This window comes from Benincasa hispida, chromosome 2 (genome assembly GCF_009727055.1).
Source record: "Benincasa hispida cultivar B227 chromosome 2, ASM972705v1, whole genome shotgun sequence".
In the NCBI taxonomy this organism is placed as follows: domain Eukaryota; kingdom Viridiplantae; phylum Streptophyta; class Magnoliopsida; order Cucurbitales; family Cucurbitaceae; genus Benincasa; species Benincasa hispida.
This window is the reverse complement of record NC_052350.1, coordinates 5,193,413-5,265,501: the sequence shown is the minus strand read 5'-3', so window position 1 is coordinate 5,265,501 and position 72,089 is coordinate 5,193,413. Positions and strand designations below refer to the sequence as shown.

General features: G+C 36.5%; 2 protein-coding genes across 10 annotated transcripts; both read left to right on the top strand.

The window, feature by feature from the left end:
- The first annotated feature begins 42,801 nt into the window (after positions 1–42,801).
- LOC120071853 lies at positions 42,802–57,206 on the top strand. 7 transcript variants are annotated; one of them, XM_039024251.1, is made up of 8 exons: positions 42,802–43,290; positions 43,587–43,805; positions 43,893–43,946; positions 45,234–45,382; positions 52,272–52,348; positions 53,545–53,618; positions 53,766–53,811; positions 57,095–57,188. In XM_039024251.1, the coding sequence occupies exons 1-6, from the start codon at positions 42,853–42,855 to the stop codon at positions 53,559–53,561; spliced, it is 954 nt and encodes a 317-aa protein (XP_038880179.1). In that variant the 5' UTR covers positions 42,802–42,852; the 3' UTR covers positions 53,562–53,618; positions 53,766–53,811; positions 57,095–57,188. The 7 variants fall into 7 exon arrangements, with proteins under 7 accessions (XP_038880179.1, XP_038880177.1, XP_038880178.1 ...); XM_039024249.1 differs by having other exon boundaries at positions 42,805–43,290; positions 43,587–43,946; XM_039024250.1 differs by lacking the exon at positions 53,766–53,811 and having other exon boundaries at positions 42,805–43,290; positions 43,587–43,946; positions 57,095–57,206.
- Positions 56,916–63,898, top strand: LOC120071852 (DNA annealing helicase and endonuclease ZRANB3-like). 3 transcript variants are annotated; one of them, XR_005480353.1, is made up of 14 exons: positions 56,916–57,205; positions 57,509–57,574; positions 57,659–57,757; positions 58,346–58,573; positions 58,730–58,879; positions 58,953–59,060; positions 60,162–60,467; positions 60,932–61,119; positions 61,192–61,294; positions 61,935–62,080; positions 62,296–62,375; positions 63,116–63,291; positions 63,403–63,556; positions 63,643–63,898. XR_005480353.1 is itself a non-coding variant. In XM_039024248.1 (13 exons), exons 1-13 carry the CDS (start codon positions 57,053–57,055, stop codon positions 63,496–63,498), a joined length of 1,899 nt encoding a protein of 632 aa, XP_038880176.1. In that variant the 5' UTR covers positions 56,916–57,052; the 3' UTR covers positions 63,499–63,898. The 3 variants fall into 3 exon arrangements, 1 of the variants encoding a protein (XP_038880176.1); XM_039024248.1 differs by having other exon boundaries at positions 63,403–63,898; XR_005480354.1 differs by lacking the exons at positions 63,403–63,556; positions 63,643–63,898 and having other exon boundaries at positions 62,208–62,375; positions 63,116–63,182.
- The last annotated feature ends 8,191 nt before the right edge of the window (positions 63,899–72,089 follow it).

Below are 72,089 nucleotides of genomic sequence, written 5' to 3'. Positions count from 1 at the left end.
ACTAGGAATGGTTTTTTCTCTTATGATGTAACCAATCTTCCCTTGTCCACAAATATACATCTGAACACTTTGGGACCAACGAAGAAAATTATCCCCATTGAGTCGAATGGTTGTTATTTGGACAGTGGGACCGGTTGAATGAACCACAATTATCGCAAACTCGAATGATGGGTACCAACAACTAGGAAATTTATAGCTGACAGACAGTGGCAACCGGTCGACAGTGGAAACGGCGATCGGCGGCACAGACATGGTCAAACGGCAGACTGGGAAATCGCGACCAAAAAACGCGACTTAAACAACGTTCGCGACTTTTAGGCGGACGTTCGGCGGCGGAGCTTCAAGTGGCCGACAAAAGGCTGGGTTTTTTCTAGGGTTTCAAAAAGGAAAAAAAATAGGGTTTTTTTTTTTTTTTTGGAGGTTTTTAGGGTTTCAAAAATTTTGGTGCTCTGATACCATGCTAAACACCATTATTTTTTCTCTTATTTAATCTTAGGAGGAAAGGGTTTCTTAAATAGAAGAAATACCGAATTACAAATAAGGAAAGAATAAAATAATTACAAATAAGGAAAGAATAAAATACAACAAATATAATACAATAAGTACAATATAAAATTTCACAATAAAGGAAATAATGAACAATTGTATTTATACTTTTTGTTCTCTCAGTGTAACTCAACATTATATATATTTGTATATATTGATCCACTGGAGTTTTAGTCCAAGTGGGAGTATTGTTGGGTTTTATGTCCTAAAACTCGCAATTTGTAAAATTAAACATATTTTATTATCAATAAAAGATGTTATTCAAAATTTCTTCAATAAAGGTATTGAATCTATTGATTGCATTCATAAAGTCTAAATCCAATAAACTAAGATCCATGGCTATTATATGAATTCTTGAACTTTATGTAGAGACATAGAGATGGATCAAGTTCGAGTAAATAGCCAAAATGGTTTATAGTATATGATTAAGGTTGGGTACCTTATTCTGGTAACACTATTGGATGCGGCCTATTCTGTAACTATTATAAGTTGTTGTAAAGATACTACAAACAAAGTGATCTAGATTCGTTCATGTATTGACATAAGGAGTGGGGGTGCCTATACAATGAGTTTGCATAAGATCGGACCAAGAAATAAGTCATTCTTATTTTATAACGTTGTTTACTGTTTAAAACTGACTATTTCACTTAGATGACCTAAGTAACTTGATCTTAATCCTGAGCTAACTATGAACTCCTGTTTATTCGGGATTATCCTTAGATTTACATAGGTAAGAGTTGGCTCAACAGCACCGGCTCAATAAGTCTCCCATTTCAGGGGTAAGACCGGGTAGATAACTGGGACATAGGGTGCAAGGCGGAATTCACGCCTACCCGATTTAGGGATAGTTGTTCTCTTAAGTACTAAATCCAGGTCTTGAATAAGGGCTCCACCCTCTCACTAGACTGAGAGGGATCTGGTTTAGTGACTGGATCACAAACCAATTGTTCATTAGAGGATCAGTTGAAACTTGCGAAATAAGACATAATATCGAAGGTAAAATAGCAGATTGACCCAGCCGTTATTACGAATAACCTGTGAAGGGCCGACTTACTTGTTATGGTTAAATCATGTGGACACAAATATATCTAGAGTGAGGAGAGTGCAACTATCGAGCTATAGTGGTGTGACTCGATAGTTAACGAATACTGATTAATTCGGTCTAAGGAGTTTTAGCCAATTAATCTTAATCGTTGGAGCTCATGATCTGTAAGTCCATAAGGTCCCTCTACTAGCTCATAAAACATGAACACCTTGAATTATTAAAAGTGAATTTGGAATGATATCAATTTGAATTGTTCAAATTGAATTTCAATTTGAAAATGTTCAAATTGAAAATAGGGTTTTGAGTTTGAATTAGTTCAAATTCAAATTAGGGTTTGCACAATTATATTTAATATAATTAATGTTTAATTTATTAAAATTAAACAAAATTGGAAACTGTATAATATTTAAATGATGATTTAAATATCAATTACATGAATAAAATTCATGTTGAAAATTTAGTGTGTGATTAATTTTATATTTGATATTAAATTAATTAATTAATTAAATATGTTCAATTAATTATAAATTCAAATAAATTCCAATTTTAATTCAATTTGAGAAATTGGATTTTGATTTAACCAAATTATGAATTGATTAAATCAAGTTTTAATTAATTCATAATCAATTAAAATAAATTGAAATTTTGAAATAAAAGAGAAATTTGAAAATTGAATTTCAAAGTGGGTTTATCCCATCTTTGAAGCTAGTAGGAGGTGTTCCTCCCTAGTACACACACAATTCCACTAAATTAAAAGAAGCAACTACTGGCCATGAGTTTTCTGTTAATGCTTGCATGTTGCTAAAGTACAAAATATCTCCAATTTGTCGAGTTGAAGGAAATGGACTGAGAATTGAATACAGAAAAATCAGTTTTCTGCATTTCATCTTCTTTTCTCTTCAAACCCACAAAATATTTACCAAATTCACTCAAATCTAAGTTCCACCATTTAAATTCAAGGTTGAGAATAGTAGAGAAGACCACTTGGTAGTTCACGGACTGATTTGGAGCTAAATTGGAGTAAAGAGCAGCTTGGATTTGAAGATTTCATCATAAAAGGTATGTAACTTGAAACCCACTTGAATAAGAATGCTTTAGAACTCAAATCAAATGTAATTAAAGTGCTTATTGATTTTATTTGCTTTCGTTGCATGCTTGTATACTCCATCAAGGTTAGCCTTGTCTTAGACATCGTATATTAACAAGATGCTTGTCAGATATTCGATGCACAGTTCCAAGAAGGATTTATTACCTGTCAGACATGAAATTGTACTGTTTAAGAAACAGTTTCCTAAAACTCCTCAACAGGTTGAGGCAATGAGACGAATTCCTTATGCATCGGTTGTTGGTAGCCTTATGTATGCAATGTTATGCATCAGACCTGACATTTGCTATATAGTAGGGATTGTTAATCGATATCAATCCAATCCAGGATTAAATCACTGAACAGCCGTCAAAACAATCCTTAAGTATCTTTGGAGAACGAGGGACTTTATGCTTGTGTATGGAGATAAGGATTTTATCTTTACAGGATACACGGACTCTAACTTTCAGACTGATTGAGATTCGAAAATCCATATCAAGGTTAATGTTTGCTCTGAATGGAGGAGCTATAGTTTGGCGAAGCATCAAGCAAAAGTGCATCGCAGACTCCACTATGGAAGTCGAATATGTAGTTGCTTGTGAAGCTACTAAAGAGGTCGTTTGGCTTAAGAAGTTCCTTACTGATTTGGAAGTTGTTCCTTATTGATTTGGAAGTTGTTCCAAATATGTCTTTTTCCATCACACTTTATTGTGATAACAGTAGTGTTGTGGCAAATTCAAAAGAACCTAGGAGTCATCGTAGAAGCAAACACATTGAACGAAAATATCACTTGATTCGAGAGATTGTGCATCAAGGTGACGTGACTATCATGAAGATTACTTTGGAGCACAACATTGTTGATCTGGTTACAAAGGCTCTCACGGCTAAAGTGTTCGAGGGTCATCTAGAAAGTCTGGGTCTACAAGATATGCGACATATTGTCTAGGGCAAGTGGGAGATGTTACTGGGTATAGTGTATGCCCTAGTTTATTGTATTTTGTAATTTATTTGTATTGTACATTAGGCTCCCTAAGCTTTAAGACAAGTGGGAGATTGTTGGGGTTGGTGTCTTAAATCTCTTGTATTATCGTAGTTTGTAAACATTGTATAAATAATTTGTTATTAATAAAATAATTGTTATTTTATTAGCACACTCAATCCAATAAACTAAGATCCTAGGTTATTTTATGTAATTTAGACAAGTATGTAGAGACATGTAGGTGGATCTTGTTTAAATAATAATCTAAATGGTCTAGAATAGATAGATAAGGTTGGGTACCTTATCCTGGTGACACTACGGCTACGGCCTGCTTTGTAGATGTTACAAGTGTTGTAAAGTGCTACAAATGATCTGATCCTAATCATTCATGTGAAGACATGTGAGCGAGAGTATCTTATACAAAGAGTTTGTTTAAAACCAGACCACGGAATGATTAGTCTCATTATATAACATCGTTAATAGTAGAGACTTACATTTCACCAGGATGACCATAGGTGACATGATCTGAATCCTGAGTGAGTTACGAATTCTTGCTCATGAAGGTGGTCCTTTGATTTGTATGGGTGAGAGTGGCCAGATTACCAACTCAACAGGCCTATCATTTTAGGGATTAGTCTAATTAGAAAGTTGGGAACACAGCTATACATGACAGAATTCACTCCTTCCCTGATGTCGAGGTAAGTACATAAATTGCTCTCTCACCCTTTTTTGGCCCGAAAGGGACTTGGTCATAGTTGGACTATAACTTATTGTTCATTAAAGGAATCAATGGTACTTAAGGAATTAGATGTAACTACAGGGGCAAAGCGGTAATTTGGTCCAATTGTACTTACGGGCAATTTGTAAAAGGTCATCGCGCTGTTGATTGGTTATATTCAATGGACACAAAAATATATCTGTAGTGCGAAGAGTGCAGCTGTCGATCTTAAGTGGAGTTGACCGATGGTTAATGGAAGTTGGGTAATTTAATTAAAGAGTTTAATTAATTATCCAAGCACCATTGGAACTTAAATCTACAGGTCCATAAAGTTCCCTTTGTAGCTTAACAGGGATTTAATTGAGAATTAATTTTTAGTTAATTTGAATTGTTCAAATTAATTGAGAAAAAATAATTATATATGGTATAATTAATTAAATTATATGTGATATAATTAATACAATGTATTTGATACATTATAATATAAAGTATTTTGAGAGGAGTTTGAATATGATTCAAATACTAATGATATGAATGAGATTCATATAATTAAATTTAATATAAATATGATTTATATTAAATGTCATGCATCGTTGAGATATAATAAAATCATAGGTTATATTGTATTTGATACAATATAAAACTATAGATTATATATTGTATTTATATAACATATAGTATATATATATATATAATTTTAATTAAATTAGTTTTATATTTATTTTAATTAAAGGGAGGGAGTTACAACTTCCTCCCTCTGATTCTCTCAGAAAAATAGGTAGCGTGTGGGAGAGAAGAAAGGTTCTTCTTCTCCCTCCCAATCTCTCCTCCCTCTTCAAAATTTAGGGCAGAGCCCACAACTCCGACCAGTTCTCAACCTTAGAAAATACAGAAGGTTCGTTTGTAGTGGTGTCCTGATCGGAGAAGAGACCGTGATCTAGATCGAGGGAAGCGTGAAGAATTTGGCTTCAAGGGTAAGCGATTCCTTCCCTATTTCTTATACAATGCATGCTGTAAATTTAGATTTATTAATGTATAATCTTCTTCTTGTTATCCTGTAATTTCTTAATTCTATGAAAATTAAAAATGGGATCGATCACCGCTTCTGCATAAAATCCGTCACTAGTTTTCCTTCAATAACATACTTGGGATGTGTGTTTGTGTGTGGTTAAGAAAAATAAAAGAGGCCCCTCATCTTCACCTTTCTCGTCGTTCAACCATCTGCGACGTGACCACCATCGTTCAAACCATACTACCTTCCACCATCAAGTCGAGTCGTTTATCATCAATCGTCCAGCCAAGTAACACATTGTCCAAGGTGTCAAGTCGAATCCGCTGTGCGTGCACCATCATCCAAGTTGAGTCGTTGTCTGCCATCAAGCTAAGTCGCTCATCATTCACTATTTAATCGAGTCGCTCACTGTTTCGCTCCGAGTTTGTCATTTGTCGCCTGAGTTCTACTCGTGTCTGTCATTCTTCGACTGTCGTTCATCATCTAATGTAGTCATCGATGAACCGCTCGCTGGTTTGGTAGTCGTGGGCTGCTGCGAAGATGGAGAGAACGAGGGAGGGATAGAGAGAGCTAGGGAGAATGAGGGTTTTGAAAAAAAATTGGTTAAAATAAAAAGTACATGTGAATCAAGGAAACTTTTGAGGTTCCTTTCTGGAAAAATGTGTAATTGATTATAGGTTAAGGACAAAAAGGTAATTGGATTCTAATTTTTGTGTAATTAAGAAGCCATTTGGAATTTTTTTTAAAAAAAAATAATAGACAAGTTGGAAAATATGAAATATAGGATCTTTATGAGGGTCTTATGTGTTATTATCACAATTTTTTAAAAAATATATATAATTGGTTGGGCCACTGGGCTTAATTAGACGAGCGTTCGCGTAAGAGAGCAAGCTTGTCGAATGGATTTAGCCTTACATTATTTTCATATTTATTTTATTTTGTATGTTAAAAAAACGTTATAAAATTTCGTGAGAAATTATTTAGAGAGCCGTCAAAATATACCAGGGAGTTTTTCACCGTTGGATATATATATGAGAGAAGTATTTCAAATTGGCATCTATTAATCATTAAGAGCACGCAAATTTTTTTAATCTACACTTTACAGTTATTATAAGACAACCACATTGTGACAACCTCATTGAATAATTTGTCCAACTCTAAAATAATTTTAGTTTTACATGTTTGAAATTTCAATAATTCATTCACTTGGACTAGAAAATCTTCACTTTTTTGTACATCTTATAATAACATACTCAAAATCATAGTTGATATCTAAAAAATAGGAAAGAAAGTATTGTCTACTATCAAGTTTTATATGGAAAGAGTCAATATGAGCATAGATCAATTGATATAAACTTGTATTATCAACTTTGAGATCTAAGTTTTATCCCCTCATTCCATATATTGTCAAAAGAAAAGTTTTGTGTTGAAAGTTATATAAAATTTAAAAATATACAAACTTGAAAATTGTGTGAATCTATTAGACACAAAAGTAAAAGTTTAAGAATTTATGTGACACTTTTAGGGCTTGGTTAAGCCCAAGAGTAAAGCGGAGTGGAGTGGGCTATAATAGCTCACTCCTTTAAGGCTCGAACTATTTTTAGTTTGAGCTCTAATATTATTTTCAAAATTTAACCCTAGGGAATACTGTTTCCAACCCCACGATTTTTGTCGTTTCACTATTTGCTACATCTCCTCTTTTCTCCCTTGTCTCTTCTGGCTCCTTTCTTGTCCGATCGAACGAAATGCTCAAATCAATAATGTTCTTTCTTCTCTCTTTACTTCTCCATCTTCAGATCTAGTTTTGGTGCCGTCTTTAGATCTGATTTCGCATTTCTTTGTATCCGTCAGTTTCATCGCCATCGAAACCAGATCTGGATCCTTAGATCAATAGATCTAGCCCTTCACAGATCTATAAATCTACGTTTATGATGGTACTCTTCTTGCATGTTTTTCTCTAGACCCTTCAGAGATCTATAGATATACAGATCTGGATTCGTGTCTCTTTCTCTTGCCGCTCCAAACAATCTCTCTCTCGCCGCCCCAAACCTTTAATTCCCTTTTATGCTTTATTCGATCTTCTCACTCTACCGAAACAAGCCTTAATTTGTTTGGTTGAGGAACGATTGTGCTTGGTGGGGGTGAAGGTTATCGTTTAGAGAGTGGTAGGGTGTGAAGGACTATTTTATAAATCTTGTTTATATTTGGACGAATAACATTACTTTATATTTGTTGCTATGTTTGGATGATTGACAATAATAGTATTTTAAAAAAAAAAAAAAAAAAAAGTAATATACAAAATCAGATTGTTGTATTATTTACTAAAAAAAGATAACATGAAAAAAAGAAGATAAAAAAGATTAACATGAAAAGAAAAAAAAAGAGAGAGAGAAAAAAACTTTTTTAAGTCTAAAAAAACATTGTTGTTAACATGAGAAAATGAGAAGGAAAAAAAAAAAGGGATAACCAGTGTTGTTTAATTCGCTTCTAAAATACATGAAAAAAAGAAGATAAAAAAACAGTTTTTTAAGAAAAGAGTCTCAATCAATAGTGTGAAAAAAAACATTTTGCTATGGACAAAGATAAGTTTTTTAAGTCTAAAAAAAGAACAATGTTATTAACATGAACAAAAGAAAAAAAAAACAGATAACTAGTCTAGTTTAATTCGCTTTTAGAATAACATGGAAAAAAAAAAGAGAGAGAGATTAAAAAAACAGTTTTTTAAGAAAAGAGTTCCAATCAATAGTGTAAAAAGAACAGTTTTCTATGGGAAAAAACGATGTTAAAATTCAGTTTTTAAAGTCTAAAAAAAGTTTGTTGGACTCAAAATAACATAAAAACAGATACTTGAAAAACAATTTGTTTCACATGGTATTAAAAAAGAGCAAAAAAAATCAGTTTTTAAGAAAAGAGTCTAAATAAATAGTGTATTAAAAAAACAGTTTGTTATGGACCTGAAAAAACAGTTTCTTAAGTCTATAAAAAAAACTCAAAAATCAGCAACTGAACTCAAAAGAACATAAAAAAAACATGCCCTTAAAAAACAATTGTTTAATATGCCATTAAAAAATAACATAAAAAGACAAAGATTGTTAGGAATATAGTGGAGTTTGCAAATGTCCAATTGAAGACGACTGCAAAATGGCCGAAAGAGAAGCATGCAACCGAGGTTGAACTACACGTGGAAGTCATAAACCAACTCCAAGATACTCTTGAATTGCATAATCGACAGAGGATGAAACTTATATAAATCATATTCTGCAGTGTACAAGATACATAGAGCTTCTTATCCGTTCCTATAGCCCTGAAGTTGGACTATTGCAACCTCCTCCTTCAAGAGAATGTTTGATCAACCCATGTTTTAAACTACTTTTTGATAATGAACAATGATTATTTTGTTTCAATTATACATTTAAATTTGTAGTAGACTTGGTATGAAATCTTCCTGATCATATTTTAATCATGCAATCACGAGTTAGTTATTTTATCTTACATGTTTTTTGTACCTCCAAAAAAGAAAACTTTATATATGAAACACATGAATTGCATATGAAAGTAATGTACTTTTTTTTTTTTTTTGCCATGAAAAATGACAAAAAAAATGGTAGTTAGCTTTTAACATAAATTAAAATCCAATTAATTTTGTATAAATTGGTGGAACATATAGTTTTAATTGTATTTTTAAAATGTGATATTTTACATGCATAATTATTAGTATTATAAAAGATGGTAGTAGAAAAAAGTTACACACGATCTAAAATAATTTACATTCAAATTACACACTATTATAATTCAGACTATAATAACCGGCACTCCAAACACATACTATTATAACACATACTACAATACTCTACACCGCAAATGCAAACTATTATAAACCGGACTATAATATTCTACACCCCAAACATATATTATAAAAACACACATTTTATTATAATCCACATACTATAATAACCACAAAGTATAATGACTTACTCTGCACTCCAAACGCCCCCTTAAGGTTGAGGAACTCAATTGACAAAAAATTGAGAGTTCTAAGAATCTATTAGATATTTATTTAAAGTTCAAGGAACTATTGACACGAAATCAAAAGTTGAACTGATTAGACACTTTTGAAAGTACAAGAACTAAATAAACACAAGCTTCAAAGTTCATGTACTAACCCAACTTTAATTATTGTTTGAGATGATAATCGATACCTCTAGCCATGTGTAGGTTGGCCATGATTAATTAATAGAAATCATTAAATTCAAAGGTCAAAATACCATTTATTCTCCCTATAGTTTTAGAGTTTGTTTAGTTTTAGTCCTTGCACTCCCAATTGTTGAATTTTAGTCCATGAACTTTCAATAAATCTTAAATTTAGTTTCTACTGCTAGTCTATTGTAGATTTTTTCAAAAACTTGTTTAAAAAAAATAAAAAAACAAAAACTCGCTTGTTATCTATTAACAATTTCACTATAAATTTTGAAAACATATGCACATATTATATTTTCTTGCATGAAAATTAATAATATTATTTCAAAAAAATTTCACAGATAGAAAAAAATATCATATTATTTACATAAAGAGCAAAAAAAAAATATTGATAGACACTAATAGAAAAAACATCAATAGACTTATACCGATGTCTATTAATGATAGACTTCTATTAGTTTCTATCACTGATAGACACGATAGAATTTTATCAGCCTCTATCAACGAAGATTAAAATTTTGCTATTTTCTGTAAATAGTTTTCCCTATTGTTCCATTTTTAAAAAGTTCCCTATTATTTTAATCAATTTTGATTAAAATTAAACTTGAGCTCATGCTCACGGCCCGTGAGTGAAGGAAATCTCAAATGGGGATCTCCATGAGCAGCAAAAGTGAATCATTCCAAATTCCATTCAAATTGAACACAAACAATTACAGTCTTAAATGGAAACTAACAAGTTATGCATAAACCGAAATTACAGCATGCTTCAATAAGAATTAAGGGATAGAGTATGCGTACCTTTGAATAACCATTCTTCAAGAATCCCTCGATTAGTCTCCAATGCGTCCACGGGCCAACACTCGAAAGCAACAAACAACACACGAACAACACGAACGTCTGATGCTCCTCGAACTCAATCGAGTCCAACTCGATTCACGAACTAAGTAAAAACACCACCAAAAGTGTTACCTTGGTATTCTCGGTTTGAGAATCCAAGATTTGTGGACTCTATATGATCTTGGATTGAGAAAGAGAGGAGGTATGCGATCAAGTAGACGATCGAGTAAGTGGGAGATATGAACACTGTCTATCGCATAGATGATGTATTTGATCGTTTTATTAAACTGAAGCTATCGCATAGACTTTGCTACTTGATCATGTAGCAACGATTTTGGGTAACTATCGTATGGTCAACTCTAAGCGATTGTGTAAACTTTCAACACGGTTATCGCTTAGTAAAAACAATTTTCACTTGATAGCTTTTTTTGTAAGAATTATCCGAATGGATCAACTACTAATTTTTTTTTTTTTGGGGGGGGGGGGGGGGGCGGAAATTCTTTTATCTCACGGTTACCATAAAATTTTCAATAACCACCCACTCAAATGGTTATAAGAGAAAATAAAAATAATTATCAAATAACTAATATATTATAAATAAATATGACAACCAACTTATCATATTATATTTATAAAACCTATAATTTTAATATTTCATCATATGAAACATATAAACCATAGTTCTTTTTCTATTTTATGGTACTTAATATAAATCATATTTATATTAATTCCTCCAAATAATGTATCTAATACATCACATCAATTATATCACATATAATTGAATTCCTTCTTGTTAATTTGAACACTTCAAACTAACCCAAAATCTGATTCTCAACTTGAACCCATTGAGCTACCAAGAGGACCTCATAGACCTGTAGCTTGAAGCTACAACAGTACGTGAATAACTGACTAAACTCTTTAGTCACGAGATCCATCATTTGTTAACTGTTAGACACTTCACTAAAGACTGACAGTTGCACTCTTCTCAATACGGAGATCCACCATTTGTTAACTGTAATTACATCTAACATCTTAAGTACCACTGATTCATCTAATGAACAATAAGTCATAGTCCTACTAAGATTAAGTCCTCTCTTCCAAAGAGAGGGTGTGGCCACTATGTTCAAGACCCGGAATCAACTTTTAAGGGAGCAATTTATCCACTTACCTCTGCTTCAGGGAGGAGTGATTTCCATCTTGTGTAACTGAGTTCTCAGCTCCCCAATCAGACAAATCTCCAGAAAGGTAGGTTTGTTGAGTTGGCAATCTGGCTACTCTCACCCATACTAATCAAATGACCGCCCTCATAGGCAGGAGTTCCCAAAACACCCAAGATTAAGGTTATGTCACCTATGGTCGTTTTAGTAAATTGTAAGTCTCAATTATCAACGACGTTATATAAAGAGACTAATCATCTCGTGGTCCGGTCTTATACAAACTCGTTGTGTAGGACACCATTGCTCGCACGCCTCCACATGAGTGGTCATCATACCATTTGTAGGACTTTACAACACTTGTAAATATCTACAAAGCGAATCGTATCCGTAGTGCCACCAGGATAAGGTATCCCTCCTTTATCCTTATACTAGAAACCATTTAGGTTATTACTTAAGGCATGATCCACTTGTATGTCTCACATACATGCTTAAGTTACATAAAATAACCACGAATCTTAGTTTATTGGATATGAGTAAATGCAAATAAAATAACACTTATTTTATTATTAACAATGTGTACAAACTGTTTACAAACTACGAGAATCTGGGAGAATTAGGACACCAATCCCAACAATGAGATCATGAAGTCCCTGAAGGATGTGTTCGGATAATCGTCCACACAGCTCGAGCACAACGTTCTCAAATACATCTTCAATGCCCATATACAATAAAGGGCATTTGTTAGAGTACAATAAGGGGCATTTGTTAGAGAACATGTTCTCAACACGATGGTCCACTTCAAAGTGGCGGAAATGAATGGCTCCATCATCGATGAAGCCAGTCAGGTTAGCTTCATCCTGAAAACTTTACATGAAAGTTTCATACAGTTCCATAGCAATGCTATTATGAACAGGATTGACTACAACCTGACCATCTTACTCAACGAGCTACAGACCTTCCAATTCTTGATGAAAACTAAGGTACAGAAAGGTGAGGCAAATGTTGCTTCATTCTCTAAGAAGTTCTTCAGAGGTTCAACCTCTTAGACAAAGTCTGTGCCTTCTTCCGACACAAAAAAGTGCAAGAAAAAGAAAGGTTGAAAGGGGAAAGCTAACCCATTAGCTACTATCCAAAAGGGCAAGAAGGTCAATGTTGCAAAGGGAATTTGTTTCCATTGCAACTAAGAGGACAATATAAGAGGAATTGTCCCAAATACTTGAAAGAAGAGAAGAAGGTCAAGCAAGGTAAATATGATTTGCTTGTTTTGGAAACCTGTTTAGTGGAGAATGATGATTCGACCTGGATAATTGATTTGGGCGCCACTAACATGTTTATTCTTCATTTCAGGAAATTAGTTCCTAGCGACAATTGGAAGCTGGGGAAATGACGTTGCAGGTTGGAATGTGCACGTCGTCTTAGCTACAATAGTGGGAGGACTTCGACTTTGTTTACATAAATCATATGTTATACTAGATAATGCATTTTTGGTTCCAAGTTTGAAAAGGAACCTTATTTCTGTAAAATCTCCATTATAACAAAATTATACTATTTCTTTTAATGTAAATAAAGTGTTTATTTACAAAAATGGTGTATATACTTGTTCTGCAAATCTCGAAGATAATCTTTATGTACTAAGACCGTTAGCAACTAAATCCTTTCTTAACACTGAAATGTTTAAAATTGCAGTAACTCAAAATAAAAGACTTAAAATTTCTCCTAAAGAAAATGTCCAACTTTGACACCAATGATTATGACACATCCATCTCAATAGGATTGAGAGATTGGTAAAGAATGAATTTCTAAGCGAGTTAGAAAAAAATTCTTTACCTGTGTGTGAGTCATGCCTTGAAGACAAAATGACTAAAAGATCTTTTACTGGAAATGGTCATAGGGCTAATGAACCCTTAAAGCTATTCATATCTCTATGGTCCGATGAAGGTAAAAGCAAGAGGAGAGTTTGAATATTTCATCACCTTTATTGATAATTATTCAATGTATGGGTATGTTTATTTAATGCAGCAAGTATGAATCATTTGAAAAGTTCAAAGAGTTCAAGGCCGAAGTTGAATATACATTAAATAGAACAATTAAGATATTTCGATCTAATCGAGGTGGAAAGTTTTTGGATCTTACATTCCAAAACTATTTGATAGAGCATGGAATTATATCCCAACTCTCAACACTTGGTACACCTCAGCAGAATGGTGTATCAAAAAGGAGAAACTGAACTCTGTTGGACATGGTTCGGTCTATGACGAGTTATGCTTCCTTACCTGATTCGTTTTGGGGTTTTGCAGTATAAATTGTAGCATATATTTTGAACTGTGTTCCATCCAAGAGTGTTATGAGAACACCTTTGGAGTTATGAAATGGTCGTAAAGCTACTTTATGTCATTTCAGAATATGGGATTGTCCAGCATATGTGTTTGAGGCAAATCCTAAGAAACTGGAGTCTCGTTCAAAATTATGCCTATTTGTAAGCTACCCCAAAAGAACGAGAGGTGAATACTTCTTCGACTATAAGGAAAATAAAGTGTTTATGTTGAAAAACGCTACTTTTCTAGAAGAAGACCATATAAGGGAGCACAAGTTCCACAGTAAAAGAGTGTTGAATGAACTTTCCGAGGAAATCACTGAACCTTCAACAAGAGTTATTAAAGAACCTAACACCTCAACAAGAGTTGTTGAAGTTGGATCATTGAGTAGGTCAAATCCATCTCAAGTTTTGAGGGAGCCTCGATGTAGTGGAAGGGTTACGAACCCGCATGTCCATTATATGGGTTTAACAGAAATCCGAGCTATGATAGCTGACCGAGATGTTCAGGATTAATAACAGGCATAAATGCACGTTATTACATTGCTAAGTTATTAAACAATGAAGGTTTGCATTGATAAAATATGTTTGATTGCGTCCAAAAGCATTAAGTTTATAATATTATGATCGCATGCGTTCATCGCATAGAAACAGTTGATTTTTGTATTTTTATGCAGAATATGCGTTGATGTAACGCGAAAAGAGCAATCACAAGAAATCAACAGAACGAGTGCAGCATTACCGCAAGGCTTTGCGGTGATTTGTGTTCGCAAACATCTGCTCAAGAAGGTTTGCCGCATAGAGCCGGCGCAACTTGGTGAGCGCATTTAGGTGAAAGGCATAATTAATCACGATGGGATAGAAATTTGATGACTGTCGAATCCGAATTAAGTTGACAGCCGCTAACGATAACGAGTACATTCAGCTTTTCGGTGCCAAATATTCGGTGCATCAGTCAGGGAATTAAAGCCATCTCATCTGTGCAATCATAAGAGAGAAGCCGCCCTTCACCCCGAAGCTCTATAAATACCAAAGGTATCCTTCAGAAAAGGGGTTCACAAGTTCACCGGTGCGAATACTTAGATAAATTTCTCCATAGTTTAGCCTTGTCCATAGTTTTCCTTTTTATTTTAAGGTGGAGCAAAAGAAGAGCCGAGGCACCGGAAGATCGCTCAAGGAAACTCGAGAGAGAACCCAGAGGCGTAGAAGCAAAGAGCGGACCGACTCTCACGAGAGCGAGATTATCTTTTGAACACGAGTAGAAAAGACAGTGTAAAAGCCTGAGAAGCAAGAGATTGCTACCAGGCTCTTTATTCTCTTCTTGCATTGTTATTGTGTACTTCATCTTCATATTTATACAATGGAAGTTCTTATTCTACATCTGTTCACTCTCTTAGCACGATGAGTAGCTAAACTTGTCGAATGGGTTGAGAAGAACTAAGCTAACATGACCTAGGATGTTCATTGCTTGCGATTATCTTGTTTTATGCTATGCCAAACATCCCTTTAAAGCTATGATACTTGTATTTATGAAGTGGAAATGTGGATGATATGCGTTGATGGATTTGTGTTGTGCACTCAAGTTTCCCCAGCGGAATCCAAGTGTAAATTCCTCTGAGTTGTGAAAACAGGGACTTGTGAAAACAGATTACGTTGGTAATTTTTATAAAGATTTTGCAGTAATCGGATAAATAAATAAAGTGTTGGGTTTCTTATTTGCGTTAATGAAAAGTAAATATCAAATGCGATGGAGTTTGAAAAGAGTTGGTAAACGGGAGATGCGATGAATATGCGGTGAACGGGTTGAAAAGGGTTTCGGCTAACACTCCTTAGAATGCGTTCATGCTATGCGATCATGCAACATGCATACAACAATAAACCACCTCTCGGTGTGAATACCATAGCTTCTAAGGCTAGAACGCATGCGATATATGCGACAAGTCTACAGGGTCTACACATAAACCTTTATTTGTATTTATGCGATGACAACATGACATCCACACAAATATGCGACCACATAATATCATTCCCATCTCTAGGATGTATGCGATATAGGTTGACAAACAGAGCTTATCTCTAAGTCCCTATCTCTTGTTTATGCAATTCTAACCTAGCTCTCTCGAGTCCAGATTCTAACCTAGCTCTCTCGAGACATTAGGTTCTTTCTTTAAACTCTCTCTCTCGAGTAACTCTCAAGGGTATTTTGCACAACATAAAACAAGACAATCACAAGCAAAGAGAGTGAATAGATGTAGAAATAGAACTTCCATTGTATAAGTATGAAGATGAAGTACAGAATAACAATGCAAGTATAGAATAAAGAGCCTGGTAGCAATCTCTTGCTGCCAAGCGGTTACACTGTTTCTACTCGTGCTCAAAATATAATCTCACTCTCGCGAGAGTCGGCCTGCTCTCTGCTCTTATGCCCCAAGGTTCTCTCTCGAGTTGCCTTGAGCGATCTTCGGCACCACCACTCTTCTCTTGCCCCACCTTAAAATGGAAAGGAAACTATGAACAGAAGCGTGAACTAAACGGTGAACTAATCAACTGGTTAACATCTTTTCAGAAGAATGCCCTTGGTATTTATAGAGCATCCATGGTGAAAGACGGCTTCTCTCTTCTGGTTGTACAGATGGGACAGCTTTAATTCCTGACTGATGCGCCGGATAACTGTTACCGATAAAGTTTAATGTACTTTGTGACTGTTATCAGCTGTCAACTTAATTTGGATTTGACTGTCATCAGCTTTTTGTCCCATCGCACTTAATTATCCTTTCACTCGGATGCGTCCACCATGTTGTGCTGACCAAGTTGCGGCGATCCTTCTCGAGCGAATGTTTGCGAGCACGATCAACCCAAAGCCTTGCGGTGAAGTTGCGCTCGACCACTGATTTCCTATGATCGCAATCTTTGCATTGCGTTAACACATATTCTGCACAAGAATACAAAGATCAATTATTCTAATGCGTTGGACTCATGCGACCGCAATATTAAGAAACCGATGCTTAATGGACACAAATTAACATATTTCATCAACGCAATCCAACATTGTTTAACAATTTAGCACTATGATAACGTGCATTTCTGCCCGTTATCAAACTACTCGAGAGAGAGTCTAAAGAAAGAACCTAAGACTTGAGAGAGCTAGGTTAGAATCTAGACTCGAAAGAGCAAGATTAGAACTGCATAAATAAGAGATAGGGACTTAGAGATAAGCTCTTTGTTAGCCTTCATCGCATGCATCCTAGAGATAGGTATGATATTATGTGGTCGCCTTATTTGTGTGTGTGTCATTTTGTCATCGAATAAATAAGAATAGAGGCTTATGTGTAGGTCCTATAGACTTATCGCATATATCGCATGCGTTTTAGCTTTAGAAATCGTAGCATTCGCATCGAGAGATGGTTAAATATTGTATGTGTGTTGCATGATCGCATAGCATGAACACCACCTAGGAAGTGTTAGCCAAAACCTTTCTCAACCCGTTCACCGCATACTAATTGCATCTTCTGTTTTATCAACTCTTTTCAAAATCCGCCACATTTATTTATTTCATTACCGCAACAAACAAAACCAACAACTATTTGAGTTACCAGTTACCATAAAGTTTTCCTAAAAATTACCACTGCAACCTGTTTTCTCAAATCCCTGAGTTCGACCCTGGACTTACCAGGAAACTCAGTGGGGTTTACACTTGGATTCAATTGAGAAAACTTGAGTGTTCAACGCATTTTCATCATTGCATTTCATCCATAATTCCACATCATAAAATAACGCATCAAGATTTTGGTGTCGTTGCCGGGGACTTCGACAAAATAGTGTGCTAACAAAAAAATTTCTGATTTCTTTGTAGACTCTCAACTTTGGCAAATTACGACCCAAAGATTTAGAGGACGTTCAGACGAAGATTAAGAGACCGCCAACAACAACAATTAGATAAAGAAGATATGGCGGAGCAGCCTAGAAACGGAGCACTAAATGATAACAATGTCATGGCGAATCCAATTCTGCTAGCAAACGATCGCAATAGGCCCGTTAGGGACTCTGCATCGCCAAACCTCTATGATTTCTCTCCAGGAATCATGAGGCCTACCCTTGACGGAAGCCGATTCGAAATGAAGCCGGTGATGCTGCAGATGATCCAGACTATAGGCCAATTAGGAGGACGGCGTGGCGAGGATCCGCACGCCCACCTCCGTAGCTTTATAGAAATCTGCAATACTTTTGTGTTCCCGAACATCTCTGTCGAAGAAGTTTGACTAATCTGATTCCATTTTCTCTTTGTGATCAGGCAAGAAAATGGGTGTATTCCCTCGAGCCAGGAGAGATCACTTCATGGGAACAGGTCGTAAAGAAATTTATGAAGAAATATTTTCCACCTACTGAAAATGCTAGATGAAGGAAACTCATAACCAATTTTGAACAAGACATGGACAAATTGCTCAGCGATGCCTGGGCGAGGTTTAAGAGATTGGTTCAGGACTGTTCACACAACGGATTGCCAGACTGCCTTTAGATGAAAATCTTTTATCATGGTTTAAATCTCGCTTCACAGACCGCTGTCAATGCGACAGCCGCTGGTGGTCAGCTTGACAAAGCATATGACGAGACTAAGAATATCTTGGATCACATCTCTAAAAACCATAAGGATTGAAGAGAGGGTGAGCAGAGACTGAAAATAAGGGATAACGACGTAAGTAATAGTGTTATTGCTTCACTACAGAATCAGATGACTGCAATGATGAACTTAATTCAGGGAATTGCGATCAGCAACCCAACACCACAAATGGGCAAGTAAACGCAATTAGTCAAAACACCGCAAGGTGTGCGATTTGCGGTGATGGGCACGCAATAGAAGAATGCCCATAGAATCCACTATCTATTTACTTTGTGAAAAATAATCCATTTTCTAATACCTACAACCCCGGATGGATAAACCACCCCAATTTTGCATGGAAGAATCAGCAGCATAATTTCCAATCTGTAGTGCAAAAAGAAAGGCCACCTGGATTCTTCCTGCAAAATAACGGTCAGACAAGCAATCAAGCTAGTAGCTCATAACCGCCTCAATCATCCTCCTTGGAAAGCCTGTTGAGGCAGTATATAGAGAAAAACGAAACTGTGCTTTAAAGTCAGGCTACGTCCATCCGCAATCTAGAATTACAAATGAGCCAGATTGCAAGGGAGCTAAAGAACAGACCGCAAGGAGCTCTGCCGAGTTCAACAAAACTTCCACGCAACCCGAGGGTATCAGGTAAAGAGCAATGTCAGGTTGTGACATTGCAGAGTGGAAAAACTGTGGAGGGAGAAAGAAAGGAGCCGAGTCGGACTACTCCCATTGCGTTGGAACTGTAAATTGCGGTGACACAAGAAGAAGAAGGAGAAAAAGAAGCAATAGAGCCAAAAGTTGCGTCCACCTCAAAGCCAATAAAGAAGGGGACCATGAGAATGCAGTTACCACCTTTCCCGCAGAGACTCAGAAAGAAAAAGAATGACGAGGTACAATACCAATTCTTCCTGTTTATGTTAAAAAAATTACATATTAATATTCCATTCAGTGAAGCGGTTGAGGAGATGCCTGCATACGCGAAGTTTCTGAAGGAAATGGTAACCAAGAAGAGGAGAACTGGTAAGTTTGCCAGGGTGGCTTTAACATAGAGTTCAAAATCAATAATTCCACCGAAGATGAGCGATCCTGGGAGCTTTACTATACCTTGCTCCATTGAAGGACTGTACATCGGGTAAGCCTTGTGTGACCTTGGAGTCAGCATCAACTTGATGCCTCTGTCAATCTTTAAGCAGCTGAATGTGGGGCAAATTGCGCCCATAACCGTGACTCTCCAACTTGCAGATAGATCTCTGGTGCATCCAAAGGGGAAGGTGAAGGACGTGCTGATCACCATCGACAAATTTATTCTATCAGTCAACTTCATCATCTTGGATTACGAAGCCGACAAAGATGTGCCCATCATCCTGAGGCGACCATTTTTATCAACAGGTCGTGCCCAAATTGATGTGTATAAAGAGGAGATCACTTTGAGCATAAATGGACAAAAGCTCAGGTTCAACATAATCCGTGCCATGAAGTTTCCTGACGAAGAAGACCTGCATGACTCTGACGACCACCAAGATTTGACTGAAGAAGAAAAGCTTGATGAAGAGAATGAAGAAGAGGATGCACTGCATCCAATGTTGCATGTAATGCGATCATAAAAAAAAACAAACAAGGAAGTTGAGATGATCGCAATCCAAGTAGAAGAGCCAATAATAAAAAAAGAAAGAAAAATAACGCAACCGTCCCTAGTAGAACCACCAACAATGGAATTAAAGACCCTGCCGAACCACTTAAAGTACGCATTTTTTGGGCAAAATGAGAAGCTGCCAGTAATAATTTCCTCGGAACTTAATGAAGACTCGGAAAATTCATTGATGAGCATTATGAGGAAACATGTGCGAGTAATCGACTGGACGATCGTCAACATTCGAGGAATTAGCCCAACCTACTATATGCATCGAATTCGTCTCAAAGAAGACCACAAGGCAATGATTGAACATCAGCGCAAACTCAACCCTGCGGTGAAAGAGATCGTTAAAATAGAGATCATTAAATGGTTAGATGCGGGCATTATTTATTCAATAGAAGATAGCACAGTGGGTCAGCCCCGTGCCAGCTGTGTGCCACAAAAAACGGGTGGCTATGAACGGTAGTCCCGACGAAAAATAATGAGTTATACGCAAAAAATTTTCGTCACCAAGGTTGGCGTATTTGCATGGACTACCGTAAGCTGAATGCAGCACAAAGAAAGATCATTTCCCTTCTTACCAATTCATTGACCAGATGTTTAGATCGTCTAGCCGAAAATGACTTTTTACTGCTTTCTGGAATGGCTTATGCCGATGTATAACCAGATTATGATTTATTGATTGCTCTAGAAGACTAGGGACAAGACACATTTCACCTGCCCATATGGGACCTTTGCTTTATCGGCCGCAGTCGCTTCGGCCTCTGCCAATGGCGACTAAGCACGTTCCAAAGGTACATGATGGCCATCCTTTTTAGGAAATTATCATGAGGACTCTGTCGAAATTATTTATATATGGACTAACTTCTGCTGTCTATGGAACATACCTTGAAGTCATGTCTGGCAACCTGGAGAAAGATACTTGCAAAAGATGCCGAGGAGTATTAATTCTCGTTCTTAATTGGGAAAATTTTCATTTTATGGTAAAGGAGTGGCCATCGTGTTGAGCACAAGTTTTCTCGGGACGGTTGGAGGTGGATAAAGCAATAATCAGAAGCAATTGAAAAACTTCCACCTCCAACAAGCATGAAGGTTGTACGAAGTTTCTTGGGGCATGCCAGATTTTACTGACGCTTTGTAAAAAAAAATTTGAAAATAGCACGACCACTGAGTGCGTTGATGGAAGCTGATAGAACATTTGATTTTGACAACAATTGCCTCAATGCATTCAAAATTTTGAAGAATGCACTAACTTCCGCACCCGTGTTAATTGCACTTGATCGGACGCTTCCTTTTGAATTAATGTGCGATGCAAGTGGGTATGCGATGGGAGTAGCACTAGCACAAAAGAGAAAAACAATCTTAAATCTCATCGCATATACCAGTAAAACGTTAAATCCTGCTCAGACCAACTACACCACCACAGAGAAAAAGCTACTTGCGGTAATTTTGCATTAGAAAAATTTAGAGCATATCTGCTGGGAACAAAGATACTCATCCATACTGATCATTCGGCGATAAAGTATTTAATGACAGAAAAAGATGCGAAGCCGAGGTTGATCAGATGGGTTCTCCTCCTCCAAGAATTTGACATAGAAATGATTGATCACAAGGAGATGGAGAACCAAGTTACGGATCACTTGTCCAGACTGGAAAATCCTGAGGTTGACCGCAAGGAGTCAAAGTGAGTGTGGTGTTCCCAGATGAGCAGTTGTTCCATATTGAAGAATTATCATGGTACGCTGGTATAGTCAACTATCTAGTTTGCGAGCAATTTCCAGAGGATTATACTGACCACCAGAAGAGGAAGCTCAAGCACGAATGTAGATTATATTTTTGGGACGAGCCAAATCTGTATAAAAAGGGGGCAAACCAGATTCTGCAACTATGCGTACCAAATATTGCTCAACAACGCATATTATCGCAGTGTCATGACTCATCATATAGTGGGCACTTTGGAGGACAGCGCACCGCAGCTAAGGTTTTACAGAGTGGATTCTTTTGGCCAACCTTGTTTAAGGATGCAGCCGACTATGTGATGAAGTGTGATCGGTGCCAACGCACAGGTAACATTTCATGGAAACATGCAATGCCGATGAACATCATCTTGGAGTTTGAGTTGTTCGACGTATGGGATATCGACTTCATGGCACCATTCCCTCCATTGAATGGAAAAACTTATATTTTGTTAGCCGTCGACTATGTATCCAAATGGGTAGAGGCAGTGACTTGCGCCGCAAGCGATGCGGCGGTAGTCTCTCAATTCCTAAAGAAAAACATTTTCACTTGTTTTGGCACTCCACGTGCCATAATAAGTGATGAAGGGTCTCACTTAATCGATCATACTATCAAGGAGCTGCTGCGCAAATATAACACTCTCCACAAAGTGGCCACCGCATACCATCTGCAAAAGAATGGTCAGGCTGAGGTGTCCAATCGGGAGATTAAGTTGATAGTTGAGAAGGTGGTAAGGCCTTCGCGAAAAGATTGGGCAGCAAAGCTCAACGATGTGTTGTGGGCATATCGTACTGTATTTAAAACACTCATAGGTATGTCCTCATATGAGTTGATATTTGGTAAGGCGTGCCATTTACCTCTAGAGTTGGAATACAAGGCACTCTGGGCAGTGAAGAAACTAAACTTTGATTTAAAGAAAGCAGGAGAAGCGAGAAAACTTCAATTGGTCGAGCTGGAGGAATGGAGGATCAATGCATATGAGAACGCAAAGATTTACAAGGCGCGCACAAAGCGCTGGCACGACAAACATATATGTGGCAAGAACCTCCAAGTCAGGTCTTACTATTCAACTCATGACTATGGCTCTTCCCTGGAAAATTAAAGTCACGTTGGTCCGAACCATTCATAGTTAGAAAAGTATTTCTGCATGGCGCGGTTGAATTATCAAATGATGACGGAACCAACATATTCAAAGTTAATGGGCAGCGAGTAAAAGCGTATCACGGAGAAGGCTAGCATCGCCAAGTCGAGTCCGTGGAACTGAGAAACTTTGAGTAAAGGAAAAAGTAGGTGGTCCCTGCGCTATCAGATGATCGAAATTTATCAGGGACGCAAGTTTTGGAATCATGGAATCTTCAACTTTTCTCTACTACTCAGAATTTTCATTGCACTATATCTTTTCAGTTCTTTATCTACATAAAAAAAATGGAGATTGTAGTAAAAGAATTTTGTTTTGTTTAAAATTATTTGACCCTCTCACTATTTTTCTTGCAACGATCGAGGCGCGGGATTGCAAGGTGTTACACGAAGAAGCAACTTATCTTATTCTGTCACCGCAATCCAAAGAAGATTGATCGCCACAAAGAAGGATGCATCAACACACAATGCGGGCGACATCGCAAATTTGGGAGTTGTATTCTTCCTTAACTTTATTTCAAATTTTGCACTATCGCATCACATTTTGGTTTTAAAGGTTTTATCACCGCATCCTCTTTGATTACTGCAATCATTTAACATCGATAAATTTAGTAAGTCACCACATGTTGTCTCTTTGCCAATTATGATTTCAATGATGAAACACATGCTTCTATTTTTTTCATATATACTAGAACCAACTTAATCTTACAAAAGTCACCTCATGAAATATTTCTAGAAGTTAGAGGTCTGCTAGCTTTCTTTCAAACTCTCTTTACGTAGCTTTCTAAGAACATCGCATGACTTCTTTCATTCTTTTAGTAATGGGGACATTGCCGCATTTTAAATTTGGGGATGAGGTATTTCGACCTTTCTATTTTTAGCTTTATAAAAAAATTGAGAATAATAACTCCACCGTCAACGCAATGGGAAAAATCCATGTTGATAAGAGTTAAGTTGTGAAGGGCACTTATCCGTAGTTGGATATCCGCATGACACACGTGGGGGTAAGCCAAAACGAAAGTAAGTTGCCAGGATCAACGCATAAATACAATGACCGAAACTCCACTGCCAAGAAGGTATAAGTTTAGTCTGAGAAAAAGTGCATTGCTCGTAGTTGGATGTCCGCATGACACACGTGGGGGTAAGCCAAAACGAAAGTAAGTTGCCAGGATCAACGCATAAATACAATGACCGAAACTCCACTGCCAAGAAGGTATAAGTTTAGTCTGAGAAAAAGTGCATTGCTCGTAGTTGGATGTCCGCATGACACACGTGGGGGCAAGCCAAAACGAAGGCAAGGCACTTGGATTAGCGTAAGGTCAAAAAAAAAATAATAATGTCAAGAAATATGCAAGGATAAAAATCATTTGACACCCCGGTGGAAAAGGTTTTCTTTTTGAAATAAATCATGCAATGTCCCAAAATTTAGTAAAGTCTTTTTTAAGATTAAACTTGCGGTCCTTAGGTCTTAAAAATATTTTCAGAGGAGACTTGAATAAGACTTAAGGAAATTTTGGTGTATAGGATTTGAATGAAGTATCCTTGAGAAATCTAGGAAAAGAGAATTGCAGTCGACTTGTTAAAGGAAATCTCCATTGTCTTACAAGAAAGCAATGGAGGATGTTGAAAAAGATGAATGGATCAAAGCTATGGATCTCGAAATGGAGTCGGTGTACTTCAATTCAGTTGGGATTTTGTAGACCAACCTGATTGGGTTAAACCTATAGGTTGCAAATGGATCTATAGGAGAAAACGGGGTGTTGGTGGGAAGGTACAAACTTTCAAGGCTAAACTAGTGGCAAAGAGTTATATCCAAGTTAAGCGAGTCGGCTATGAGGAGACTTTCTCACCTATTGCCATGTTAAAGTCTATCTGAATTCTCTTGTCTATTACCTCATATTATAACTATGAGATTTGGCAAATGGATGTCAAGATTGACTTTCTGAATGGCAATCTTGAAGAGACCATTTATATGCAGCAACCAGAGGGATTCATAATCCAAGATCAAGAGCAAAAGATTTGCAGGCTTAATCGGTTCATCTATGGATTGAAGCAAGCTTCTTGATCTTGGAACATAAGATTTGATATTGCGATCAAATCTTATGACTTTGTTTAGAATGTTGATGAGCCTTGTGTATACAAAAAAATCATCATCAGTTCAGTAGCTTTTCTAGTATTGTATGTAGACGATATCCTACTCACTGGGAATGATGTAGGTCTACTGACTGAAGTTAAGAACTGGCTAGCGACCCAATTTCAAATGAAAGATTTTGGAGAGACTCGGTTTGTTATGGGAATCCAAATCTTTCGAGATTGAAAGAGCAAAACGTTAGCTTTATCTCAAGCATCGTACATTGACAAAATGCTTGTCAAGTATTCGATGCAGAACTCTAAGAGAGGCTTACTACTTTTCAGGCATGGAGTGATATTGTCTAAGGAACAATGTCCTAAGACACCTCAAGAGATTGAGGAAATGAGGCGAATCCCCTATGCATCAGCTATTGGCAGCCTGATATATGCGATGATATGTACTAGACCTGACATCTGCTATGCGGTGGGGATAGTAAATATCAGTCTAATCCAAGATATGATCATTGGACCGCAGTTAAGAATATCCTCGAGTATCTACGAAGAACGAAGGACTACATGCTCGTGTATAGTCCTAAAGATTTGATCCTTACAAGATACATAGATTCTGATTTCTAGACTGATAAGAATTATAGGAAATCCACATAAGGATCGGTGTTCCCTCTTAATGGAGGGGCAGTAGTCTGGAGGAGCCCCAAGCAAGAGTGCATTACCGACTCTACTATGGAGGCGGAGTATGTAACGACTTGTGAAGTTGCTAAGAAAGTGGTATGACTTAGAAAATTCCTGACTGATCTGGAAGTGGTTCTAGACATGTCAAAGCTCGTCACCCTTTATTGTGATAATAGTGGTGTTGCAGCTAATTCCCGAGAGCCTATGAGCCACAAGCGCGGGAAACATATAGAGTAGAAGTATCATCTCATCCGAAAGATTGTGTATCGAGGGGATGTGATCGTCATGCAGATAGTTTCGAAGCACAACGTTACTGATCCGTTTACAAAGACCCTCACACCTAAGGTGTTTGAGGGTCACTTGCAGAGTATGGGTCTATGGGACAAACCAAGTTTAGACTAGGGCAAGTGGAAGATTTGTACTCGGCGTGTTATGCTCTATTTTATTGTTTTGTGTACTTTGTATATTAGTTTGACTGTTATATTGTACACACCACTAGCTTTAGATCAAGAGGGAGATTGTTGGGGTTGGTACCCTAAATCTCGTAGGGTTCTATAGTTTATAATTGTATTGTACAAACATCTTATTTATCTAATAAAATATGTGATGTGTTATTTGACATTTAGTTGCATTAATCCACAAACCAATAAACTAACATCCAAGGTTATTTTGTAGCTTAAACATGTATGTGGAGACATACGAGTGGATCATGTTTAAGTGATAACTTAGATGGTCTGTAGTAGATGGATAAGGCTAGATACCTTATCCTGGTGACCCTACAAGTATGACCCGTTTTGTAGATGTTACAATTATTATAAAATGCTAAAAATGATCTGATCCTGATCATTCATGTGGAGATATGTGAGCGGAAATATTCTATACAGAGGAGTTTGTATAAGACCGGATCACGAAATGACTAGTCTCATTATATAACGTCATTCATGATAGAGACTTACATTTCACCAGGATGACCATAGGTAACATGACCCGAATCCTGAGTGAGTTGTGAGCTCCTGCCTATGAAGGCGGTCATTTGATTTGTATGGGTGAGAGTGGCCAGATCGTCGACTCAACAAGCCTACCATTTTGGGGATTTGTCTGATGGGGAGCTGGGAACACAATTACACAAGAAGGAATTCACTCATTTTCCAACGTCAAGGTAAGTAGATAAATTGGTCACTTAAGGGCTAATTAGGGGGCTTGAACAATTTGGTGTCACATCTTGTCCTGGTCCAAGAGGGGGTTGATCATAGTTGGACTATGATTTATTATTCATTAGAGGGATCGACTTAAGGAGTTAGATGTAATTACAGGGGAGAAGCGATAATTTTGGCCCAGCTGTACTTACGAGCAATTTGTGAAGGGTCATCGAACTGTTGATTGGTTATATCCAATGGACACATAAATATATATGTAGTACGAAGAGTGCAGCTGTCGGTATTTGGTTGAGTGCCCAAAAGTTAACGGATGATGAATAATTTAATTAAAGAGTTTAATTAATTATTCACGTACGGTTAGAGCTTCAAGCTACAGGTCTATGAGGTCCCCTCTGTAGCTCAATGAGAATTGATGAGAATCATTTTTTGGATTAATTTGAATTGCTCAAATTAATTGAGAGAATTGATTATATGTAATATATTTTAATTATATATGATATAATGTCTATAATGATTTGATACATTATAATATAAATTTTATTTGAGAGAAATTAAATATTTGAATATAATTCAAATATTAATTATGTGTTTTGGATTCATATAATTAAATTTAATATAAATGTAATTTTTATTAAATATCATTGTTGAGAAAATTAAACTATAGGCTATATTGTATTTGATACAATACTAAACTATAGGTTATATGTTATATTTGATATAATATATAATTTAATATATATTATATGATAAAGTAGTTATCATATAAATATATGTTAAAATATTTATTAAAATTATTTTTATAATTTTAAAAATAATTTTGAAGAGGAAGTTGTAACTCCCTTTTTTTTCTCTATTACATTAGTGGAAGGGGTTGGAATATATTGATTCATCTTCTTCCACATTGAGTTTTTACAGAAACGAAATCTTCTAATCTTCTCCTCCTCTCTCATTTTTTCCTCTCTTCTAAAACAGTCAGAGCCCACACCTCCTGGACTCTCACTCATATAATATAAAAGGTTTCCATTGTGGTGGTGACCTTTTTGGTTTAAGGATTTTTACTTGAAGAACGATTTTTCAAAGGTAAGAGTTTCTAAACCCAATGTACTATTTTGTATTTTTCTTATTAAATGCATAATTTCTATTTGTTTGCTGTAAAGTTTAAACATTCTATAAATTTTGATTTTTTGTGTTCGATCTTGCTCTCCGCTCAAGGACCTTCAATGGTTCCTTCAATTTAACATTATACTTATAGACTATTTTGGCTATATACTCAAACTTGATCTATTTTTATTTCTCTACATAAAGTTCAAGTATTCATGTTATAGCTAAGGGTTCATTTAGTTTATTGGATTTAGGTCATATACAAGTGCAATTTACATGTTCAATAACAACTTCATTGAATAAACCTCAACAACAACTTTATTGTAAAATACAATAAGTTTTGGGACATACAACCTAACAACCTATGAAGCACAGATACAGATATGACTACACGATACGGATACGATCGGATACGTCGATTCGTCAATTTCTAAAAAACTAAAATACGAATTTGTCTAAGGATACGTCACTTTTTTATATATTTTTTTAATATATATATTTCTAAAAAACGAGGATATTGATACGTTGAAGATACATTTCTTTCTTTAAAAAAATCTATGATATAGATAAATTTAGCATACAAGTTAATAACAATAGCACAAAATAGAATACAAACACCGAAATACAATACAAAAAAATCAACATCTAAGATGTTGAAGTACAATAGTTAATAAAATACAATAGAAAAGTGACTTATATTGCAAAGAAGAAGAATAAGAAAAGATTAGAAAGAGAAGTATGAAGATAAACGAAGAACTTATTGTTGAAGACATCCAAATGGTTTATATTTTGGTGGACTTTATGGGGATTCAAATGTGAAGATGGAGATTAAATGATTATAGTCTATGGTTTAGTCCGTTATTTATTTATTTTTCTTTTAGTTTTAGACTCGAGAAGTGAGCTTTTTAAATAGGTTGCCTAATTTTAGATTGGAAAAGATTATATGAGTTACTTGTCTTTTTCTTTTAAAAAACAAAGTACGCATAGAAATAGATACGTCAAATTGCGTGTTAGATACGTATCTAGAAAGTATCTGAAAATATAGATACGTCAAATCGCGTGTTAGATACGTATCTATGAAGTATCTGGAAGTATCGGTATCCGATACGTATCTGATACTGATTTTTTGCCTCACATGAAGTATCTGTGCTTCATAGCTAACAATATTACCATCAAACATGATAATAACAACCAAAATAGAATCCTTGTTTGGTTTTGTGAATATTATATATAAATATTTTGTTGTTTACATTTAGAGTGTAGTTATTATCATTTTTGATGTTGCTATTATTGTTATTTTGAGTTTAGCACGTAGTTTAAATGCTTACCTAGAAAAATTGATATAAAATTAAAGTACAAATCTCAATAGGAATGCAAATAGATTAATTCGGATGTATTTCGATATAGGTTATATTTTTTTAAAATAAAAATGAAAAAAGATCATCCAAATTCCAAAAACTATTTTGATCCATTTTACGAGCATTTGACCAAAACTTTCAACTTGCTTTTTTAGAATCAATTATGTTTAAGAAAAAAAAACTTATAAAATTTATTTTTAAATATAGTAAAATAAGTTAACTTATTTATAAATATAGCAAAATCTCACCTGAAGAATATTTGAAAATATTTTCAGCAATTTTGTCATTTAAAATAATTACCCATAATAGGTAGAATTCTCCTTTCAAACCTTTTTTTAAAAAAAAAAAAAAAAAAAAAAAAAAAAAAAACTATTTAAAAAAAAAGTTTTCAATATTTAAATGAAAGAGAGAACTTTAAAGTTTCCAAAGTTCTCTTTAATTTAAATTTTCATTCTCTAAATTCAGAGATCAATTTATTTGCAATTAATCAATCAAATCTCCATGGCCGCCCAATTAACTGCTAGTTCATCCACTTTTTATTGCTATTATAGCCTATTCAACCCATTTCAAATTTGGTCTCATGCATGTTTTTCAAATTAATCTTATCAATACTGTTTGCATAATCTATGAATTTTGTTGTTACCTTCTTTAATTAACAACAATAACAATGTTTCCAAATTAAGTCTAGTTTTGAAAACTAAAAAGAAATTAAATTTTTTATTTATATCGTTAGAATTTGATCTAGAATTCAAATGTTTCTTTTAAAATATGTTAAATATAGTTTGAAAATTGAATATAAAGTTTAGAAGAAAAAAAAACCGTTATAAAAAAAAAACAGGACTTAAATATGAATTTCACGACAGAATGAATGAGTAAATTGTTATCTTGTATAACTTGCGCCAGTGGTTAATAAGCTAGGCTCGTGGAACAGAACTGTAAATCATTAATTATTCATATACAAAAACATTAATTTTAATATATAACAAACAAGTGCCTTTCAACGTCTGATCTAATGGATCAAAGTAAATTAAATGAATTTCTTCCTTTCATGCTATGTAGTAGAGCTGGCAAACTTATTTCTTTGTATTGATGATGAATATAACCTTTTGAATTGGCTGGCATAGTTAACTGTCTTCAAAGTTCTTGTAACCTATTAGCTGTTCCTTTATTCGATCACGTCATGGCTTGAAAACAAGGCTGAAACAATTACGAGATATGAAATTAGACATGAATGGACAATAATGTTGGCGTTTTGGTCCTTAATCTTTAATTAATATTTTGATTATAATAAATCTGTTTTTATTTATTAACAATTTGAGTGTTTTGAATAGGCTATTGCATAGAGCTCGGAACAACGATTCCAACAAAATTTGAACCACTCAAATCGGAGTTCAAACAAAGAATATGTGACCAAAACAAGCTTAACGGAAAAATCTCGAGCTGATAATATGAAAGAAATTTTCTAATTAAAGTGAACTAATTGAAATGTGCCACTTGGAGCAATGGAAGAGTGACACATGGTGGATCTTCGATTTTTGGATTGGTTTTAAAAAGAAATTGAATTTAATATTATTTTATATTTGAGTCTAACAACTAGTTTTGGACACGTAATATGTATTTGTCTTTGTTGGTTTTTAAAAGCAACGATTTTCAAAGATATATATTACTATATTTTTTTATGTGTCTAACAGCCAGTTGAGTATAAATCTCCACAATTGATTTTGATGGAACACGAGACATATACAGCGGAAAAAAGATCTAATTACACTCTAATTGTTTTTAATTTAAAGGAAAATAGCATGCAATTAAAAAAAAATACTATTTTGAGGAAAATTCATAACCCAAAACCCAACCCAAAAATCCATTTCTTTTTCCATCTCTTTCTCTCTCTCGGTTTCTTCATCCATCGGGTCCCACAATCCGGTTCTGAGTCTAGAGGATAGTAGGTTAACTTTAGTGATGGTCCGGAAGAGTTTGGGTCGAGATTCAACGAGGAAAAGCGGTTTTCGGGAGCTTCAAAGGTAATTTTTAATTTACTGTTTTTTTCTTCAATTGCATGCTATTTTCCTTTAAATTAAAAGCAATTAGAGTGTAATTAGATCACTTTTCTGCGGCGTATGTCTCGTGTTCCATCATGTGGTATCAGAGCATGCTTTAATTATGCTCAATTGCTTTTGGTGGGTGTTTTTTCCCCTTTTTATTCAAAGATTGAATGAAATATGGACTAAAGTGGATTTATTATGATTTTGGCATTGTTTTTCTTTAAATTTCTTGTGGAAATTGGTAATTGCTCACATGTTTATGAGCACTAATGTGTGAAAAAATGTCTGTAAATTTGTTGGAGTCATTAGAGTTGAAATTAAGCTGTAATTTCTTGATTCTGGGAGAGAGAACAGAAGCAAAATTTACAGACCCGAATTTGGCCACCAGACCCGAGACAAGCTCTCAGACCTGACCCAAATTTCTCACACGCCTGCCCCGCCCGAGATCCGACCCGATTCAGATAGCCCGCGCGCGCCAGTTGTCGACAAAGTTTCTGTCCAACCCGTTTTGCGCTCCAACCCGGTTTCTTCTCCAGCTCCGACCCGACCTGCTTCGAAGTAGCTTCGCGCGACCCACCCGCTCCGTTTCCGTCAACCCACTCGCGCTTCTGTTGACTGCGCCAACGCGTATTGACCGGTCTGGACCGATCCGTTTGACCAGTTCAACTTGGTTTTTGGTGTTTTTGGGCCGGTTCGAGTGAATTTTGAGCGGTTCCAGATGGTTCAAAGTGTTTGAAGCCAGTTCCGGGAAGCTGGTTGCTGATTTTTGTAATAAATTAGTTATTTGTTTGTTTTTAATGCCAAAATCGGTCCACTTTAGTGTTGTTTATCTATTATGCATGTGATGTATAATGTTGTTTGATTATGTGTGCATATAGTATGCCATATAGTTTTAAAACCCCACCATAGGAAAAGCATGTGACATCATTTGTTATATGTTATAAGTGTTATAAAATATATACTATGCATGCTTAGTTTTAATATAAGTGTTATGTTTGATTGAAGGAAGCATGTTATAGATGAATGCTCTAGGGTTATAATTGTTATAATTTATTTTATAATTGTTATAAAATAATCTAGACTTCTAAAATCTATAATAAAGATAAGATACATGCTCATTTAGGGTTAACCATCGAGCAATCCTAATTTTCATAGAAAATAGGTCGATATCTTGTAAAACTAAAGTTACAAAAAAACTCACCCGGCAATATCTTGACAAAAAGTCAGATAAGATGACTAAGGTTGAAGGTTTTTAAGTTGACGGTTCACAGAACACCTATTACCTGGAGATTGAGCTGGCGTTTGACTTAGGTTAAATCAGTTTTATGAGCATGCTGAGCGGTGTGAGGTAATAAAATTTGTTTATCACCTAGACATCATAGGTTAAAAATCCAGTATAAAAGTTATACTCGAATGAATCACCTAGACTTAGGATATGTTTAGTTAGCCGAAATGTATCGCTAAGTATTTTATACCCTAACCGTCTAGAACACTTCAGCTGGAGAGAAGTAATGTACTTTTAGCTCTAGCGTCCTTAAGAGTTCACACCGTGAGATTCATGCTTGCCTTTGGGCCGCCCTGGGAGCGGACTCCATTCCGAAAGTGTATGCATGAGTCAATACCAAGGTGAATAGGGGAAGTTGTTCATAGTAAGTGAGAGAAAGAAGTGTGTCAACACATCTTACGGTCTCTTCCATTAGGTCGCACTATGAGATTCCTATAATGCGCCTGCATGTCTACCCTAAAGCGACCTTACCAATCGGAGGGCTGTATTATAGGATTCGGAACTCCGCGAACTCTAGAAATTGATAGAGTCTCTCAGGTCCGTTTTCATTATTGTCTTTCTGATAACTTGTAGAAATACAAGTTATTTTTGCTCTTAAGTTGGAACAACTAAGGTTTTTAATGATAAATTCTCCTCATTTTTAGAAAAAACGCATGGATTTATTCAAACATTAGCAAACTCATACAAAAGAAGTTTTATTATTAAATATCGCGGCACTGAAGCATTGTATTACAGGATTTCAACGCGAGAATTAACGCTAACGCATTAGACAAGTGCCGCAGGAAAAGCTATAATGCATGAGCCATGCGTCGGAGGGAGTTCAACGCAGAGAAGATACATTGATCCAGGCTAATTATGTCACATCACCACTTGCAAGTATGGGCACCTGCAGTAGGCGGCGTCTGAAAAGCTTCCGAGAGTCAGGCGGCTAACCAGGGCATGGACTTTAATGCTGCCCATTCACTAAGTGGACGTGACCAACGCCTATAAATAGATGAAATCCCTCCAAAGTTAAGAAGTTCGGAAAATTATCAAGATCCTTACTCTCTGTATATTGTAATTTTAGTTCTTTAGAAGCTGTGCTGTGGTGCCAGACGATCAGAAGGGTTGAGAACCACCACCACAGCCGGTCAGGGAGCGGAAGAAGTCACTCTTGAGAAAGACACTTCATCCATTTCCTATACAAGTAATTGTACACAACGAGATTGAGCCAAAGAAATACAAGAGATTGTATTCTTTGGCTTGACTCAGTTTTCTTCTTATCATTTATCACTTTTATTCCATTTGATTAAATATTGCTTTTGTAAATACTCACTATTTCTTTATAAAATTCATATATTTGATCCATCATATTTTTCCATTGTCTGTCTCTTGTTTATGTTGAATGCATTAATACTTTATGCAAAACTTCATTTCAATGCTTAAGCCAACATGACAACTTGGTGAAAACATCCTTAGCTTAGATTATTCGTGAGAGTAAACAAGCCAGCTTCAAGTAGAACGCCTCGTACATCTAGAGATAGACTTACTGGTGTTTATTGCATTCTGTATTAGATGCATGCACCCTAGAGATATATTTTGCATGTTATTCGCATTGAAAAGTGTTGAATACAGTAAAGTGTTGAATAAAGTCTAACGCATAAACGAAAGATAAGCAAATCATCCCATTTCATCCACATCACATCCTAGTTGTGTACACTCATCTTAGACCGATGCATTCACTTATATTAAACTCCATTTTCGCATGATCCATTACTCACCACTCAATTATTTTGTATCTTCTTACAATTTAGTGTAAATAACACATTTCTCACATTTATTTAGGAAAACCCCTATAGTAGATACAACGCAAGGTCTGCGTTTGGTTAATTGAATCCCTGAGTTCGACCCTGGACTTACCAGGAACCTAAATTAGATTTATACTTGGGTCTGGTTTAGGAAGACTTGAACGTCATTAGAAGAAGTTGTGTGCATTCTGTTGCATATAACTGACGCCCCAACGCGTTACATTTACTTAAACGCATCAAAGCATAAACTCATCACTTACACTTAGAACTTATTCTTCCAATTTAGTTTATACAATACACTCCTAGAGCAAATCACGATAGCAACGAACACTTTCCAACTTCGGGAGCATAATGATTCCGATCTTTGAGATCTGAAAATGGAGGGTCACACTTACAAGAATTACTAAGTGTTAGTAAATTCTTGACCAAAGTAGCGATAACTAAGTTACTATAGAAATAATAGTTATTCTGGTGATAGTATCTGGTCAAGATAATCTTGGTTCAACGGAGGAATAGTCGATCACCCCTCGGTGAAGGTTATTCTAAACTGTTAAAATATCGTTGTAAAATATATAATGAAGGGTACATTATTTGTTTTTTTTTTTTTTTTTTTTTTTTTGCTAAACTTGATTGGATTTAAAATGTTAATGTTTTTTACTAAAAAGGATATGTTTTTCTTTTCAACATGACTAGCTCTTTAGATCAACTATTAGCTTCTGAAACTTAACAGCGACAACTACTCAACATGGAAAGCAAATCTGAATTCAACACTGGTAATAGATGACCTAAGATTTGTCTTAACTGAGGAATGTCCTCAGGCCCCTGCCTCGAAAGAAACACAAGGTAAATATGATTTACTAGTTATTGAAACATGTTTAGTGGAGTATGATACCTCAACCTGGATATTAGATTCAGGAGCCACTAATCATATTTGCTTCTCTTTTCAGGAAACTAGTTCATGGAAAAAGCTTGAAGAAGGCAAGATCACCCTCAAGGTTGGAACAGGAGAGGTTATCTCGGTCGAAGCAGTGGGAGACTTGAAGTTGTTTTTCAACGATAGATATATCATACTTAAAGATGTTTATGCTCCTAAAATGAGACGGAATTTAATATCTATCACACATATATTGGAACAAATGTATAAAATATCTTTTGAAGTTAATGAAGCGTTCATTTTCAGAAAAGGTATTCAAATTTGTTTTGCTATACTTGAAAACAATTTATATTAGTTAAGACCAACTAAAGCAAAATTTGTCTTAAATATTGAGATGTTTAGAACAGCCGAAACTCAGAATAAAAGACAAAAAGTTTCTTCTAATGCCTATCTATGGCACCTAAGACTTGGCCACATAAATCTCAAAAGGGTTGAGAGATTCGTTAAGAATGGACTCTTAAGTCAGTTAGAAGACAATTCTTTACCTCCATGTGAGTCTTGTCTTGAAGGAAAAATGACTAAGAGATCTTTTACTGGAAAATGTCTTAGAGCCACACTACCCTTAGAGCTCGTACATTCGAACCTCTGTGGACCGATGAATGTCAAAGCTCGAGGTGGGTATGAATATTTCATCAGTTTTATTGATGATTATTCAAGGTATGGTTATATTTACCTAATGCATCACAAGTATGATTCTTTTGAAAAGTTCAAAGAATATAAAGATGAGGTTGAGAACCAATTGGGTAAAACAATTAAGACACTACGATCAGATCGAGGTGGGGAGTACATGGACTTAAGATTCCAAGACTATATGATAGAACACAGAATCAAGTCACAACTCTTTACACCTAATATGCTACAGTAGAACGGTGTATCTGAAAGAATAAACAGAACCTTGTTGGACATGGTTCGCTCAATGATGAGCTTTACTAAGTTACCCGATTCTTTTTAGAGACATGCATTAGAGACTGCTGTCTATATTTTGAATAACGTTCCCTCTAAAAGTGTTTCAGAAACACCTTATGAGTTATGGAAAGGACGTAAAGGAAGTTTACGTCACTTTAGGATTTGGGGATGCCCGACACACGTGTTGGTGCAAAATCCTAAAAAATTGGAACGTCGTTCAAAACTATGCCTATTTGTAGGTTACCCAAAAGAAACAAAATGTGGTATATTTTACGATCCTCAAGAGAATAAGGTATTTGTATCAACAAATGCCACATTCTTAGAGGAAGACCATACAAGAAGTCATCAACCTCGCAGTAGACTAGCATTGAATGAAATTTCCAAAAACGCTACAGTTAGAACTAGTTCATCTACTAAAGTAGTAGATAAAACTAGTTATATCTGTCAGTCACATCCTTCTCAAGAGTTGAGAATGCCTCGACGTAGTGGAGGGTTGTTCATCAGCCTAACCGTTACTTGGTTTAACATAAACACAAGTTATCATACCTGATGATGACATAGAGGATCCATCGACCTATAAAAAACGATGAAAGATGTGGACCGTGATCAGTGGGTCAAAGCCATGGACCTCGAAATGGAGTCTATGTACTTCAATTCTATCTGAAACTTGTAGATCAAGCAAATGATGTAAAACAATTGGTTGTAAGTGGATCTACAGAGAGAAAACGAGACCAAGCCGGTAAAGTACAGACTTTTAAGGCTCGACTTATGGCAAAGGGTTATACCCAGAGAGAGAGAGTGGACTATAAAGAAACTTTCTCTCTCGTTTGCCATGTTAAGTCAATTAGAATACTTCTTATCCATTGCCACCTTTTATGCACTATGTGAATTTATGATAGATGGATGTCAAGACAGCCTTTCTAAACGGCGATCTTGATGAGAGTATCTATATGGCTAAACCAGAGGAGTTTATTGCACAAGGTCAAGAACAAAAGGTTTGTAAGCTTCAAAAATCCATTTATGGGTTGGAACAAGCTTCTAGATCTTGGAATATAAGATTTGATACTGCAATCAAATATTATTGCTTTGAACAGAATGTTGACGAGCCTTGTGTTTATAAGAAGATCGTCAATTCTACTATAGCGTTCTTGTTTTATATGTTGACGATATTCTACTCATTGGGAATGAAGTAGGTTGCCTAACTGACATCAAAAAATGGCTAGCAACGCAGTTCCAAATGAAAGATTTGGGAAATGTGCAGTATGTTTGTGGGATTCAGATGATTCGTAACCGCAAGAACAGAACAATAGCCATGTCTCAAGCAACTTATATAGACAAAATGTTGTCTAGGTATAAGATATAGAATTCCAAAAGAGGTCTGTTACCTTAGAGATATGTAATTCATTTATCAAAGGATCAATGTCCTAAGACACCTCAAGAGGTTGAGGATATGAGACGCATTCCCTATGCTTCCGCAATAGGGAGCCTGATGTATGCAATGTTATGTACTAGACCTGACATATGCTACGCATTAGGGATAGTCAGTAGGTATCAGTCTAATCCTAGATATGATCATTGGACTGCCGTTAAAAATATCATCAAGTATCTTAGGAGAATGAGGAACTACATGCTCGTGTATGGTATTAAGGATTTGATCCTTACTGGATATACTGACTCTGATTTTCAAATCGATAAAGATGCAAGAAAATCTAAATCGGGATCAGTGTTCATTCTGAATGGAGGAGCATTAGTGTGGAGAAGTGTGAAGTAAAACTGTATTGCGGACTCCACAATGGATCTGAATACGTAGTTGCATGTGAAGCAGTAAAGAAAGCAGTATGATTGAGGAAATTCTTGACAGATTTGGAAGTCGTTCCAAATATGCATCTGCCTATCACCCTATATTGTGATAATAGTGATGTAGTTGCAAATTCAAGAGAACCAAGAAGCCACAAGCGCGGCAAGCATATTGAGCGTAAATACCATCTGATCTGGGAGATTGTACATCGTGGAGACGTTGTAGTAACCCAGATATCTTCTAAGCAAAACATTATTGATCCTTTTACAAAGGTCATCACGGCTAAAGTGTTTGAAGATCACCTACAGAGTCTAGGTTTACGAAGTTTGTAAACTAGGACAAGTGGGAGAATTTTTGGGTATATGCCCTAGTTTATTGTATTTATATGTTTATTGTACTCATATGTTTTTCACTTAAATTCAACATTGTGATACTCCACTAGGAGTTTTAGTCCAAGTGAAAGTTTGTTGAATTTTATGTCCTAAAACTCGTAGTTTGTAAATTAATAAACATATTCTGTTTTGTTTTTCGATAAAATTGTTACTGAAATTGTAATCTTGAATCCAATAAACTAAGCTCCTGAGGCTATTTTATGTAGTTTGAACTTTATGTAGTGACATAAATGTGGATCAAGTTCAAATATATAGCCAAAATGGTCTATAGTATATGAATAAGGTTGGGTTATTCTAGGGACACTATGGATGCGGCCCATTTTTGTAGTTTAGGTACACGAACGATGTGATCCTAAATCGTTCATGTGGAGACATGAAAGTGGAGGCATCCTATGTAAAGAGTTTACATAAGACTGAACCATGAAATAGTCACTTTTTACGTTCTAAATGCCGTTTTATGTATAAAACTGACTATTTCGTTAATTGATGACCTAGGTAATTTAATCTTAACTCTGAGCTAACTATTAACTCTTGTTCACTTGGAATTATCCTTAGATCTGCATTGGTGAGGGTAGCTCATTATCGCTGGCCCAATAAGTCTCCCATTTCAGGGGTAAGGTCAGGTGGATAGTTGGGAACATAGGGTGCAAGACGGAATTCACTCCTATCCATTATAGAGATAGTAGATAAGTTGTTCCCTTTAGTACTGAATCCAGGTCTTGAACAAGGGACCCCACCCCCTCCTTAGCTCGAGAGGGGTTTGGTTTATAGGTTGGACCTTAAACCAATTGTTCATTATAGGATCAGTAGAACTTAAGGAACAAGATGTAGTATTGGGGGTAAAACGGTTTTTATGACCCAGTCGATATTACGAACAACCTGTGAAGGATTAACTTACTAATCATGGTTATATCAAATGGACACAAATATTTCTATAGTAAGGGGAGTGCAACTACGAGACTATAGTGGAATGACCCGTTAATTAACGAATGTTGATTAGCTCCGTTTAAAGAGTTTAACTAGCTAATCTCGGATCGTTGGAGCCCATGATTTATAGGTCCATTAGGATCCCCTACTAGCTCGTATGGAATAAACTTAGAACAGTATGATAGAATAATTCAAATTGTTCGAATTAGGTGAAGAGAGAGAAACCGACAAGTATATGTTAGATATAGTGGTCGAGTTTTCAGTTTAGAGATATAGCTTTAATATTTAAATGTGATTTAAATATCAAGAATATGAATACGTTCATATTCGGAAGCTCGGAAATAATGAAAATGATCAAAGATGTAAAAAGTCAAAGAGTTGACTTTTGACTTTGAAAAGTCAACCTTTGACCGACCTTATATTCAAATGTGATTCAAATTTCGAGAAAATGAATGCGGATTCATACTCGGGAGGTCAAAATTAGTCAATACGGAAAAAAATCATAAAAAGTCAAAATGTTGACTTTTTGGTCAAAGTTTGACTTTGACAAAATGACTATTTTGCCCTTTGACTAAAGTTAGTGGGAAAATCTAAACTTTTGTTGGATAATTCCACTAACAAGATAGTGGACTAGGTGTTGGCTTATAGTGGAGACAAACCTACTTAGNCAAAATGACTATTTTGCCCTTTGACTAAAGTTAGTGGGAAAATCCAAACTTTTGTTGGATAATTCCACTAACAAAATAGTAGGTTAGGTGTTGGCTTATAGTGGAGACATTAAGCCCACTTAGATAGTGGATTCTAGGTGTTGGGTTTTTATGAATTGATTTCATGCAATTTTTGCATGGCATTTTTCTATAAATATGGACTTTGAATTTGATTTAAATTTTTTTGCCCATTTTGCCAAAATTATTTTCAAATTTGGGCTGAAAAAAAAAACACTTATTAATATGCTTATTGTACTCATATGTTTCTCACTTAAATTCAACAGATTTTTCATTTCCAAGATCCAATGATCTAAATTAAATGTGGTTTTCTACAATTTTTTCTCTCTATTTAAACTCATCTTTTTCTCTAAATAATGACAACAATCTTTATTATTTTCAATCATTCACAACTCATTAAGCCGCCATTGTTGCTCTCTCTCCAAGCTTCCATTTTCTTCTTTTCATCTTCTTCTTGAGAGAGATATTTTATGTTGTGAGGATTGATTCTTCCAGTGCTAAATTTGTAAATCCAATCTTTTAGAGAGCTTGTCGAGTGTGCTATTATTTTTCCAAACTATTGTAAGGGTTGCTCTTGATCCCGGAAAAAAAGTCCTTGTAACGGTTTAATCCTTAACCGTGGAAAGGATCAAGTTTGTTCTCGCACCTGAAAAAAAGAACATTGTACGATTTTGATTCTAAGCTGTGGAAAGAATCAAGTTCATAGTGACATACCCAAGAGAAGTTTGAGAAGTGGATTTAGGCCGGTTGTGTCGAACCACTATAAAATTCTCGATGTCAATTTTCTCTATTCCTATACTACTTTAATTTTGCAATTAATGTATTATTATAGTTTATTACGTGAAATTAATTGTAATATTTGTTCTTGAAGTTAATTGTTCATATTTGTATATTTTGATGGGTAGTTTTAGATTTATACATTTATTATCAATTTGTTATAAGAATCAATTTGAAGGTTTTAAAGTAGTATTATTGACTTCTTAGTTATTTTGGGTTGAATTTATTTGCATTAACTTATTGTTTAAATTACTTGTTAACAAAAAGTTTGTTAATTTGTTTAATTGGGTCCACATTATGAAAAAGTTTTAACTAGTTCAATTAAACTCTATTCACCTCCAATAAGGTTGTCGTACTGATTCAATAAATAAGAATATTAATCTTTGATTTTTTTAAAGTAATTCTAAACTTTGGTCTTCTTAAACACATATATTTTTTTAAGACAAAACTGTTATAAAATGTAGCTGAAATTATGCAAAAAATTCTGGTTAAGATTAATTAATCACAAACAAGGTAAATCCCACATCAAGCCTTCTTCTCAATTTATCCATCTACAATAATGGAAATGTCAGCTGAAAAGAACTACTATGCTCTATCAAGAAAACTACTAGGAAATCTATAATGCAACTTCTATTTTTGGTTGCTTCAAAGCTATTTCATTAGATGCTTTAGCTGATCTGTTATCTTTTTGACTTCTTGTTACTCCTATTGCTATTTCCTGAGGAAGTTCCTTCAGGTCTTCACAAGGAAGTTCTTGTGATTCTGTTGACATTGTGGGTGGCTCTAATGGTACTGTCAGTTTGAGATTTTATATAATCGAAACTATTTGGGTTATATTCATTGGATTCCTCGTTCTTTTGTGTTGAAGTCGATTGTAAAGCTGGTATTAACAGGTTATTTTTGCAAGATCTCCTCGTTTTGTCTCTGTGTGTATCAGGGATGTTCATCATGTAACTCGGTATTTTGCTGGTTATAATTTTTTTGAGTTTTTTATTATTCCGCTTCGAAAGATGTTGGGTGTAGATGGTTCTTCAATTTCTCGGGTTGGATTTTGGATGTAATCTTTGGTGACTCATTGTTGCCCTTGTCCCTTTAGTGGGCCTTTACGAATTTTCCTTTAAAACTCAAGGCGTGTAATGATAGGCGGCAAACAACGTGCGTGTGGATTCTTTTGGATTCGTTTGTGGTCCGTGTTTGCTTTTGTGGGTTTTTTGTTTGGATGGCCATTTTTTGGGATCAAATGAAAAATGGGTACCTTTTTAAATAGAATGAAAAGTGACATTCTACTTGCATCAACACCCAGTGAATTTACCTATTCGACCTTAAAAACCATCTGCACGCTGTGATTCATAAGTTCTCTGTAATTCATAAGTTCTCTTGATACTTGATGCTCTACACTCTACGCTCTTGCTAAATACTAGTTACATGCTACTCAATCCTTTATGCTTGATGTTTTACGCTTTATGTTATAGGTTCTATGCTATATACTAGCTACATGTTACTCAATTCTCGATCTTCGATATTCTATGCTCGATACTCGATACTCGATATTCTGATGTTCTATACTCTATGTTTGATGTTCCATGCAAAAAAAAAATGCAAAAAGACCAAGAACGAGAACGAGAAGGAGAAGGAACTAGGAAGAAAAATGAAAAAAAAAAAGAAGAGAAAAATAAATACAGAAAAAAAAACAAAAGTAAAAAAACGGAAGAAGAAATGGATACAAAAAACACAGAAAAAAAGAAAAAAGAAAGAAGTCAGAAAAAATGAAGAAGGAAAAAAAAAATTGCGAAAGGAAGAGAATAGAAGAGAAATACATTTAAGGTTAAGAGTGTTAATTTCACCGAATGATAACATAAGTAGAAGACAAAATTCATTTGTTTTAAAAAAAGTAATCTATGCCATTTTCCCGCTTTCGTCCCTCAAATTCCATTTCCTCCATTCTTCACCAGCGGCTTCGTTCGAACCCTAAATCAATTCACTCTCAGTATTGCTCTATGGATATCACCGAAGAGCAACGAAGGCGTGCGGAAGCAAACCGTTTAGCTGCCATAGCCAAACGCAAAGCACTGATTAAATCTTCTAATGGCCAACAACACCAGGACCCATGGGAACTTTTCAAATGTCGTAAGCTTTCCACTGAACATAATGCTGCCAGTACCATCCAATCATCGAAAAGCTTAACCGGTAACGACACCCATTTGCCTGAAAGGTTCCGAGTAAGGTTGGAAATTTGCTCCCCTGACTCGTTCTCGATCACGCCGGAAGTCGTGGAAGGATGCTTTTACCCGGGAGAGGAAAATTGCTTCAGGATATTGAGCGACTGTTTATCTAGTGTATGAAATTTTGGAATTTTCTTATCACCGTCTTTGTTTTGCGCGTCTCGAAGATAAAAAAATCAGTCTGAAAACATGATACCGTTTGGATTTTGTAGGCGCTTTTTATTGAAATGTCTTCTGAACGGGTGAACTCGTGATTTGTAGTACCTTTACTGTTTATTCCCTCTGCATTTGTCTAGCTCGCTGGGATGTTCTTTTGGTTACTTGATCGCGTGGCTTATCGGGTTTTACCCAGTTTCACTACACATCTTGATCACATTTCAAAACTTGAAATTTGCCTGTTATTCTTTCAGGTCACACATTCTCACTACACACAAATTATAGGCGGAGGAAAGGCCTTGGTTTATAAGCTGAGGGATTATTGTTCTATTTTGAAATGTTTAAAAAACTCCAAGGACATTGATGTTGAAGAGATACCATGGACAACATTCAACGTGGTTGAGAGACTCTCGCATTCATTTAGTTCAGGGCGATGGATGCCATGCAGGCCTGAGCATCTTTCAGATGAGAAGGTCGACAAATTAATGAAGAAGTTACCGGATCGGTTACTGAATAGACTTTTACCTTTCCAACTTGATGGTGTAAGATTTGGCTTGCAGAGGGGTGGCCGATGTTTGATAGCTGATGAAATGGGTCTTGGGAAAACACTGCAGGTACTAAATTATATATAAATGGTCTTCTGTGCTTCTCATTGACAGATCTGTCTAGTTTTTCTATTAGTTCTAGTTGGGTGCTACTGCCACGTCCTTTGTTCTATTACATAATTCTACTTGTTGAAAGTTCTTCTTGGCATTGGAATTGAGTCCCTGGTTTCCAATTGAGTCATTCACATTCACTTTTCATTTAAAGAAATTTTATCAAGTAGTCTCACTTAAGTATTTAGTGTGGCTGCTGTTGAGCAAGTTTATGTTGTTTGGCTTGCTTGTTCCAAATGCTTGAAGGTCTGGTTCATCATTTGAGGGTGATGGTTTGTTGGAGAAAGAGTCAGAAGAAAGTTGCAGAAATCATATGGGCTTTGAAGAGTCAAATTCCTTTGAATTAATTTTTGCAGGGTATGGTAGGTCGTGGAAAGTTGGTGGTTCTGGTTTCTCTGGAAGTTATGGGCACTGGATTTTGGTTTATTCTGTGCTAACTCTCAAAGTTTGTGGGGTTAGTGGGTGCTTTCAAAGTTTTGGTTAGTGTTTGCTAGCTCTCAAAGTTTTTGGTTCTGTGTGTGCACAAGCGCGTGCATGTGTTGTGTGTTGTATGTTACGTGTGTGTGTGTGAACCACTGAAGATAATTCTGCTATTTGATGAACCATTAACCTAATATTGCCTTTTGGATGATGTTGCGAGTTGTGACAAAGTGCTTCTTGGTTAATTGGTAGAAGGTTTTGGCCCAGCAACTGCTAAAACTGTTATGCTGTCAAGTAAACTAATACCTTTTCCCATTTACTGAACTATTTACATTTCTTTTAATAGTGGATCGTATAAATTTTCTCAATTAGAGGAAATGAGTTCAAGCCACAGTGGTCACATGCTTATCTAATATCCCATGAGTTACCTTAACGACCAAATGTAATAGGATTAGGCGATTGTCCTGTGAGAATAGTTAAGGAGCATGTAAGTTAGCTCGAAAACTCATGGATAAAAAAATATAGATAAATCTTTTCTAACAAATCAACTTTGAAAGGTATTTCGAGGGAAGGCCAAACACATCTTCCTTGTTTATTTCTCCGTGCTTACATGCATCCTTTTACATTCTTGCTGTAATTATTTGCATTAACACTCGCAATTGTGTGTAGCATATAGCCTAATCATGATATTGATTTTGTTTACTTATGAAGGCCATTCATATATCTTAGAAATTTTGATATCAAGCAAAGAAGCATCTTATACATCTACCATCTCCACTATCAGAAAGGTAGATATATGACCTCTGTACGCTTGGTTGTCTTCAGGCTATTGCAATTGCTAGCTGCCTCATGGATGAAGACGGTTCAATACTTGTTGTTTGCCCTGCTGTTTTACGTTTTTCTTGGGCAGAAGAACTAGAGCGTTGGCTTCCATTTTGTTTGCCTTCTGATATTCATCTTGGTATTGTATTCTTGTATGTCTTTTTTTTCTTTCCTTTTTTAAATAAATTTGATGTCCTTCGTTCTGTTAGAACGTGTACTAATCTTGTCAAGCTAGAGTTCATTTGTTGATACTCCCTCTTCTCGTTTAATTTAATAGGTTCATTTGAACGGTATTGATGTAACGATCTTAGTTTCCTACAACATTCTAGGACGCTACTTCATGCATGCATAGGCTCAATCGTACCATTTCTTTTAAATCATCAAATTAAAGAGCCAAGATTTTATTTAATAATGCTCAAACGAGCAAAGATGGGAAAACATAATTAAATAATAATAAGTAAATTAAAGTAAAATAAAATAAAATAATTTACTATTCAGGGTACCCCTAAACCCTACTAAAAACAAATAAATGAAACTAAATAGTCAAATAATAAAATTGATATATTTTGCATAAAAGTGAAACCGCCTAACTCCTAAATTAGATTTCAAACACAATACTATATGCGGAAGCAGTGAATCGTCCTAATGGCCAGGTCACGGATCTCTCTTGTCATGCACCAGTCTGTCATTACTCTTACCTGAAAAATAGGGAAAGAAAAGGGTGATACCTGAAAAATAGGGAAAGAAAAGGGTGATACCTGAAAAATAGGGAAAGAAAAGGGTGAGTATAAAAAATATACTCAGTAAGCGGCTCACTATTGGGCCATTCAGTGATCTATTAGTCTATCCGTTGGACCCAAAATGCATAAGGGCAACATAAACATAGGCATAGACATAGGCATAAGGGGCAAACTCGAAGGCACACTTTCATAAGTAGTGACACAAAGGTCACGACATAAATACAAGCGGTGATCCCAAAAAGGACACCATACATAAGCATAGGGTGTGGGCCTAAGGCTCACACATGTGATGTGCATGGCCCAATGGTACACTAACAGTCACTAAAATCTCATATGGACATAAGCTTACAAACATCCAGTACATAATTAAACATAAGCATGCAATCAAGGCCATGACATAGCATCAAACTTTAACACCGTTACCCATACTTCAATCAACTGTTTCACAGTCTACTCATAACTCATACATCAGGCCTTAACACATTATATTCATGCTTCAACCAGTATCCCCTTAATCCTTACATCCAACTTCATCACAGTAAGAATACTTCAAATTCAACACATCAAATTCAGCACAAAACCCATAGTAGATCTCATCACAGTTTCACATATGACATAAAAATTTCTCAGCAGGCCTAACAACATCCTAGGGCAACCAGCAGTAAACCACTTACCTTAGGATACCACACTGTCTCAAAAACAAGACCTTACTCCGCTTGAGAACTTCCTTCACCGCCGCACGTTCCTGAAACCAATCACAAATTAGGCCCAAGAACCCCAAAAGACAGAGAGCTGCCAAAAGGGAACCGGAACTTACCCCGAACAGTAGGATCAGGCGAAACCAACCACGAATCGACAACAATCGACACTGTTTTTGGTGTGCAAACGAACGAGGTGAGCTTTGACGCGCGTTGGGCTTCGACTATTGACGTAACACTGATGTGCGGCGGAACGAACAGAGGCGGAAGGAGAGCTCGACGCGGCTGGAGTACTTTGCCATAAATCGAGCCTTAAAAGTCTGTACTTACCGGCTTGGTCTCGTTTTCTCTTGTAGATCCACTTACAACCAATTGGTTTACATTCATTTGCTTGATCTACAAGTTTTCAGATAGAAATTGAAGTACATAGACTCCATTTCGAGGTCCATGGCTTTGACCCACTGATCACGGGTCCACATCTTTCATCGTTTGTTTATAGGTCGATGGATCCTCTATGTCGTCATCAGGTTATGATAACTTGTGTTTATGTTAAACCCAAGTTAACGGTCAGGCTGATGAACAACCCTCCCACTACGTCGAGGCATTTCTCAACTCTTGAGAAGGATGTGACTGACCAGATATACTAGTTTATCTACTACTTAGTAGTGAATGAACTAGTTCTAACTGTAGCGTTTTTGGAAATTTCATTCAATGCTAGTCTACTGCGAGGTTGATGACTTCTTGTGTGGTCTTCCTCTAAGAATGTGGCATTTGTTGATACAAAATACCTTATTCTCTTGAGGATCGTAAAATAGACCACCTTTTGTTTCTTTTGGGTAACCTACAAATAGGCATAGTTTTGAACGACGTTCCAATTTTTTAGGATTTTGCACCAACACGTGTGTCGGGCATCCCCAAATCCTAAAGTGACGTAAACTTCCTTTACGTCCTTTCCATAGCTCATAAGGTGTTTCTGAAACACTTTTAGAGGGAACGTTATTCAAAATATAGACAGCAGTCTCTAATGCATGTCTCTAAAAAGAATCGGGTAACTTAGTAAAACTCATCATTGAGCGAACCATGTCCAACAAGGTTCTGTTTATTCTTTCAGATACACCGTTCTACTGTAGCATATTAGGTGTAAAGAGTTGTGACTTGATTCTGTGTTCTATCATATAGTCTTGGAATCTTAAGTCCATGTACTCCCCACCTAGGGTTTCTTACTAAGTCTATTTATATGAGCAGTCTCTCTTGTACTTAGATTATCAAAGAATAATAAAAAGTGTTATGTCTTGTGGTTTTTTCTCCCTATTCTAGGGTTTTCCACGTAAACAAGTGTGTGCTATTCTTCTTCTTTTCTTCTTTTACTTTCATCATCTCCAATATTTGAACACTGCAAAAAACCGTGGCACACTAAGGATCAGTGCTAGAAGCTACATGGTCGGCCCTCAAATGGCAAACGGCACCCTCCGAATGATAAGTCAAAATCGGGCAAAGCACTCGTGAGTGAATCTACTAATGGAGCATCACAGCCACAGGTGCCTCACTAGAATGTCCCAGGCATTGTTGGGGTCAGTACTCAGTCAAGTACACCTCACTCTCTTAGTCTTCTTATTGAGGGAAAGGACCCTTGGATACTGGATTCAGGAGCAACAGATCACTTGATGGGCTCATCTGATCGATTCCTCTCATATTTTCCTAGTGCTGGTAATGAAAGGATTCAGATTGCAGATGGGTCCTTTGCTTCTGTTGTCAGGAAAAGTCATCTTTCTCCTTTCCAGGGTTTGATCTTATAGAATGTGTTAGATGTTCCAAAGATATCCTACAACCTGCTATCTATCAGTAAAATTACCAGGGATTTAAACTGCCAGGTTGTTTTCTCACCAAATGCTGCTTTGTTTTAGGACTTGAGCTTGGGGACGACGATTGGCACTGCTCGACATGACATGGGCCTCTATTTTCTTTCTGATGATGCTGCCTCTAGGCGTTTGTCTAGGACTAGTTTGTTGTCTTCTTTTTCAACTTTTGAAAAGGATTATTTGTTATGACAATTTCGTTTAGGTTACCCATAATTTCAATATATGAAATATTTATTTCCCTATTTATTTCATAGTGTGGATGTTTCCTCTTTAACTTGAGATGTGTATACGTGCAAAACAGTCCTGTGTTTCTTTTTCTTTCAGCCCTACAAACCTTCCCAACCATTCCATTTGGTTCATAGTAATGTCTGGGGTCCTTCCAACATCACTACATTGTCCGACAAACGGTGATTTGTAACGTTTATTGATGATCACACCCGTCTTACATGGGTGTTCCTTATCACTGATAAGTCAGAAGTGGCATTTGTTTTCCACCAATTATATACTATGGTAGAAATGCAGTTTATTCCAAGATTGCCATTTTTCGAAGTGATAACGGTCGAGAATTTGTTAATAACACCCTCCGTGAGTTCCTGACCTCGAAAGGGATTGTCCAACAAAACTCGTGTGCCTATACTCCTCAACAGAATGGAATGGTTGAACGGATAAATCGTCACCTCATTGAGGTTGTCCGGTCCCTCATGCTCCCTGCGTCTCTCCCCTTGTATTTATGGGGAGACACTGTTTTAACTGTAGCCTATCTTATTAATCGAATGCCCTCTCGAGTCCTCAAATTCCAGACACCTCTTGAATGTTTCAAAGAGTCCTACCTATTCACACGTCTCATTCCTGATGTTCCTCTACGGGTGTTTGGTTGTACTGCTTTTGTCCATAATCATGGTCCTCGCCAAACTAAGTTTGCTCCCGGGGCTAAAAAATGTGTCTTTGTCGGGTATCCTCTTCACGAGCAGGGTATAAATGTTTTCATCCCACCTCACGGAAGTATTTTGTCTCTATGGATGTCACGTTCCTTGAGGATAAACCTTTCTTTCCCGTTAGTCCTCTTCAGGGGGAGAGTACTAATGAAAAGACTAACGTGTCCAGATAATGGCTCAAGATCGTGATACCTCTGTGCTTGATAATACTGGTGAGTGTGTTGAGGTGATGTAATTGGAAATAGTGAAACTGTTGAGACTGCTCCAGATAATGGCAAGATTGCTGATGGCAATGGGTTATCAGGAGAGATTCAGGAGGTTGAGGATTTGTTAAGTGTAAATGAGTGTGACCACCGACCTAGTAGTAGTGAGGAGACAGGTAAAGCAGAGGAATGTGGTGCCTTTCTTGATATGCCTATTGCATTGCGGAAAGGGACCAAGTCTTGTACTAAGTATTCCACGCATAGTTTCTTGTCTTACGGTAACTTGTCATCTGGGTTTAGAGCCTTCACCTGGATACTGTGACGTTACCAACCAATGTGCATGTGACCATGGAAATTCTTGAATGGAAGGCAGTGGTTATGGACGAGATGAGAGCTCTTGAGACAAATAAGACATGGGATCTTGTAACTCTCCCTAAAGGACACAAGATTGTTGGGTGCAAATGGGTGTTCACTATTAAGTATAAGTCTGATGGTACACTTGATAGATACAAAGCGAGGTTGGTTGCTAAAGAGTTTGCTCAGACGTACGGTATTGATTACTCAGAAACTTTCTCTCCAATGGCGAAACTGAACACAATTCGAGTTCTTCTCTCGGTGGCTGTTAACGAGGATTGACCTCTCTATCAACTTGATGTGAAGAATGCATTCTTGAATGGTGAATTAGAGGAAGAGGTCTATATGAATCCTCCTCCGGGGTTTGAAGCTCAATTTGGCTCTAGAGTTTGCAAACTCAGGAAATCTCTATATGGGTTGAAACAGTCGCCACGAGCTTGGTTTGACAGATTCACCACCTTTGTTAAGTCTCAAGGTTTTACTCAGGGACACTCAGATCATACCTTGTTCACAAAGAGGTCTGCATCAGGGAAGGTGGCTGTCCTGATCGTGTATGTTGATGATATTGTGTTGTCAGGGGACGATACCGCTGTGATTTCTAGACTAAAACAAAGAATGGCAGGTGAGTTTGAGATTAAAGATCTTGAGAGTTTAAGATACTTCCTTGGTATGGAGGTGGCAAGATTGAGAGAAGGAATATCTGTGTCTCAATGAAAATATACCCTTGATTTGTTGAAAGAAAAAGGCATGACTGGTTGTATACTTATTGACACCTATGTTGAAGCCAACGCTAGGCTAGGAGACTCAACTGACGAAATTCTTGTTAATAAAGAAAGGTACCAATGTCTGATAGGAAAGTTAATTTACTTGTCTCATACTAGACCAAATATATCCTATTCTATCAGTGTGGTTAGTCAATTTATGCAGGCACCTTACAAAAGACATATGGAGGCTGTTATTCGAATCCTAAGATATTTGAAGTCTACTCCAGGAAAGGGCTTAATATTCGGCAAACATGACAAACGATGCATTGAGGCTTACACTGATTTCGATTGGGCAGGTTCTGTTATTGATAGAAAATCAACGTTAGGATATTGTACTTTTGTATGGGGAAATCTCGTGACCTGGCGAAGTAAGAAACAGAGAGTGGTTACTAGAAGTAGTGCTGAAGCAGAATATAGGGCTATGAGCCTAGGAATTTGTGAAGAGATATGGTTAAAAAAGATCTTGTCTGATCTTTATCAAGACAATGACATTCCTATGAAGCTCTATTGTGATAACTAGGCAGTTATAAGTATAGCCAACAACCCTGTGCAGCATGATAGAACTAAATACATGGAGATCGATAGACACTTCATTAAAGAAAGGCTAGATAACAGCAGTATTGGCATTCCCTACATCCCTTCTAGTCAACAAATTGCCGACATTCTCACCAAAGGGTTACCAAAGCAAAACTTCGATACGTATGTTAGCAAGTTGGTCTTATTGACATATACGCCTCAACTTGAGGGGGAGTGTTGAAAATGTTGTATTTGCCTTAAGGGTGGTTTAGTCTTTTTACTTTTCTTTACTATTTTAGGATTTGCCTTGATCTATTTATACGATGTATCTGTGATGATTCAGGGTGTGAAATAATAATATCTCTACTATCGTGGTTTTTTCTCTCTGATCTAGGGTTTTCATTTTTCTTCTTCTTCCTTTCTTTATTTCAATGACGTACAATTTTGTGTTTGCATGCCGAAGGGATATTATTATTTTGATTGAGGAGTTCCTCCTCCATCTGTTTTTTGGTGAGAAGGACAGCTTCTTGTGGCTTGCTAGGGTGTGTGCTTTCATTATGGAATCTTTGGGGAGAAAGGAATAATAGAGTTTTTGGAGAGTTGAAAAGGGATCCTTGCAATGCATGATCCATTTTATTTCACGTTTCTTTTTGGGCTTTGACTCTAAAGTGTGTGTGTAAGTTTTTTTTTTTTTTTTTTTCTTGATTGGAGGAGCCCTTCTTTTTGTTGGACTCTCTTTTTGTCGGCTCGATCTTTTGAACGCCCCTGCATTTTTTTTGTCTTCTTCCTCAATAAAAGTGGTTGCTTTAGTTTTATTTAATAAAAAGAAACAGAAGAAGTAGAAGAAAAATCATATTAATTTTACTCTAGTGTTTTGATATGTTTCTGGAAATGTACTTATTTAAAAAAATATCATATATTTACTTTTTAGTATTCCAATTATGTCAAGTTAGTCCTCTTCCTTTGGCTCAGGATAGGAGGATCACTATATAGAACCATTTGTCTTCAACGTTGTGATGCTATATTACTGAGCACATTCTTACTTGAAGGTGATCTTCATGACTTTGTATTGAGCCCCTTCCATTCTTGATCAATACTGTCAATTTGAACCATGTTTCTAATGGTTTTTGAAAAAAGTTGAGTATTTGTATATTATTGTTGCAGACATACTTCTTGAAGGCGATTTTCTTTTTCTTTTAGCATTTTTGGGTCTTCACTTATTTTTTGTTTTAGATTGGGGATTCTTCTCTTCTTCCAGACATGTAATTTTGTCTTTTAAAAATGTCCGATTATTCTTTATTTTAAAAAGTAAAATGGGCACAGATCATTCTGCCGTACAGTGTACATCATTATGATTATGTAGTTCGTGTAGTCACTGTGTGTAGTACAGTACATTTGCTTTAGATTTGGAAGTGACATTCTATTGTCACCCGAAAATACGCGCAATACAGATTACTATGCTTCATTAGAAAGAAACAAGACAACCTTCAAGGGTGTAGACGGATCTTGGAGGATATTTGAATTGTGGTTCCTTCAATTCTTGATCAATACTGTTTGAACCACATTTCTAACGCTTTTTGAAAAAATTTGAGTATTTGTATATTATTGTTGCACACATACTTCTTGACGGCGATTTTCTTTTTCTTTTAGCATTTTTGGGTCTTCACTTATTTTCTTTTAGATTGGGAATTTCTTCCCTTCTTCCAGACTTGTAATTTTGTCTTTTAAAAAAATGTCCAATTATTCTTTATTTTAAAAAGTAGAATGGACACAGATCATTCTGCCATACAATGTACATCATTATGATTATGTAGTTAGTGTAATCACTGTGTGTTGTATAGTATCTTTGCTTTAGATTTGGAAGTGACATTCTACTGTCACCCGAAAATACATGCAATACGGATTACTATGCTTCATTAGAAAGAAACAAGACAACCTTCAAGGGTAGGGTCTTGGAGGATATTTGAATTGTGGCTCACTTCCTTCCGTTGGGTGTTGCACATAGAAATTACCTATATTTTCTCGTTGTTTTGATTTATACTAATTGGAGTCAATTTCTTGTAATTGCCTAGTTTTGTTACAGGCTTGAAGCAGGTTCCTTTGCCTTGAAATTTTTTATGTGTGTGTGTGTGTGTTCCTCTTTTTTGTGTTTTCATTTATCATATATCCTGGTTTTTAGTTTAAGAAAAAGGATTAATAAGCTTGCATAGGGAAATGTGTTGTAACCTCTTGTGTTTTTGCACAGATAAAGGCTGTTCTTGATTTAGCAACAAAGATGCAGCATATTATTCTTCTATCTGGAACTCCTTCTTTATCAAGGTTGCACTGTGGCTTTCTCAATTGAATTCTTTTATGGTCTTTTGAGAATAATGTCTTTTCTCACTGAAGACATGTCTATCATGTTATATGTTGTGTTTTCCATTTTAATTTCCATTCATTATAACATCTCACTTCCAATTTTCCTAGGTGATCTTAGGCCATATGATATTTTTCATCAGATAGACATGCTATGGCAAGTTCTCTTCAACCTTTACATCTTAGATCTGAATTGGATGACTTTTTCTATTTATAATAATCGATTATGTCAGAAGTTCATTTGCCAATTGTGTATCTATTGTAGGCCTGGTCTGCTTGGAAAGACCAAGTATGAGTCTGCTTGTAAAACTGTTGGAAAAACAGAGGACACTTCAGATTTATCAGTAAGAAGGAAAATTTAGGTGAGACGGGTGTGATCATCTATAAATGTGACAAACCACCGTTTACCAGTAGAAGTAGTAACCGGTGAGGGATCCCATACATCACTATGAACAAGAGAAAATGGACTCGAGGGTTTGTAAGGTTGAAAACGAAAAGAAACCCGATGTTGCTTGGCACGAATACACACATCACAATTAAAAGAAGAAGTACTAGCATTACGAAATAAATGAGGAAATAAATACTTCATATATTGAAAATTCGGATGTCCTAAGCAAAAATGCCATAACATAACATCATGTTCAGAAACAGAGAAATTTAAAGACATAAACCCAGATTGGTGATCATTCTTAGAGGAAGCTTCGTCAGAAAGGAAGTATAGTCCCCTATCGTGCCGGGCAGTGCCAATCGTCATCCCCGATTTCAGATCTTGAAACAAAACGGAATCTGGTGAAAAAATCGCCTTACACTTCAAATCTCTTGTTATTTTACTGACAGATAACAAATTATACGATATTTTAGGCACATGTAAGGTATCACGTAGAATTAAACTATTAAACGGAGAGATATTGCCCTTTCCTGCAACAGGGGCAAAAGACCCGTCTGCAATTCGAATACACTCATTACCAGCACTTGGGTTATATGACATAAATAACTCTTAGGAACGTGTAAGGTGATCAGTAGCCCCTGAATCCACAATTCATGGTTTTTTACCATTTATATTAATCAGGCCAAAAGAAGGGAAATTACCTGACTGTGCAATTGCACTCACCCTAACCGTACTCGAGCTATGTTTACTGTCACCAGAAGATTGCTTTTGAGTTGGTTCATCTACTGAGTCACTTACCAGGGCACGACTAGTATTAGATTTGTCATGAGACTGTCGTCGCCTGCTATTTGGGGGCTTCCCGTGTAATTTCCAACATTGGTCCTTTGTATGCCACAGCTTCATACCTGTCTCTTATACACATCTAGATGTGTATAAGAGACAGCGTCCTTTGTATGCCACAGCTTCTTACAATGTTCACAAACAGGTGGAGGTTTTTTATCACCATCAGTACCGGACGGCTTGGCGACGAAGGCGGCTGCATCAGTAATAGGAATGGTATTATTCATGGCACACGACCGATCCTCTTCCAGCCGTATTTCATAACAGACTTCTCTAAGTGAAGGAGTCAGGCGCTGACCCAATATCCGACTATGGACACCATCAAACTTTGGGTTTAATCCAGCCAAAAACACATAAACACGATCTGCTTCCTCAATCTTCAAATATTGGGCCCCATCCTGTGGACAATTCTAGACAATCTCTCTACACAAGTCCATTTCCTGCCACAGCATTAACAGTTTGTTAATATAAGAAGTAACATCCATGGACCCTTGTTTACATTTATGGACCTGTTTGTGGAGTGTATATAGCCGAGAGGCATTCTGTCTTTTAGAATATAGATCTTGCGCTGCCTCCCAAATATCCTTGGCTGTTGCAGCAGCATATAGTAGTGGTCTTCCTATCTGGGGTTCTATACTATTCACCAAAACAGACCATAACAACGAATCTTCCTCTTTCCAAATTCGTTCTTGTGGATCACTTGGTGCCGGTTTTGGAATTTCCCCTATCAAATATCCAAATTTGTGACGCCCGTCCAAGGCCATCCGGATTGATTGGGACCAGGAAAAATAGTTCTGGCCATTTAATTCTTCCCCTACGATAAATCCTGCAGAATTACCCATCGAACCAGATAAGTAGGAAAACATTAGGCACAATAGGTAATGAGTTTACAGGATTTTTTGAATAAACTGGTTGAGGATTTGCACCGAACATCGTATCCAAATCAGAAATCTGCTGTTGTAGGTAAGCCAACCATTGTCTCACATTGTCTGGATAACGAGTTGAACTACAAGTGGTTGGAACAGGTGCTGGTCGCTCGAGCTGGTCAAGACCTTGGCTATTGACCATGGAAGGACCATCGGGTCGGGCCGTGAAGGAAGAACTTGGGTCGGGCTGTGAAGGAAGCAGGATTGTGAGACAACGGTGCAAAAACTCGGGCTGCGGAAGAACTATCGGGTCGAGCAAAGACCCTCGGGTTGGAGCGGAAATAAAAAACGTGGGTTGCTCCATCGCCGGTCTGCCCTGATTCAACCCAGAACAGCCCGGTTTGCTCCAGACCGGTACCAACCTTGTTCAGATCGGACCGATAAACCTGCTCCTCGCGTTCGATGCTCTCGATTCGGCCCTGATCGTGATGGCTTTGATCGAAGGTCATTTGTTCTTCGCGGCCAGCCTGCTCTTCGTGTCCGAGGCTGCCGAATCTGCCCTAATCGTGATGGCTCCGATCGTAGGTCGTCTGTTCTTCGCGGCCTCGGCTCGTTTCTGCGTGGAGAGACTCGATCGATGTAATCTGATGTGATGGTTCCCACTGATGTCGACTTTCTGATGATTGCAATTGGACAACAAAAATTAACTCCGGTAGGGCATCCTGAAAACATTCTTTTACAGCTGCTCGGATCGCCGTTTTCATGTCAAAACTCGAAGATCTATTAGCAGAAGAAGATTGGGGTTGATTCTCTTCCATAACGGCTAGGGTTTCGTCACCACGCTCTGATACCATGTTAAAAAATAAAAAATAGAGAAGAGAAGAACAAGAAGGTTACGTGGAAACCTAGTACAGGGAGAAAAACCACGATATAAAGACTTTCTTATTCAGTTTTAAATTTGATACACTAAATACACAGGGACACACTGAATAAATAGATAGTAAGAAACCCTAGGGGTCTTACACAATTACATAAATGCCCCTAGGTTAATAACCCTATTTTCAATATAACTAGATATGAAAAATTAAACAAATGAAAAGATAGGTTCTTAGAAAATATATTACTTATTTCTTTTTGAAAAAATAAAACGTCAAAACAAATTAAGTAGCCCCCACAATTTGTACTTTCACTGATCTTTATCTTGATTAAAGGTTGGTTTTACTATCCAAAAGAAGCCAGTTGCATCTTCAATAGACTGTGGTGTTATCATAGCATGGATAAATTGTACATCCACATGGTTAGCTATGCCGCTCATATTGGCCACAATAATTTTCTCCATGCATCAGGTTAAAATTGCTATAATAGGTATTACTGCTGGTGGAGTTGGACTTGATTTCTCTTCGGCACAAAATGTTGTGTTTTTGGAATTACCTCAGTCACCTTCGTTGATGCTTCAGGTCTGCATACTTATCCTTCTACTTAAAAATTTGTTAAAAAAAAAAAATTACCTTCATCAAACTCATTTTTATATTCCTGTCTTTGGGAAATGTTATTTTGATAACGTAAGTAACCATATAAATTAAGCATTAGAAAGTACTAGGAGAAGGGAGATAAGGTATGAACCCTCTAGAAGGAGAAGACAAACACGTCAGAGTACTTTTGAGTCTCTGTTCAACTACTTGAAATTTATGTATAGGAGAATGGAGATAAGGTATGAACCCTCTACTATTCATGACATGCATGTTTTGCTTGACCTGAAGGCTGAGGATAGAGCTCACCGGCGAGGGCAGACCAAGGCAGTCAACATATACATTTTCTGTGCCAAGGTTTTCATTATGCTTACAAATGTGTTAAGATTCTCCCTGAGAATTTTTTGGGCTGTTTTTTGCTGATTATTTTATGTTACACAGGATACGTTAGATGAGTCTCATTGGCAGAACTTGAACAAGAGTTTGCGCCGCATTACCTCGACCACTGATGGAAAATATGATGCAATTCAAGAAATTGCGGTAAACATTGTTATTTCCTTACTTCATATGATGAATCATGTTTTATATATATGTTTTGAATTTCCTTTTCTCAACCTTCTTGAGAAATTAATTTCTCGCTGAGATTTGCATCCTATCACATAAAGGCAACCATGTAGAAAGTGTGGTCACTGGTCAGCTGCGGAAGGGTTGTTTATATGACAAGGGCTCTTAGAGAACCTATTATTCAAGTCTTTTGTTAAGAGCTTTTAGTAGTATGTAGCTTCGCCAGTGTCTTGATATTTTTATATTGAAGTATTTCATGGATGCCATCCTAGGCAATTCTATTTTATTTTCTGCTTTATTTTTACATCTTCCTTTATTGTAATTACTTTAACATGTTTATACAAGCCACTTGGACAGTGTTTACTCAACTCCCTTGGCTCCCTCCTGTTATTTTGTTACCTTCAATTCAATGAAATAATTTCACAACTTAAAAAAAATGAAGAAAAAGAGTGTAGAATGTACCCATTTTCTTGGTTTTGTTCATTTATTATATTTTGTGCAATCAGAATATTTGATCACTAAATCATAATGTGCTATGGAATTTCATTTTATGATTATGGACAGGTAGAACGTGTTTCTTATCTAGAAGCATGTGGCAGAAGTGGTAGAAATTCTGAGAGTGATATGAACTCAGCAACAAGCATTGAACTCTCCTCAAAAGGAACGAGATCTCAAGGCCATGTCTCTTTGGTGGCTGAAGTAAAAGATGATTTAAATGCTAAGACTGATTATCCATCTGGTCAAAATGATGGCATCGACAATACAACTCAAGTAGATCAAATAGCTTTTAAGGTAATTTATCATAGCGTAAAAGGAAAAAGCTTCCTAGTTGCATGTTTCAATTTCAAAATTTCAACACATATTTTGAATATTCAGTTCAGCTTCTATTGCAGTGTTTTGTGTTTCCGAGATATAAATTTAATTATTTAAATATACTTCTTAGTACAGGGTGAAATGTTATCTGTGCAACTAAACAAAGATTTGCTCTCAATGGGAAAATTGGAAGAGAATGTCATTGAAGTTGACACCAGAAGTCCTGAAAGAGCTTCCTGTCCTCAATTGGATCAGCAAAGTGGAGAGAATGATCAAGCGCAGCAGGTAGAATATTGATAAGAATATTCAAGACACTTGTATATGTCATCTTCACTCTCCAGGTGTTAATGAAATGCAGGAAGAAAAGTTAGGCTCTGGTGTATCGAAGGTTGATAATGGTGAACCCCATCTGATCATTGAGCCTGAAAAAAATTCCTTGAACCATGTTCATGTTCTGCGGTTTGAGGTACTTTGGTTCTGTTTATTGATTGATTCTTCTTTTGATAACCTAGAATGGGATGTTCTTTTCAGTAAGTGAAACTGCTCAAATTTTGTTCTTCATGTTGATTACTCCGCACAAAACTTTGTCGATATATAACCATAAAAATTCCTTTCCAAAGAAAGGGGATCTGTACTCTCTTTCATTAGGACTTAGAAGTTCCATTAAGAAAAGTTTCCTATTCGAAGATACCACGGTCGCTCTCTTATCTTTGATTATGGAAACGATGGTAAGATTAGATTTTTCTTTCCTCTCTCTCTCTTATAGTTAACAAATATCTCATCAATAGTGTGAATAATGATATTTTACAAAAGTGGTGGACGAAAGTCAAACCGTAGCAAGGAAGATTATAAAGGGGATAAGACGACTTAAGATTAAAATTGTTGAAGGAAGAATGAAATCATGAACTCTAGGATGGCAATCATGGTTTAAAATATTTTAAGCTTCTCCCGAAGTGCCTTGGAAGAGATTGTTTAGTTGCATTAAACCATAGGTTGGTTGATGAAGCCAAGTTGGGAGAGAATTAAACTTTGAAAAATTACTTCAATCTTGAATCTATTCATTAACGAGTAAGGTTCGGTTTATATACTTAGCCAAATTACAACTTAATGCTAAAACAGAGTTACCATACTAACTTTACAAATGTTATAAAACTTAAAAGAACCCGTGTATGCTTAAGAGAATTCTAAAGAAAATAAAAGAGCCAAAAGCTACACACAAGCTACATCATTGTTTGTATTCTTCTCAAACGGACCAAACTTAGCTGACAAGGACATACTATTATGCTTGATTTCCTGAATTCTTATCTCTTAGTTCCTTTATAAAGTTCATTCTAGTTGTTGATTTGTATTGTTCTCTTTGATGTAGTCAATGTCCTGTTCATGATGGTTGATCGTTCAACTTAAACTGGACATAGTTATGTCCTCAGATAAAAAAATTTCAGCGTGCCATTTAATAGTTTGACAGGAGTAGTTGTATTCAATCAATTAGCTACTTCCGTTGTTTATTTTTTAGGCATTGGATGTTGCGTAGGCAACTGATAGCAAAATGATCTACCTTCATTTTCAGGTTAGTCAGTATACAGGAAGAGTGCACTTGTATACATGCATTCCTGGGATAGACTTACGACCAAGGCCACTTTTTCTGAATTTCCGACCAGAAGAAGTTGAATTGATAAACTATTCTGTCGATAATAGTGAAAAAACAGATTTCAATTTGAACGTTACACTTTACAAACACGCTCTTCAAGAATTTCTCAGTGAATGGCATAAGTTGAGACCGATTGAGCAAAGAAAGTTACATGGAAAGCCACTGCAACTTCCTTTAGATATTGAGCTGTGCTACTTGAAGGAAAACATCAACCACAACGCTGCTGTATGTTGAATATAATTTTAGTAAGATTTTTCCTGGGTCAAGATGAGTTCAATGTATGCCTACTCCCTTTCATGTAGTCTGGCCAGCTTATATAAGCTACTCCATATATTGGTTACAAATATGTTAATCATATATTGGTTATATTCTTATTCTGTTTATATCCTTTTATGTATTGAGCTTTTCTCCGGTAGGAGGCTCAGTATCTTATTATTGATTTATTAGAATATAAATATTTTATTCTATACAAATTTAGAGTTAATTTATCATTTATACCTTTTCCATTGCTCGTGTGGACTTGTGATACAGTGAGTATATTGAGGTGCCGAATCTTTACCCTTGATTTAATTGTTCTTGCAGACTTGTGATACTATTGATTTATTGGATTTTTTTTTTTCGTATACACTATAGCTAACCAGTAAGTATCTCCATAATATCAACACTGATGATTGCATCTTTCTGTGCAGGGAGTGTTGAAGGGTAAAAGTTTGCGGCGCACAACACCACTCGATGACATTAGCAAGCCATTACCGTCTTCTGCTGTGTGGAAACTGGTCCTATTATGCTGTGGCTCTGGGAAAAGAAAGAAAGAGTATGCTCAGGGTTGGACACTGACTGATGAACCTCTTTGTAAACTGTGTCAAGCTCCATGCCAGTAAGTTCATTTCTTTATTTTCGTACGTTTAAAATTCTTTGATCGAATTTCAGTTGTTTCCTTGACTTTCAGGGGCATCAATGCGAAGACACCTGAATATTTCGAAGATCTTTTCTGTAATCTTGGCTGTTATGAAGAATACCGCATTAGGATCAGTACCACATCCCTCCGCCGGGTGAGAATATCAATTATTTACGTTTTTTCCATCAATGTTATGCAGTTTAACATATGTATGTAGTAGTGGAGTAGAATGTTGGTTGGCATGCGGACCAAATGTTAGACAAGTGTTTGTGCAAGCCGTGTGTGTTGAAGCCTGACAACATCTTAAGCCTCTGTTATACCAGCATGCACAAGAACCCTTATGTTAGGTCATTTGACTGATAATAACAAATAAGATATATGTTATAAGAGTTCTTTTTTATCTTGTTAAACTTTCCAAATGATGATTTAGCGAACCTTTTTTTTTTATAAAAAAATTTATCAGTTAGAGTTGAGGCTCGACAACAGATTGCTCTTAAAAAATAATGATTTGTAATTTCCTCAAGCATGTTTGAAACTTTTCTTTTCTTTTTTATGAATTGAAGCGACGAAAGGAAGGTGGGTCATAATTTTTTAAAGTCCGACTTTCATCATGAGTTTTTTCCCCCCCAACTCCGAATATTCACAATCATGCTTCCATCGACATTTCTTTACATGGATACATGTAAAATGGGAGCATTTAGTTTATATTTTACTCTCCGTTTTCCATTTTCCTTGGTATTTTTATGATTATTGTTTGGCCATATCTGTTAATGTAAAAACGCTTAAAATACCAGGAACTATTTCGAATGGAGCGTGGTGTCTGCTCAAATTGTCATTTGGACTGTCATAAGCTCATAAAGCATATAAGACCATTGACCTTGGACATGCGGCGTGATTATATTGAAAAAGTAGCACCTAATTTGGCAAGGCGGAAAAAATTGTAAGTCTTTCAATTAAGTGGAGTATTGATGTTGGTTTGCATAGGCGACGTTGCATTATATACTTTCCTTTCCTTGTCAGTACATTAGTGAATATGTTTGCCTTTGGTAAATTGTGAGTGTCCACAGTTTCAAATACTTGGGTAGACGAGTATTCAGTGAATAAGGAATGGTTCCTATTTTCTGAGTTCTGATACTATCTCTTCTCATCTGGAAGGCTCGATAAGATTGTTAATAATCTAACTGAGGGCAGCGCATGGCATGCTGACCACATTGTTCCTGTTTACCGAGGTGGAGGTATGGAACATTCTACCTTGAAATTTATGTATTAGTTATAGCATGTACGCTTTTGTTTTAAGTTTCAAGCTTATATGCATGGGATAATTCCCAACATGCTCATCTCCAAGCTACTGATTAAAGATCTCAATATCTGTAGTCAAAGTGACCAGAACATTATGGATAATAATACTCAGAGAGGGTCCAAATGCAATCATCTTCTAATTTCAGCTCTATGATTTAATATAACCCCATGGATATTTGCAGTTAACGACGAAGAGTGAGATACCTGTGTCTTCTTATTGTAGTTGCATTCCTAGAATTGAAATATATGCATGTAGAAATAAGAAGCGTTGATACTATTTTGAACTCCAGTGAGACTAAAGAGGCGAGGGAAAATAGAAATGAGAGGACGTATGTCAATCCAATTATTTTTATTAGAAAGCAAAATATCATTATCATGAAGAGGTCATTCATTCCATAGAAGAGTACAGAGATGGATTTTTAAGGGCGAGAATTCTACTCATAGAACATAACCCTTAATAACTAACTTGGGCCCCCAGGTGTTTCATCGTCGTGCTGCAGACTATCTTGATTGTCTACCTTGTTTCAAGCCCAGGAATAATTTCAGGATTCTATAGTTTTACGTTGACCAAACCATTTGAATCGCCAAATAGTTTGCAATAATCTAGCTTTCTATTTGGTCTTTTTACTAGAAACTGAATTCGACTGATTAACCTGAGTTATGTTTACCACTGAAGGTGAATGCAGGCTAGAGAATATGAGGACCCTTTGTGTGGCATGTCATTTTGATGTTACTGCCGAACAACGTGCTGAACGACGATTAGTTCGGCTCAAAGCTAAGAAACAACTTAGAGACGCTGTCACTGATATCAAGAAAGGTGGAAATACTGAAAGGATAGGTACCGACATTCAGGTTTGTGCTTTTTGTATTAGTTGTCTACATAGTTTTAGTTCAGACAAATTTACCTTATTAAATTAAAGAGGTACAATCTTTATAAAATAACTGTCTGGAAACAAATTACAGAAGCAATTGCACGATGAGCAAGAGAATGTAATTGATGATCAGCTGATCTTAGTGAAGGTTCCTGGAAGAGAGCTTACTCCAAAGATGACTGTCTAGACGATAATAATACAGAGGGACCTGGAGAGTCTACAGGAGCTTAGAGGACAAGCATCCTGTAATTCACATTCTTCAAGTAATTCTCATCACTCCACATTGTTGTATATTAATCTTCCATGGCTGGGTTTTGTATGTATTTTGCAGTCAGATTTGGTGGCTCAGTCCCAGCTGCAACACATGAGCCAAAAGATCAGTATCGGCTAATTGCATTCGTTGGACTTGACTGGCAGGAAAATAGGTGTCGTATGTTGTACATGCATGATCCAATTTTGTTGCTCAATCTCGATCATACCCATTGTTTGAACTTGCAAGTTAATGATGCTTGCTTGTTCCCCTTATAGTTTTGTAACGAATGTTTTTGTAACTTAGATCTATTTAATGTAAGCTTGATTGGTCCCAATTGTTGGTATTCTCGGACTAATTAGTTCCAACCTCTGTTAAATAAGTTAATGATCGTTTGTGGTTGTTTTGGACGTAAGATAGTTATAATAATTTGTGATTATTATAATATGAAATTATAATAATTTATGGAGTTGAATGATTTATGTTTGGATTGTAAAGTATTTTAGTTTGGGTTTTTAGAAGTTTGTATGGTTCATAGAGTATGTGTTTGGGGTGATGATTTGTTTAACAGAGTTTTGAAGTTTGAGTTTAGGTTGATTGGATTTCATTTTATTTTATTTTTGTTTAGCATAGAGTTTCAACCTCACATATCTATTGCAAATTTCATCCTTATATTATTGGAGAATCTTAAAACACGTATTTGGATGCCTTAAAAAGAAAACCAATTGCATGTGATGATATTTATTTATTTTTATTATTATTAATTTTACAAAGTTTATAACAAAATCATACTAGGAATATGAAAATTGCAACATATAATTCAATTTAAGGTAAAGGTTGTAACATTTATATATATATTTTTAAAAAATTATAACACATAAATTGTATGTTCAATCTATGTGATCTTAAAAAAATGTCCAATTTATATGAACATTGTGGGTCTTACTAAGTTTGGGTAAATTTTGTCATTTATTTTTTAAATTATATATCTTGCAATTTTCTGTCTGTGTGATTTTTTTCTTTTGTTTTTTTGTGCATGCGCGTGCGTGTGTGAAATATCAAATTGAGAAGTAAAATTTAAAAAAATTGAAAGAAGTTAATTTCTTTAGTAAAATCAATTTTTAGATTTGTTGGTCTACTTTTTTCTTGATGATTGAATCGCTTGTTTTGGAAGAAATTTTGAGAGATAATATTTTGAATCTCTATTTTGTACAAATAAATTAAGAAAATAATGACCAGATAATTATGCACTTATTTCAAAATGATTTGTTGGCATGATTTGAGAAATTCGGGAAGACAACTCAACATATTGATTTACAACTCTTTTGATTGGTGGATTGATTTATGTTGATTTGTCATATATGCATGTGATTGATAGTTTGTGAAGTAGAAGATATTTTGATAGGTAATTTGTTCCACAAATATAACCTAAATGGTCGAGCTTTCTCTAGCTATTTTTTAATGAACTTTACATAGGTTGTGGTGCCTATAATTTTAAGTTCAATAACATTTTAATTTGATGTGTTATGCATATAAGAATTTAGCAATCTTATTTAATTGCTATTTTATAGTATGATAGTCAATATATATTTGTTTAGTACATGTTTGAATATCTCATGAGCAATAAACTGGATTACCTCAAATTGGATGCTATTGTGATCTAATCTAAATAATGCTATATGGGTTACTTTTGACAAAGTTTATGTATGATTCATGTTAAAAAGAATATTATGTTTGGCCATTAATTTTCTTGGAGTTGAAAAGTAGTAATTATTACTTTTAATTCAGTTTGACCATATAACATTATTTGTTGGTAGTATGAAAAATTTGCAAATTTATTACCTAGGAAGCTTGTTAAACTTTATGGTAATTTGAGATATTGTCTAAGCTATAAAATATGTGATATTTTATAAGGCACGAGAGCTTATACCTAAAGTTGTCCATAATAAGTGATATCAAAGTCATGTCCCTAGCTTAGCCATGTTGGTATATTAATCCTCAGGTCTCGAACAAAGATGTAGTGGAACTTTAAAAGTAGTCCTGGTGTGATCCATGCTTGAACTCTATTGGATAGGTAGTATGTGATAACTTGTAGAAATACAAGTTATTTATGCCACCTTATCTAGATATTGCAGCCAAAAGTTAGTAATTATGCACCAATTGTATGAAAGTTAGCCTAGTATTGTAATAATTATAAATGTTTGCGATTACACCCACTAACACCAAGAAGATGGAAGACAAGTTGAACTTTACTCTGTTTTGCAGGAGACCAAGTCACCGCTTGCTCTCAAGGCTCACGAGAGACTAATCAACGCATCTCTGTCACATTGCACCCATCAATCAACAATGAAGAGAGGATTACAGCAATGACGGCGTAATGCGACAGTCGATCCAAGAGCTGTGCTTCAATCGCATGTGGTAATAAAAACAAACATCGCATGCGAACCTATGATCGAAAAATGCAGCTGAGCAACGCAAGAGCAGAGGATTGAGACACGTGTACAACTAACAGTTGTGCAGAATTGACGGTCTGATTGCATAACAGAAGGAATAATATCCCTCCATCTTCGGAATTACCATAACCATGAAGGGGGACCACAAGGCCGGAGTCAAAGATCTGCACCTATAAATACCCCATTGATTTCAGAGAAAAGGGATGCTACTTGATACGGGGCTAAATGCTGCTAGACTGTAGAGAAAAGGCTGAGCTGAGTGCTTAAGAGAAGAAATCCGGGAAGAAAACGAGATAAGGCCGAGAGGTGAATCTTAGATCCAATCTGCCATACACCCGATCGGAAGCTTTGTGCAAATATCCCTCCTACCGGTAGAGCAAGCCTGAGAGGGAAGCTCTTCCTACCATCAAATCCATCTTATCCAGCAAGCAGATCTCCATTAAATCTGTGCCAAGACATTGGTAGTTGTTTGTATCTGTCTATCTCTCTTTCATTATGTATTTCATGTTTTCTTTATCTCTTCATTCACACACCATGTATCAAGCCATTAATAGAAATATTAAATGTTTCGATAGAATCCATTCACCACTTTCTGTCTATTTCCGTTCACCCATCAATCACTTTCTCCATGATATCTTCTTAATCCCCTGATGAGCAATATGAATCACTAAAAACTTAATCTGTATTAAAGATATAAAATACGTTTAGCTAAAGCATGCTAGACGGCATCTTCCCCTGTGAGAGCAGAAGTGAAGGTGTCATTCTGATCTATCGAGAGAAGGTCAGAAGAATGCATTAACTAAAGCGAGTAGTACTTCTAGACATGGAAGCAACCTTACGTTCATTACGTTAGTCTCTGTTTCACTACAGACATGTGGGAGCGCGGTCGATCACTGAGAGGTGTACGCCAAGAGAAGAGCGGAACATTATTTGTACCTTCAATCCAATTAAGAACTTGCGTTGTTTGTATTATTTGTCTCTCTTTCTATTCTGTTCATAAGACTTGTCGTCGCATTCCATGTCTTTGCATAACTTTCATAGCCAGTCTTAATCCTAACATCTTGTACATGAAGTCTGTATCTTGTATCATCTAGCTTAGGTTTACTATATTTTTATGTTTTTATCGCATCTTTACTGCTTTCCTTTATTTTATTGTAATTTATATACTTATACAAACATACTTTTAAAGATTGAAAACCTAGTCGCATGTATCATGAATATACCACAATAACCTAAACCATTCCCCGTGTTCGACCTTGGATCACACCGAGAAACTTGCGGTAGAATTACACTTGGTTCCATTGTAAGGAAACTTGTGACAACGCATGGCATACTACATGAATACCCATAATTAACACATATCTAGAAGTAGTATTGCATCAGTGTAAGCACTTTATATCATCAATCCAAACCCGTTACAAGTTTATGGCGTCGTTGTCGGGTAACGGTTAACAGTTAATGTTGAATATTTTCATGTTATGTGCATGACAGATCTCTTTATACTGACTGTTCAACGTGGAGAGCAGTTTGACGACTTAGGAGTGCTGAGGTGATCTGGTAACTCTAAGTGGACCCAGAGATTAAGTGTATTCTTCGCGCAGAGTTCATTAGGGCTGAATTAATTGGTGAAGAAATATGGCTGATGAGAATATGGCACCTGCTGGAAACCAATGGAGAGATTTGCCAGTACAAGATCCTGTTTTTCTTGCTGCTGACCAGAACATCCCTATGAGGGAATATGCAGTGCCAGATTTCTATAACTTTTTACCAGGGATTTCAAGACCATTAGTTGAGGGGAATGCAAGCTTTGAAATAGAACCTATCATGCTTCAAATGATTTAGAATGTGGGACAAGATTACAGGGAGAAGACCTACACGCACATTTGACTAATTTTGCAGACATGTGTAATGCATTCTCCATGCCTGGTGTAACTCAAGAAAGTCTTAAAATGTATCTATTCCCATACACATTGCGAGATGAAGCAAAGAGGTGGGCTCAAGCATTAGAGCCAGGCGAAATTCATGGATGGGAGCAGTTGGTTGATAGGTTCATGAACAGATTCTTCCCTTTGTCTGTCAACGCAAAGAGGCAGAGGGAGGTTTTGAATTTCGAGCAAAAGGGTTATGAAATCCTGAGCACCGCTTGGGTGCGATTCCGGCAGTTAGTAAACAACTGTCCACATATCGGGATTCCTGATATTATTTTGATAGAAACCTTTTACAATGGCCTAGATCCATCAACGCAAGCAGTTGTCGACTCCTCCGCAGAGGGAGGATTAATGAGTCATATACGGAAGCAAAGAACATACTGGATCGCATATCGTGATATTCTGACGAATAGATTGATACTGGGCTTGAAGTAAGATGTCTGGAGTTAGAAAAAGTAGAAAGGGCCAATGTGCAAACGAACACAATGAGCGCATTGGTCGAGCAAATGACCACAATAACATCGCTCCTCCAGACAGTGGCTAATCAGCAGAGAACTCTTTCCCAAGGAACAACGCAAGTTAATGCGGTGACTCACACGACCGCTATGGATTGTACTCAATAGGAAGAGATATATCCAGTAGGCGTCTGCCCATGGAATCAACAACCCGTATATGCTATATATGATGAAGCATTGGGCAACAACCACAACCCTGGTTGGGGGGTCACCCAATTTTTGGTTTGGATGAGAATCTCAATCAAGAGGGCCATGCTTTTTATCAATTTAGTTATCAAAATGATCGAGGCAACCCTACGGTCTTCACTAATCCGGAATGCAACCCAAGTAATTCACAAGGTACGCCACATTGTGACCAACTGTTCGCATATGATACCTCTTGCAGTACCTCGTCTCTAGAGACATCATTAAAGCATTATATTGAAAAGAGCGAGACAATGAGACAACCGCAAGTTGACTCTCTCAAAGAATTAGAAGATCAGATAGATCAGCTTATGAGAGAATTAAAGAAGAAAAAGCCTGGTACGCAGCATGGAAGCTTAGGGGTGTCGGGGACAAGAGGTAAAGAATAATGCCATGCAGTGATATTGCGGAGTGGTAAAACGACAACCCCTATTATGCTGAAGGAACCAGATGCGGTAATAACACCAGTAGATTTAACTGTTGATGATGATCAGTTACTGAATAACGGAAGCGACCCCAATTCAGAAGTAAGATTGTCTACAAAAGATAAAGCCTCTCAAGACTTGAATTCTCAATCAACGCAACCTCCAACTAATGACACACAGCAAGCACAAGACCTCATCAAGTAGCAAAGTGAGTAAGAAACACGGCGGGATCCTCCACCTTTCTCGTCCAAGCTGAAAAAGAAAGATGATAACAAGCAGTTTCAGAGGTTTCTAGATGTTCTTCACTAGCTACACATTAATATTCCCTTGATATAAGTATTAGAGCATATGCCGAGTTATGTGAAATTTCTCAAGGATATTCTCGCAAACAAGAGAAAGATTGGGGAAAATGAAACAGTTGCACTAACATATGAGTGTAATGCTTTGTTTCAAAACAATCTCCTTACTAACATGAAGGATCCTGGGACTTTTACATTGCCCTGCACCATAGGAAGGAAGATGGTCGGAAACGCGCTGTGTGATTTAGGGGTAAGCATAAATTTGATGCTTTTGTCAATTTTTAAGAAGTTGGACATCGGCGAAGCAAGGCCAACCACGATCACATTACAGCTAGCCGATAGATCAATAAAGCTTCTGGAGGGCAAGATAGAAGATGTTATCGTGCAAGTGGACAAGTTTATTTTCCCAGCAGACTTTGTTATACTGGATTATGAGGCCGATAGAGAAATTCCTATCATCCTAGGACGCCTATTTCTCGCCACAGGGCGGGCGTTAATCGATGTGTAGAAAGGAGAGTTGACCATCCGGGTCGATGATCAAGAAGTAAAATTCAACGTACTCAAATCCGGGTCGATGATCAAGAAGTAAAATTCAACGTACTCAATGCGTTGAAGTACCCAGGAGATATAGAGAACTGCCAATATATCGAAGAATTGCAGAGAGAATAGTGGCACAAACCCCTGAAGGAAATGGAGGAGGAGGACTTTGAAATTGGCACAATGTTGGAGGAGGATTGCACTGCAATTCATGCGGAATCTAATTTTGAACCACTCAAGTTATCTGAACGGACATCGCAACGCATTAAGCCATCTTTAGAAGAGCCAACTGTGTTGGAGTTAAAGTCGTTGCCGGTGCACTTAAAGTATGCTTATTTAAGGAGTAACAACACGTTACCAGTTATTATTTCTGCATCATTGAATAAGGAGAAAGAAGATGCTCTCATACGGATCCTAAGAAATAATGCAAAAGCCTTAGAATGGACCTTGGCAGACATTCGAGGAATCAGTCCCTCGTATTGCATGCATGAGATTCATCTGGAAGAAGGAAAGAATGGATCAGTAAAAAGGCAATGCCGCTTGAACCCTACCATGAAGAAGGTTGTAAAGAAGGAAATAGTAAAATGGCTTGACACCAATGTCATCTACCCGATATCTGATAGCAGTTGGGTGATCCCAGTACAATGTGTGCCGAAGAAAGGGGGGATGACAGTCATCACTATGACAAGAATGAATTGGTTCCCACAAGGACAACTATGGGGTGGAGAATCTGCATGGATTATTGCAAGCTGAATTTGGCCACTAAAAATGACCTTTCCACTCTTGTTCATTGATCAGATGTTAGATAGACTTGCTGGGAATAAATTTTTCTATTTCTTGATTGGCTATTCAGGGTATAACCAAATAGCAATTGCACCGGATGACCAAGACAAGACAACCTTCACATGCCCATTTGGTACGTTCGCATTCCGACGCATGCCATTTAGACTCTGTAATGCACTAGGCACTTTCCAACGATGCATGATGGCAATATTTTCATATTACTTAGAGGAGTCAGTCGAGGTATTCATGGATGATTTCTCAGTCTTCGGCAGCAATTATGACTCTTGTTTGACTAACCTTGAAAAAGTCTTGAAGAGATGCGTGGCAAAAAATCTTGTTCTGAACTGGGAGAAATGTCACTTTATGGTGGAGGAAGGAATAGTTCTGGGTCACAAAATCTCCAAGACAGGATTGGAAGTCGATCAGGCAAAAATCGACGCAATTTCCAAGTTATCCTCACCTGTGAATGTAAAGACACTTAGGAGCTTTCTGGGATATGCGGGATTTTATAGAAGATTTTATTCGCAACTTCTCCTAGATCGCAAGACCCTTAAGTGCACTTCTAGAAGCTGACCGCGAGTATAATTTTGATGACGACTGCACCAAAACATTTAACACCTTGAAAGAGGCACTAATCTCTGCACCAATTTTGATTGTGCTCGATTGGACGCAACCATTTGCATTAATGTGTGATGCTAGTGAATATGCTGTGGGCGCAGTTTTGAGTCAGCGCCGGGAAAAGGTGTTGCATCCTATTTATTATGCAAGCAAAACACTGAACGACGCGCAAGAGAACTTTCCTCACTTCCTATTTAGTGGATATGCGGGGAAAGTCCGAAAGCTGTAATTGAATCAGTTGGTCGAATGGCGAAGGGATGCCTATGAAAATGCTAAGATATATAAGGAGAAAACGAAGAAATGGCACGATGACTGCATTAATGACCGGACATTCACCGAAGGTCAACAGGTATTCTTATTTAATGCACGTTTGAAACTGTTCCCAGGAAAATTGAAGTCTCGCTGGTCGGGGCCATTCCGAATCAAGATAATCTTTCCTCACGGCGTAGTGGAATTAACAACTTTAGACGGGAGCAGCGCATTCAAAGTCAATGGTCAGCGGATCAAACCCTACTATGGAGGCGACTTCGATCGACGCATGGACACCATTGACTTGGGCAAGCAGGATTAAACCACTTGCAGGGGAAGCGATGCGGTAACTCTAAGAACTTTTCGACCTTCCTATCTATGTTTACTTGCTTTCTTATCGCTTTTCTTTTACCGGTTTTCTTACTTTCGTAATTAATGTGTAGTAGGATTAGTCTTTTATGTTTTGGCAATTTAATTTCGCATATGTTTCATACTTTAAATGTAGTAGCGACGACCGTATAATTTTGTGAATATCAAA

Excerpts from the sequence above, each read along its gene's own strand:
- LOC120071853 (XM_039024250.1), top strand. The coding sequence starts at position 42,853 with ATGCCATTTTCCCGCTTTCGTCCCTCAAATTCCATTTCCTCCATTCTT. Across the intron at positions 43,947-45,233 it reads GTCTTGGGAAAACACTGCAG|GCTATTGCAATTGCTAGCTG; the intron begins GTACTAAATTAT and ends GGTTGTCTTCAG. Across the intron at positions 45,383-52,271 it reads CATCTTGGTATTGTATTCTT|GATAGGAGGATCACTATATA; the intron begins GTATGTCTTTTT and ends CCTTTGGCTCAG.
- LOC120071852 (XM_039024248.1), top strand. The coding sequence starts at position 57,053 with ATGCCGCTCATATTGGCCACAATAATTTTCTCCATGCATCAGGTTAAA. Across the intron at positions 59,061-60,161 it reads TTCATGTTCTGCGGTTTGAG|GTTAGTCAGTATACAGGAAG; the intron begins GTACTTTGGTTC and ends CTTCATTTTCAG. Across the intron at positions 62,081-62,295 it reads TTGGCAAGGCGGAAAAAATT|GCTCGATAAGATTGTTAATA; the intron begins GTAAGTCTTTCA and ends CTCATCTGGAAG.